The sequence below is a fragment of the Dipteris shenzhenensis genome, chromosome 17, assembly GCF_047967505.1.
Source record: "Dipteris shenzhenensis isolate YYH24624 ecotype China chromosome 17, Dip_SZ_1.0, whole genome shotgun sequence".
NCBI classification, from domain to species: Eukaryota; Viridiplantae; Streptophyta; class Polypodiopsida; order Gleicheniales; family Dipteridaceae; genus Dipteris; species Dipteris shenzhenensis.
The window spans coordinates 24,603,613-24,673,908 of record NC_141612.1 but is presented as its reverse complement, the minus strand read 5'-3'; the positions used below and the strand labels follow the sequence as shown (position 1 = coordinate 24,673,908).

Sequence of the window (70,296 nt, the reverse complement as noted above, 5' to 3'; positions counted from 1 at the left end):
CAAACATGGATAATCTTACTCTACATGATATTGAGGCTTCTCTGAGCCTCTCTCCCAAAGAGAGAGGGGAAAATAAAGAGTACTGAGATTAAGGTCCTATCATATTGACAAGAGACAATGCTTTCTTTACTAACAAGAGGAATCATCCACAAGGAACTACAAAAGAGACATGCACTTTTTGTAATGGGTCACCATGGACTATGCAGCTACTCTGAAGAAGAGGCATCTATATTTGAGGCTAGTCAATGTAACTATGGAGAAAGAATCTGGTAGGTTGGGACATATAAGGGTGTCACCAACCCAAAAGAACTAACAGCAATGACAGAGGTATGCTACAGTAGGACTATAATCTCTATTGAATGATGCGCGGTTGAAGAAGACCACATCGTCGATGTGGACAGAGTGATCTAGGGGCTGAAATTTTGGGGTAGAAGGTGCATGTATGATATACTACTCTGTTGATGAAGAGGCCCATAAAACTAACAAGGTATGGCAACCTGTCAAACCTGTATGCTCAACTATCATGAGCTAAAGGTCATATGATGTGTGCATGGCTAAACATCCATCAGCATGGGATGTGGCATTTGTTGAAGGCTCAAGGTGGTGGAGCTAATAGTGTAAAGACCTAGAAGCCTAAAATATCAATGAAAAAGAATAGTTGCCAAATGTTGAGGTAGGGATTGAACTAAAGTTGTGGATCCAATCACCGATCTGCATCAAGTAAGGATTGTATACTATAGCCATAAGTGCAATCTAAAACACTGAGTCTCCCCAAGTTGTGCTATTGATGAACCTAGTAATGTCTATTGCACTGGGGCAGAGGACCACACTAATGCATAAATATCCTCATGCGCTGAGGAATGATCTACTGATCAAGAGAGGTAGTGATCACTGGATCCAAGGGTGGTGCAATGCGGCAAAATTGAGATTATGCTGGAATGTCCTCTAGACTGATGTGATGATCTGTACTGCTCATGGAAACTTTGTCCAAGGAATGCTCTATGTTAGAGGTGAAAGCATCAGTGATGGATGCTAGAACGGTATCACCTGAAGAGTTGAATGCACTGTGGTATATATCTTCACATACGGCTGGAGATGTGAGTGCCTCGTATTGAGGACTTACCTGTTGAATAACTGCATGATCATAACTAAAATCCTTCTCTGTACATGCATGTGATGTGATAGTAGATGGAGTTGGATCCATGCATGAAGATGATGGTTGTGCATCATAAGAATCAAATTGTGCTAATGAGACTACCTCGTCTTGAGGGCTTACCATCAAGTATGCCTTGTGCTAAGGGCTTACTATCGAATGTGCCTCATACTAAGGGCTTATCGAGAAGTGTGCCTCATGATGAGGGCTTTGTTGAGATATCAAGCTCCACTCATGATATGCCAGGGTGACCGTTGTGCATTTATGTCACCAACTTGTTAGCTACAGATGTGGTTGGTACACCACCCACGAATAATAGCTGGATGACAGCTATCCTTATGTATGCAGCAATGGCTACATGTGAGGTAGCTTTGTTGCATAAGCTACTCTATGATATGCATCAGTCTACAAATGGGCCAGTTGTCATTTATTGTGACAACATGAGTAGTATACACTTGGCAAATAACCCAGTCTATCATGCTAGAACAAAGCACATTGAGGTGCATTATCACTATGTGTGGGAGAAGGTTTTACTAGGTCTTATTGATCTAGTTTATGTCAGCACAGAAGATTAGGTAGCTGACATATTCACAAAGGCATTGGGCACAGAGAAGCTGTGCAAGTTTAGAGACTTTCTTGGTGTACAGGAATTGGGATTGAGCTCGAGGGGGAGTGTTGAGATATCGAGCTCCACTCATGATATGCCAGGGTGATCGTTGTGCATTTATTTCACCGACTTGTTAGCTGTAGATGCGATTGGTACATGGCCCACGAATAATAGCTGTGGATGACAACTATCCTTATGTACTCTAGTTTGTGGCTCAGTTAGTATGCCACCTTAGTTAGCTGAGTTTGGTTTGAGACCCACCTATAGGGTTCTTCTATTTCTTTGTACTAGAGTTCTTTTGGCTTTCAACAACTAAGAAGAGGAAAACTATTTTCAGCCTCCACCTTTGTGTGTATTCCCCCATTGTGTATGTGAGAAAGCCACAAGTGAGACTCCTTCCCTCTCTCCCACTATCTTCACAGGCTTACGATCAAATGTGCCTCATGTTAAGGGCTACCCGACAAATGTGCATGACCAGTAGCTATGGGCCGATCCATGATAATATCTGAAACATCTACATTTGATATCTCAAGACCAATGATTGAATCGGAATCATAAACTGGTACATGCCTTATGGCAACAAATGGTCGAAGAAGGTTCTCTTTCCACTTACAGATCTCGTCCAGAGTCATGACTGGTGTATCATCAACTATGTGATGTGAATAGCTCCATGATAGAGGTGGCCTGGTGCTCTATGCAAGAGGCTTACCCATGTATTGGTGAGAGTGCCTGCCCACATGAAAACACTATAAAAGAGTTGCCACTGTGGGGATTACGCTAAACTGTCAATCTGAACCAAGTCATGTGACAAAAGAACAACTATGCCAAGGATCAAGCTTGTAATCAAATGATGACAACTGAGTCTTGGGCATAGCCAAGAGGTTGTACAAGGCTGATGGACATGTATGAGAAGGAGAACTCTACCAAGTGTCACAAATGCCGGATGTGAAGAAGTGTCAAACTGCCAAATGTACTGAGCGAGTGCTAGATGTGTGAATGTGAATACCAATGATAGATCCAATGGAATTGATTCTAGTGGGAACTAACCAGGTAATGCAACAATGGCTTACTTGGCTTGGTGGAGTTCAATCTCCTCTAAGGCAATGCTAGTCTACAACTAGACTACATGTCGAATCACAAAATGCAACAACTAAATTTTATCTGGATTCATTTTATGTGCTAGGTGCACTGCACTGGATCAGGAGGTGGTTTCAATTATGAATATTAAATGATGCTAACCTATGGAAATATCATATGTGAAAAATGAGGTAACAAGTGCATAGAGCATGACCTGGAGAGCATTTTTGCTTTTTGGATGACCTCCAAATTCCACCTAGATCAAAAGTTATGGCTCCTAGAAGGATGGCCAAATTTTGATTCCAAGAGGGGGATCAAAATGATGAGGTGGATGGAGGGCGATGTGGAGTGGAGGTCATATGCCAAATGCACTGTGTGCTTGTGGAGAGATATTAATGCCTAAGAGAGGATCGCCACATGGCACTGGTGAGGTAAATGCTAATTGGGCAGACTGGCTGGATAGAGGATTGGGCACTGTGTGCCTACTAACATGTTAGTGGTGCCACATGGCACTAAGGGCTACCAAGTGGATTGATGATGTGGCATGATGATGTCAGTAATGATGTGGTAGGTGATTGGATGATGTGGTAGTCAAAGGCCAACTTATGTTGATGTGTCAGGATTAGCCATACATGTAGACCTTCACTTAGTCATCTTTCAATCAACCAATATTTGATCCAGGTGGACTTTACTTTTTGCATGTTTCCTTCCTCTTCCCTTTGGCGTATCTTTTGGGTTTTGTTCCCAAAGGTGAAGCATCATCTAGCACAACTTAAGAGGGGGAAACGCACGTTATGTACAAGATCGTTAAGTTGTAATCATTGTACATGCTTCCACTACGTAGTCACTCTGCTCACGCATGCACATACTACTCTGATTTCTTTTCAATTTTGGATGCTAGCATATGCAACAAACGAAATCCACAAAAAGGTCTTATACATGCACCCTCTACTTACCCAGTGCAATCTAAGAGGGGGTGTTGAGGATGGTGTAAATTGCACCATGCCTCTAGGGTATTAGGGGAAAACCCTAATCCTAACCCTAAGGGTTTCACATGTATATCTTCGTGTTCATGTTCAATACAACATAGTGTACATGTAGCTATATCATATGCACTCCTCTCTCTCTCTCCCTCTCTCACTTCCGCTATCAGCTCAATGGTTGAAATTGCTACTTTGTGATAGTATAATTATTGTTGAATTTTCACCATATTTTTTGTAGTAAAAGGGATTCATAATTAAAAAGGAAAAAATGCATCTATGATAGGTTCAAACACTAGGATAGCTAGAGTGTTAAAACTACCTAGTGATATATTATCCTAAACTTGCCCTATTGTTGGAATAGAAATGGATAGCAAACAAAACCAGCATAATGGCTACAACCAAAAGGCTCATGAGTTGGGATATGTCTAGAAGCCTTCTTGATGTCCATAAACAAATGCTATTTCCATTCATGCATTTAGCTTGTATGAAGGGAAATTATGTTTTCATTAAATAGCTTATATGAAGGTGAATTGTGTTTTTAGTTGGATTTGACACTACAAATAGCTTAGCAATCATTCTAGCTTACCTCCTTATATAAACAAACATAAAAAACTAGCTCAAATGCATGACAATGGCTTCATGGACAAAATGTTGAAAAGTGAGCTTTCCTACTCTAAAACCACTCTTTCTTCACTAGTTTCCACTTCCAATCCACTCCTAATCTCCACTAACAAAGCCTAAAGGCATGTGCAATGGGTTGTTTATGGGAGGAAGCTAAATAAATGCAAAAGCATACCTTTTATCTCCCTAGCAATGGCACCAAAGATGTGTTGTCTAGTAGAGACACACGTTGCAAAGTCAAGCCTTCACTCGTATCACTCGAGTGCCTACCAAATCATTGCAATGGAGTTTCCACCAAGAAGAAGGGGGTGAGAGAAAGAGAGAGAGGAGAGAGGGAGGAAAGAAGGAAGGGGGATGCAAAAGGAGAAGAAGGGGAAGGGGAATCATGGCAAACACCAAAGGCAAATAAGAGAGCAAGCAACCTCAATCTCAACACATGAGCAAGAAGAGAGCTTGTATTTGTCAAGGTTGCATACAACAATGAAGACCAAAGTCAACCATTTGGCCTTTTATACAAGTCACCGTTTGAAGGGAGGGCCAACCCTATTCCTTATACCTCTCTCTCTCCTCTCTCTTTTGCTACACCCACTTGGGCCCATATGGCACCAAGGCATTTGTTGATTCTCTCAACATCCTCTTTGTCTTCAAAAGGCTCTTGTGTTATCCCATATATGGGATCCAAATGGATCTTGTGTTATCCTTGCCAATTTGGATGATCCCGGTGACTACCTTGGTCCTTAGTCATTTGAGGCTCAAAACCAAGCATGACTACCTTGATCTTGAGCCATTTGTGGCTCAAAACCTGCAGGGCCAGATCCATCAACGTGCTTAGTGGCTGTTAACATTATTATAAATTGGAGAAAAACTATCACCATAGTGGTTCTCTTTGTCTATGAGGTCATCAGTGTGGTGAAAACCTTGCTTTGTTTCAAATGTATGCATTATAATTGGAAATGATGGTAGGGATTTATTTTTAAGGGGCCGTAAGGCACCTCAATTTTTGTTATTGGCCAAAAATAAATCCTCTAAGAAATGTAGTTTCCTCTTCAATGTCAATCAAACTATCAAATTCAAATTTGTAATCAGATATGGCATTATCTAACTGAAGACTTTGAATTCTAAAAGTTCTAATTTCCTATTGGTGGGCAATCAAACAAACCACCTAGTTACATGACTAGCCTAGTCCATGAAAGGAAAGGCTGGCCTCTCCTTAAGCGGTGTGGGCTATAAGGAGATGTTGGATTTCCTTTGATCCAAAGGCTCTTGGGGCCTTTGATTTTTTTTGATTTCTTCATATTCTATGAAGGGCAAGAAAATTCCTATGTAGCTGCATTTCCTGATGCCTCATCACTTACTTGCTTTTCCTCATCGATTCCAATAAAGCTGAGAGTTTGCGATGTTTGATGGCATTTTATATTTTGGCAAAAGTAGAGACCCAATTTGTGTCAATGATGTCAAGCATGAGTAGCATCAAAGAAGAAGGGGATTGCATCCATCATTAACCTTGTCTTCCATTGTGGCCCTTCAATCTAGGCTTCAAGACTCTATTATAAAATCCACTCTTAGAGCTAATCTTTAGAGGGGATCCCTAGGTTGCATATGCTTGATCAATTCTATACGTCAAGACAGTTTACTCTTAGATGTAGCATCATATGAGGCCTACTAACCCCCTTCTTTTTGGCATAATATTAGGAACTTAATATGTATGCCTTTGACTCTTGATCAAGTGCTATGGGTTCATAGGCCACAAACTATATTTTTGCTAAACTAGAGGTGGATGAGACATTGTCAACCTTTTCCTTGCCTTTTTGCATCAATTCAACTAGTTGTATTGGAACAAGTGCTACTATGTGTGATTGAGTAGACCTGGTTCTGGTTCCAACTTGGCATCTTCTCATATTTTTTCCTATAGATACATAGACTCTTTTAGCATTTATTAGCATATTGACTTGGTTCATTACAGTAGACCTAGCATATGATTCCACTTGAGGGGATTCAAGTACCTATGAATAGTATCAAAATTGGAATGGAAGTTTTTGTTGAGAGTTGTGGTGCCATGAGCACATAGATTAAAGGCTAAGGTATGGTTGTATAGGAAAGTATCAAAGTAGCCACCCTAGGATGTGGATTACATGATGTGGAGATGTGGATCGAGGATATCCACAAGAAAAGATGTGGATCAGAGGATCCTACATGTGTTGACTATTCAAAGGGCACTCTCTATATAAGAGGCCTATCATGTATTGTTGAATACACATTGCAAGAGATATAGATTTGCTATCTCCCTCTCATGTCTTATTTAGTGTGCTTTGAGCCTCCTTAGTTCTTCCACTGATCTTGTGTGCACTAGGCTAAGTACGATCCGCACTTTGTCATGGTATTAAAGCCAAGTTTAGCTAAGCCTAGATTGAGATTGGAAGAGAGAAAAATTCTTTGAGTTGTTCATTCAAGTCATTGCTTCATTTTAGAGAGGGACTTCTAGCTACAACATATTCTGCCTCCTTCAAGTTCCCATCCTCCAGATTCTCCTTCAGTTCCAGGTACTCTATAGCACATCTCAATGTTGCAATATTGGAAGCAGTAAGATCGACGGCAACACCATTACGGCTTGCTCACATGAATGTCAAGATTGATCGAAATTCCCAAGTGCGACAAACTCGACACCACTCTCTTGAAGACATCAACGAGCGATAGATCCACAAGGTTGAGGATATGAATGGCTATGCCATGAAGAGTGCTTTGTAGGTTCAAGGATGTGCAAGCCTACTTGATGGCTTCATTGCCAAGAACCTCACTCACAAACATGTAAGTCAACCATGTAAGGCACGCATAGCTCAAGCCCCGGCTCCATATGAAGAAGTTGATTCTATGTAGAGGCTGCTTGCTAACCTCTTCGAGAAGCATGAGTTCGAAATGTCCAGTGCACTTCAGTGCACTTAGCATTTGCCATCAACTAAGGCAGCCTTTCCAAAGTGGTTCGTGCTCCATCTACAAGTAGAGCCACCTACACCATCTCACTGGAGCTGTGCTTCATCCAAGCGTGCACATCCACGACTACCATAGCCGACAGCATCCACCACTGCCCATGCGATAGATGATGCCTACAACATCTAAAGCTATGAGTAGCCTCCCACTAGCCAACCTGAGCGTCAAGCTCTCCTTTGCTATTTGCACCATTGCCTAGCTCTTCAACAGCTGACTTCCAAACTCCAACACCTAAAAGTTCTCTTCTGAAGGACGTTCTGTCACTGGTGGTCTCTCCATTGTTTCCAGGTTTAGTCATTTTTAGCTGGCGAGAATTTGCTGATGCCCAACGCTAGGCCCTTGCCACCATTCGTGACTTCCTTACTCGGAGTGTTGCAATCGAAAAATTCATCGAAGAAACATCACCGGCATGCTAAAAGGGGAGATTTGGGGTCTCAAAAGGGCCTCGTTAACGAATGGATTAAGAAATGGATTAAGTTAATTGGAAGTAACCTACTATGGTAACCCATTGGCTAAGGGCCCCATAGTAATGAATCACTTAGTATGGGTACCTTTATTTTGAAATAGACGAAAGCTTGACCTCTGGATAGAGGTGGATGCTTGATAGATCAAGGGCCTAGGATGTCTTTGGTGGATGGTGGATGGCCTTTGGTGGGCTCCAAGCTGCAAAATTTGTTCCTCGTTTTTCGATTACGCTCTGTTTCTCGAGGCTCCCCAAGGAATATAGAGCCATCCTCCCATCCATTGGTCAAACGTTTGGCACTGTGTTGGAGTCCCCACTAGATTCATTCGCATCATCAGTAGTAGATGATGGGGTCCCTAGGATTAGACTGGTGGTTGACTTCTCCCATAGGCTTCACTCTACATTAATCAACCATTCAAACTTGGAAATGGATGTCACTTGTCGAATTCAAATCCAAGTTGTTGCAGCGTATTATGAACTAAGTGGTTTTTTTCAAAAATTGAATGAAAAAACCCCTCCTATTATTGTAATTCTATTAAAGGGCTAGGATGCAAGTGGCTTTTGGATGGTGGAGATCAAGATTTAAAATGAATCAACCAGATTCAAGTGCCTATTTGAACATCCCAGATTCAAGCACATTTTGAACTAACCTCGTCCCTTGATTCCCTTGCCAATCAAAGCCCAGATTGGGAGCGCATTTTGCACTCATCTCCTCCCTTGGTTCTCCATCTTGATCAAGGGCTTATATTGACTTGTCTTCTATTTTGATCTCATCCATTGGATCTTGGTCTTGATCAAGGGTTGATATTTGGTGCAAGACATCCTTTGATGCTATCCCTTAGATCTATCCCTTGATCTAATGGCTGGGAGTGCTCTACCTCAAATTTGAATGTATCCCTTAGATTAGAGATTGGATCAAGGGCTAGGAGTAAAGACCATGGATCCAAACTCTAGGTTAGAGGTTTCACCACCCTTAAATGCTTTTGTCAACCTCAACATGGCATTGCCCACAAAAAGAAGCACTCCCATTGGTACACCTCAAATCCCACACTAACCCCTTGAAATTAGGGAACACTAATTGGGAGCCCTTTGGAGACCCCAATTCTCCCCTAATAACTTAGATGGGCTAAAGTGTAGTACCCTTCCTGGCACTTATTTCAAGATGGATAAGGTGATGATAGTCAGCAACATCATTTTTTATATAAAGGCTCTATAGGAGCAAGTGAAGCAGCTCACAGAAAGGAAACAAGAACTATTGCAAGAGGTTGACGATTCCTGGTCTTATGGAGGACCCATAAAAATTCATATATCAGCGATGCACAAGCTGATTGTCAAATGAAATGGAAGGCGAAGAGTTTCTTCCACCAAGTGGGAGCGCATCAAGCTATACATGGATTGATGTAAGGGGGAGGCAAGCTGCATAGAAAGAAGTGTGAGAAAAGTTTTCTATCAAGAATGGTTGCAGCACTGGAATGCTCAAAGCAAAAAGTGAAGCATGCGTATGTGAGTGTAAGAGGAGAAGAGATGTTGCCATACCTCACCTCAAAAATCCAAAGTCTCCTAAGGTTTCCTTACCTGACATGTGGTAGATAAGGCTTTAACTATGGTTAAGTTCAACCTTGGTTAAGTTTATAGTTAGGTTCAGTTTAGTTAGACCATGGTTAAGTTTATCCAACCTTGAGTTCAAAGAGTTTGGTTAGGTTACACAGGATTTGGTTTAGTTACAGGTTGGTTGAGTTTCAATTTGGTCAAAGTTGTGCCACATCACCAAGTGCCACCTAAGCACACTTCTTCTTGCTAAGCACAGTGTGAGTGCAACATGTGAACAGCCTTTGCCACATCATCAGGCCACCTCTTCTTCATAAAACTTCGGCAAGCCATAACCTACAATCCAAAAAGAATTTGCACATGCTCCAAAAAAGAAAAGTGATCGCCTTTTTAAGCTCTATGCGGTTGTCAGATCAGAACCACTATTAGCAATTAGGTACTACCAATATTGAAAGAAATCAATCGGTAAGACCTTTGCAACAAAAGACAAAAGCAAAGCATGAATGCATACATCGCTATCATAAGCATGCCAAAAGCTCAAGTGCATGAGATGACCATAGAAGAGAACATGGCATCCACACATAAAGCATTAAGGCACATGGAAGAACAAAACGTCATGCACCAAGATACATCAAGCAAAGATGCAAATGCCACCGACATCAAGCATTGAGAAGCAACAACCTTGCCACCTTCAACCCACATGTTTGTAAATCAAACCTGACAACCTAAGAGTAGCCATGTAAACAGCCAGGGGAAGATTTGATCTTGTAACTCACATCTGACCATTAGGGGAGAATTGGGGTCTCAAAAGGGCCTCATAAGGAATGGATTAAGAAATGGATTAGTCCTAATGAAAGGGCCAAGGTGCATCCCAAAAAGTCCTAACCCCCCCTCACCTAGGTGGGTTAAGCCCACAAGTGACCCCACCTCTTACACAACTCTTACTCCTAGGTGGGAACCAAAAACTTCAAAATTCAAAAATTCAAAAATTCAAAATTCAAAAATTTGAATTATGAATTCCCTTCCTCCTCCTCTCTCCTCCCTCCCTCCCTCCCCCTCCTCCCTCCCCCTCCCTCACTCCCCCTCCTCACTCCCTCCTCCCCCTCCCTCCTCCTCCCCCTCCCTCCCTCCCTCCTCCCCCTCCCCTCTCCTCCCCTCCCCCTCCTCACTCCCTCCTCCCCCTTTCTCCTCCTCCCCCTCCCTCCCTCCCTCCTCCACGCCTGCTCCTTTTGCCCTCCCCCTCCCTCCCTCCCCCACGCCTACTCCTCCTACCCTCCCCCTCCCTCCTCCTCCACTGTTGCTCCTTCTCCCCCCTCCCTCTTGCTCCTCCCTCCTCCCTCCTTCCTCCTCCATGCCTACTCCTCCTCACCCTCCACACCTGCTGGTTTGCCCCCCTTTCCTCCTCTTCAAGTACTGGTCCACCCTCCCCCATCCCTCCTCCTCCTTGCCCTCTCTCTTCCTGCGTGCTGCTCCTTCAAGCCTACATCTCCACACCTTCTCCTGTGAAGATAGTAGGAGAGAAGGAAGGAGTCTCACTTGCGGCTTTCTCACATACACAATGGGGGAATACACACAAAGGTGGAGGCTGAAAACAATTTTCCTCTTCTTAGTTGTGAAAGCCAAAAGAACTCTTGTACAAAGAAATAGAAGAACCCTATATGTGGGTCTCAAACCAAACTCAGCTAACTAAGGTGGCATACTAACTGAGCCACGAACTAGAGTACATAAGGATAGCTATCATCCAGCTATTATTCATGGGCGGTGTACCAACCGCATCTGCAGCTAACAAATCGGTGACATAAATGCACAATGGTCACCCTAGCATATCATGAGTGGAGCTCGATATGTCAACACTCCCCCTCGAGCTCAATCCCAATTCCTGCACACACTAAGCAGGTCTCTGAACTTGCGCAGCTTCTCTGTGCCCAATGCCTTCGTGAATATGTCAGCTACCCGATCCTCTGTGCTGACATAAACTAGATCAATAAGACCTAGTAAAACCTTCTCCCACACATAGTGATAATGTACCTCAATGTGCTTTGTTTTAGCATGATAGACTGGGTTATTTGCCAAGTGCATATTGCTCATGTTGTCATAATAAATGACAACTGGCCCATCTATAGACTGATGCATATCATAAAGTAGCTTATGCAACCAAGCTACCTCACATGTAGCCATTGCTGCACCACTGTACTCAGCCTCTGTCCTCGACAAGGTAACTTTAGGCTGTTTCTTGCTGCTCCAAGTGACTGCAGCACTCCCAAAAGAGAACACATATCCACTGGTAGATCGTCTATCAGAAATACTACCAGCCCATGTGTATCCATGCAGTTGTATCTGAGAACTCGAGTCTCATAAAATAGTCCATACTGCAATGTGGACTTCACATACCTGAGTATGCGTATAGCCACATCCAAATGCGATTTCCTTGGAGCCTGCATAAACTGACTTACCAATCCAACAGCATAGCTCAAATCTACTAGCCTGGTAATAGTCATATAAATCAAACTTCCTACTATGTGTCTGTACATAGTAGGGTCTTCTAGAAGCTCACATGCATCTGTGCTCAGCTTCACATTTTTCTCCAAAGGAACTAAAATAGGCTTACAGCCTATCATCCCATATTTGGATAGCATGTCCAATCCATACTGCCTCTGCAAGAGCTGTATCCCACTTGGTGATCTAATCACCTCAATGCCCAAGAAATAACGCAGCTCTCCCAAATCCTTCATCTCAAACTTCTACTTCAATAGCATTTTCACATGAAGGATATCTTCATCACTATCACCTGTGATGATCAAATCATCGACATAAATGACAAGCAGCATAATACCTTTCTCTGTTTTTCTCACATAAAGTGAGAAATCTGCCTTGGAAATCTGAAAGCCAATAGTGACAAGATATTGTCCTATCTTGTTAGTCCATGCTCTAGGTGCTTGCTTCAAGCCATACAAGGTTTTCAACCTGCAAACAAACTCAGGATGAACAACATGAACATAACCTGGTGGCTACTCCATAAAGACCTCTTCTTGCAAATCACCACATGCAATCCATCGGATGTAAAGACCATCCCTTTGATGCAACCATAGCAATGACTACTCTTACGGTTGCCATCCTTGCAACCAGACTGAATGTTTCTTCATAACCAATGCCATATGTCTGTGCATGCCCCTTGATGACTAATCTTGCCTTGTATCTGTTCATAGAACCATCTGCATTGTGCTTCACCTTATAAACCCACTTATAGCCAATTGCATTCTTGTCTTTAGGCAAAGGCACCAATTCCCATGTAGCATTTTCTTCCAAGGCATCCATTTCTTCATCCATGGCTTTCTCCCATTTTTGTTTTCCCATGGCTTGCTCAAAAGAAGTGGGTTCTGGTTCTTGTATCACTTTGACCATATAGGCATAGTGAGTGGCTGTAAATCCATCATATTTCAGCCTATCCACAGGATACCTAGCTCTGGTAGACCTGTGCAAAGTAGGCTCACTTCCAGGTGCTCTCAAAACATCCCTGGTCTTCCTTACTCTAGGTGTAACAATAGAAGGAATACCCAACTCATCATCAATGCTCTGTTATGAGCCACTGGATTCACCATCCACATAAGAGTGACCTTCATTCACATCAAACATGGGCTGATCTACATTCTCTTTTCCTTTTCGTGATACCTTCATACCACTATCTACATTGCTTTGAAGAGATTCTCCTGATCTCAATGTACCTGTCCATGGTGAAGTATGTGAACCACTGCTAGAGGACACTATAGGTCCACTAATATTTTGTGATTGCTGCTGTGAATTCTGTGCAGCATTACCATTTTGTGCATCTATATCATCAATCACATTTACTGGTTTATACTAGCTAGTCATCTCATCAAAAACAACATCTCTACTCACTGTAAACTTACGACTAGAAGGGTTATAGCATCTATACCCTTTCTGCTGTAGAGAATAACCAATAAAGATGCACTTCTTAGCTTTTGGATCCAACTTGGACCTCAACTCATTTGGCACATGAATATAGGCAATGCAACCAAAAATTTTCAAATGAGAAATATCTGGTTTCCTACCAGTATACATCTCCTCTGGCATAATGCCATGTATTGCTACAGTGGGAGTCCTGTTCATTATGTAAATTGCTGTAGCAACTACTTCAGCCCAATAATAATCTGGTAGGTTTTTTTCATTTAGCATGGCCCAAGATACCTCTCCAATATGCATGTTTTTCCTTTCTGCAAGTCCATTTTGCTGTGGGGTATGACTGCATGAATATTGTTGCTTTATGCCATGCTCTTGCAGGAACCTTGCAAACTCATTTGAGAGGTACTCTCCCCCTCCATCTGACCTTAGGAATTTTATTTGCAGGCCTATTTCTTTTTCAACCATAGCTTTAAAAGCTTTGAAATGCCCAAAACTTCACCTTTCTTTTTCATAAAATGCACCCAAACTTTTTTACTGTAGTCATCAATAAAAGTAATAAAGTAATGACAGCCTCCAATAGATGCAGCTTTAGTAGTCCACACATCAGAGTGGATTAATTCCAATGGCTTCTTACTCTCTTGAACATGTCTAGGAAATGGTTTCCTTGCCTGTTTTCCAAATTGATAGGCTTCACATACCTTATGCATTTCTGCAACCTTGAATTTAGGCAATCCTGCAACAATGTTTTGGGCATGCATTGATTTAAGTCACTGTACATTAACATGACCAATGCGTTTATGCCAGATATCAATATCTGCAGCTACACCGGTCCCATGTGCAAACATTGCTGCACTCAATTCAGGCATGTCCGCATCCAACGTAAACATCATGCCTTTCTTCTTTCCTTTTGCTATCAAGTGACCATTATTTTTCATATCCTCAACAAAGCATCCATGAGGATTAAATCTGACCTACAAGCCCTGCTCAACCATTTGACCAACAAAAACCAGGTTCTTGGTGATATTCGGGACATGAAATACATCAGACAGGTATTTCTTTTTCCCATCCTGCATAGACAAAGGAATTTTACCAATATGCACAATAGGATGTGCAATATCATCACCAGTCTCCACAAATCCTAGTCTTTCCATTTTCCTTGCATCCTGCATCCATTCTGCATGACCTGTCATGGGTTTGATGCACCTGAGTCAACATACCACACATCATTACTTTCTTTTGCACTTGTCACAGAATTGGTCATGTGCTGCACCATAAACAAATGCTCATTTTTGTCATCAACCTGTCTACTAGAGGATGCATAATTGCCTTGCTACAATTTTCCATTCATAATGTCATTCTACTTTTTGTAGCAGTCTTTAGCCATATGACCCATTTTACCACAATAATAGCATTCAACATTCCTGTTTGCATTTTGGCCTCTCTGCCATCCACCACGATCTCTTTGGCTCCCCCTGCCTCTAGAGTTACCACATCCTCCTTCAAAGGACTGGTTTTCTTGAGTTTTCTGCATATTCTGACTTCTACCATGGCCTCCAGATCAGCCTCCTCTACCTCTGCCTCTACCTCTTCTAGCATTTGAGTAGAAGACAGTTTCTTTTGAAGTTCCTCCTAAAGAAGATGCACCACCATTTCTCTACTCTTCAAAAATTAGAAGAGCAAACAACTCCTCAATATCAGGAAATTTTTCACGGACGGCAATGGATGTCCGAAACTATGCATAATCCTTTCCTAGACCATTCAAGGTCACAGAAACTAGATCATCATCTTCCACTGGTGACCCAATGGAAGCAAGTGCATCTGCAATTTTCTTCACCTTCATGTGGTAGTCATTGATGCTCATATTTTCTCTCTGCACATTGTGCAACTCCTGCTTGAGCTGCATTTTCCTGGCTTGCGTATTTGTGCTATACAATTTTGCCAAAGTATCCCATGCCTCCTTTGGCATACTTGCATCTTGAATATGCACAATCATAGAATCTGAAATACTGATAGACAGCCAGTACATAACTTTTCTGGCTCTCTCAGGCCATCCTTAAAATGCCTGCATTTCCTGTTGATTGGGAACATTAGGAAGAACTGGTTCTTCTTCATTTCCTATAATGAACTCCCAATAGCCTTTTCCCATAAGGAAATTCGTCATTCTAAACTTCCATGCTTGAAAGTTGTCCTTATCAAGCTTTTCAGTGACAATCTGTGAAAGAATCAGATGCCATTACAGAACACTGCAAAATATTCTCTCACTGCAAAAAACACAGCTTCTGCCTCACATGGGCAAATATGCAAAACTGACGAAAGTGGTATTTGACCACAAAGTCACTTCCTAGTGATGATTTTGCATCAACAGGTAATAAGGAAGATTATGTAACTCCCAGTATCTCTGTGCACATGCATACGATGCAATTTTTGCAGCAACTTTTCACCGACCTACAGAGCAGTGGTCGCACAGCAAAAACAGGGCCTTTTTTGCAGTGCTTGTGGAGAACATCTGCCTTCAAAACGGGCCCTAAAGTGGCCTCGAATTAGAAAAATAAAGTCACCAAGGGCTTTGCCCTTACCGCACCATATATTGCCCTCTCGCCACACCGCGAAGGGTGTCTCAATGTGAGACAATGCACTCTTGCACTTTCCGGCTGTGCTACCTGCAGAGATTTGCTCCCAAACTCGAAAAAGGAAAGCAACACTGGTCCTCTTACTAGGACACTGCGAACTTGGTTTGCTTTCTTGAGCTCCTTACCATGAACCAGGCTCTGATACCATGTGAAGATAGTGGGAGAGAAGGAAGGAGTCTCACTTGCGGCTTTCTCACATGCACAATGGGGGAATACACACAAAGGTGGAGGCTGAAAACAATTTTCCTCTTCTTAGTTGTGAAAGCCAAAAGAACTCTTGTACAAAGAAATAGAAGAACCCTATATGTGGGTCTCAAACCAAACTCAGCTAACTAAGGTGGCATACTAATTAAGCATGAACTATAGTACATAAGGATAGCTATCATCCAGCTATTATTCATGGGCGGTGTACCAACTGCATTTGCAGCTGACAAGTCGATGACATAAATGCACAATGGTCACCCTGGCATATCATGAGTGGAGCTCGATATCTCAACATCCCCTTCTCTACACTCCTGTACTCATGGCACCATTTGAGGATGTCTCCAACAAGCACCAGGTTCACTTAGAGTTGGAGGCTAAATATGCATGCACACATAGTCTAGGATTGAGGGGAGCTTCCAATTCTTTCACAAGGAAAGAAGCATCTCAACCTTTGGGTAGAAGGATCCTTGTATCCTTTAGATCTTGCCAACCAAAAGAGCCCTCCTTTCCATACAATGCATGAGCTAGTTTGGTTTGTTGGAAATGGACATGCGGGGTTGCTTGGTTATTGCAATTGGTTAAACAATGCTCAGTCAATGGCTATGCAAGCAAGCGAGATGCGTAGAGCCCAAGCAGAGATGCTAGCACATTTAGGAAATAGCACCATTGTTGCAATGCATAACTCTATGCAAGATCTTCAAAGGGAGAACCAGGATCTTTATGAGAAATCCAAAGCATTGGACTTGGAGCGAAATGCATTGGACTTGGAGTGACATAAATTAGAGTCACTCTGTAAGCTAGGTAAGTCAAAAAAAGGCTTGGAAAGATCTATATACAATCAAGTACGACAAGCCATAGAGAAGGAATGAGAGAAGGCAGAAGAACGAGTGCAAAAGATGAAAGAGACACCTTTGGGATTGAAGGAGAGGAAAAGAAGGTACTTACATAAAATGGATGCATTGGCACCCACTAGTGGTGCTAGAAAGAGGAGAGTCCAGGCTACAAGGTTGGTTATCAAATGTTCCAACGAGATTACACTCTTTTGTGCTACATTGTTTGTGACTAAGTTTTTATTGTGTTCTTCTTTAGGAACTTCATGGAAGATGTAATGGGAAGAATGGACGGGAATGATATTGACTATTCATATGCTCTAGCTAATTTATTGAAGTCAAGCGATGTCATTGGGATACTAAGGGACCCAAGACACAAGTGCCTACATGTGCAAGTTGCTGAGGAGGTGATGAAGGACTTCAAAAATATTGTGGATGCAAAGGAGATGCTTGCAGCTTATGATACTGCTGGTGTAAGTCATGAAGCTTACACATCTATTTTCAAAATTTTCAAGTTTGCTATTTTGGGAAAGTATAAGAAGTCTACACTGCGCCTACCCACACCTTGGTCTATGAGATGTGCACGGTGAGAAACAAACCAATGTGCAAGAGAAATGCTTGGAGAGTACCATTGCATAAGGGGCACAATGACTTGGAAGAGTAAAAAGAAATCTGGCTTGCAAACCTTTGATATGAATGCTTTCAACAATGTCTACTTAGATGTTGAGAAACTGCAACAAGCAATGGTCAGATTCTATGGCATGAGAGAAGATGGTAAGAGGAAATCCATTATAGCATTGCACTTTACTTAGTTCATTTCCTATATCATGTTTATCACAATGATTTTTCTCTTTTGTTGTACAAATTGCAATGGAAAGCTCATATATTTGTCATCAAAATGGATGAAGCTCAATTGGTGAAAGAACACAAGTTAGAGAGAGTCAGCATCTGCATTATGAATAAAGCGTGAACCTTTGTTCATGGGGATGAAGAAGTAGAGCAAGATTTCTCAGTGCAATCGGAGAAAGATATATGGTGGCTTGCAGCATTTGAGACTTCAAAAGAGTGCCATGAGACATTGAAGTGGCTTCTAGATAGAACAGGATTCCCATCGACCATCGAGGAAGGGCAGACATTGACAATTGATGGCCATGGAACCTTTCAAGTTGAATGGCATCTTGCTGGTGATTTGAAAACCCTCAAGTGCTTGCATGGTTGTGATACAGGGGCAAATGCAATGAACACATGCCTTTATTGCATGTGTTTGCAACGTAAGCAAAAGGTTGGCTTACAATGGGAGAATGACATTCTATCTTGCAGCCAAATGCAAGCTCTGAATTGCGACAAGAAGGATCCAAAGTGGGATCCCATCTTGCCCATCCCACTTGAAAGAGTACACATATGTACTTTACATGCAGAACTACGTGTACTTGATAAGTTGTTGTATTTGCATCTTGTTTATGCTTGGAATTTAATTCTGGAAGAAGTATCTACACGGTGCATTGCAGAAGCTGAGAAGTTGTTGTTAGAGATGGGATTCCATGGAGGAAATGTCAAACTTAAGGAGAACAAGAAAATGTTTGGGGCAACACAGAATCTTCCTGCAAAAGTGTCCATGGGTGGAGGGAAGGCAAGGAGATTCCTATCGAACCACAATCTCAACAAAGACAAACATACATTGTCTCAAAGTAGTTTGGGTTGGAAATACTGGAAAGCACTGTGTGAATGCACGACCAATAAGGCTTCTCATCCTCAAGTAGCAACTTTGAGAGCTAAAGTATGGACAAACATAGATGCATTGATAAAATTGCTTTGCCAGGTTCAAATCGATAAGATGTATTATGAAAGGTTTAGGATGGCTATGAAAGAGTTTATGCAATTAATGGTGAAAGCATGGGGTGAGTCACACATTAAATATTACATGGTAATCTTAGCACCATCATAATATTTAGCACTTGCTATATAAACAGTTTTTGATGCTGATTTGATTCTCATCCTGTTTACAGCATATTCTTTATGCACACGGACCATGGTTTGTACAAAATTGGGGTCCTTTGTCAATATGGAATACACAAGGCATGGAGAAGTCATACTATAGAGCCAAGGCAACCTACTTCAAGAACTCAAGGCATGGTGGTGGTGTCATCACAGCAATGCATTGCATGAGATGTTCGACTGGTTTTTTTTATGTTTACTAGGAAGGACTTTGAAGTCTGAAAAGGCAAAGGCATCAGAACTTGCAAAAGCAATTCAAATTGTATCAAAGAATAGAAGGCATAGTGCTTGGAAAGCATCCCTAGGGAGTAAAGGAGTCACACGACGTTGGTTGTAAGCTAGAGTGAGAGAAGGGAGCAGATGGGTCCAACCACCAATAGAAGCTATGGTCTAATTGTATACAAATATGAAATAAATATATTGCTTATTTTGACCACAATTTGTGTACTCTCTTTAATATCTTGCTTATTTTGACCACAATTTTTGTACTCACACGACGTTGGGGAAAGTGGGGACATGCTGAAGGAGGGGGAGAGAAGGGAGGGGCGTGGGGTGAGGCAAGGGGAGGTTTGGAGTGGTAGCAAGCGTGGGGGGAGGGGGGATGGGGGAGGGCGACAATTGTGGGTAGGGCAAGTAGGGGGAGGGCAACGCGGGTGGGGGGGTTAGGGTGGGGGCAAGGGGCACGATGAAACCCTAAATGTAATTAAAAGGGATGTCAAACATGATGGGCCCTTATAAAAAGTTAAAAAAAACCCTAACTCTCATTATTCAATGGCAAGAGTGAAGAACACGGCTAGATCCACTGGACGCCACCTCCACCCTTCCTCCTCTATCTCCACCATCTCCATGGCATCCATGCACACGAACTTATCTGGTGGTGCCTCCCCAGACTCTCGTGAGCCCTCGCCCAACTCCCCCAACTCCCGTGAGCCCACTCCCTAGTCTCATGAGCCTTCTTCTCCTCCCAAGTCCTGTGAGCCCACTCCCTAGCCCCAAGAGCATGCGCCTTCCCCTTAGCCTTCTCCCCAGCCTTCCCCTCAGCCTTTCCCTCAGCCTTCCCCTCAGCCTCACAGCCTCAACATGACCTCAGCCTTCCCCTCAGCCTCAGCCTCAGCCTTGCCCTCAGCCTTCCCCTCAACCTTCCCCTCAGCCTTCCCCTCGACCTTCCCCTCCCCATGAGATCCCTCTCCCGATCGAGCAAAATGTGTTCGATAACCTCTCGGATATAGAGAGGCTTTCTGAGGGTCAACAAATTGCCAGGAAGAGCACCATCTTTCCTCTCCCAGAGATACAGCCCATGGCAGAGATGACCCCTGTGCCCATGAGGAGGGTAAAGCATACTCCAAGGAATCCCCATCCCAAAGAAGGCCAAAGCTCCAAACGTTAGCGAGAGGAGGACTCAGAGGAGGACCAACGCAAATAGGAGCAGTGAAAGAAGTTCAAGGCAGACAGGAGGTCGTGGGAAGGTATTTGGGTACCTGTAAGGCCCCCACCAAGAGTGAGGAAGCCGTACCGAGCAAAACCAGGAGCGTAGGCCTTGAGGGAGATCAGGCAAATACAGAAGACCACCGACAACATGATCCCGTGTGCTCCCTTCCAACGTGTGGTACGGGAGATCGCATAGGGATACAAGGATGACGTGCGCTTCAGCACAGGAGCTATGGGGGCGCTCGAGGAGGTTGCAGAGCAAGTGACCACCACTCTGTTCAAGGATGCCAACTTGTGTGCCATCCATGCAAAGCGCATCACAATCATGGACAAGGACATGGCTCTAGCGAAGTGACTATGGAGTGACCCAAGTTTGAAGCCCTAGATTCTCTTGTAGCCCACTCTTAGGACTTAGACCACCCCCTGCCCTTGAAGGCACTATCTTGTATCTAAGGCCTAAGGGTCGATCTTTTTAAATAAAATATATCGACATTCTCTACACTATCGCATTGTTGTATATTTTCCATTTCAATGCTTGCAATAAATGATCATTTTAAGTTAAGTTTTGAATTCCGTCAAATTTTGAAGGAATTTCACCATCATGCAGAAGGGAAAAGTGTCCGGCACATCGCCAAGACCCCAGAAAGCCCAAAACTTTCACCGTCACATAGAAGGGAAAAGTGTCCGGCATGTCGCCAGGACCCGAGAAAGCCCAAAACTTTCCAAAATGCCCAAATTCACACTGTGGTGGGTTTTGGGCTTTCTAGGGTCCTCGCAACGTGTCGAACACTTTTCCCTTCCGCACGATGGTGAAATTCCTTTAGGATTTCACAGAATTCAACTCTTGATGCCTAGAATTGGTGAAGATGATACTAAATCGGCTAGAAATTTATTGAATTAACACAATTAAAATGATGGAGAAAATATATCATCGACTTAAACAAAATACATGACGAGCAATGATAACTTAAAACAAATAATAAAGACATGTAGTCATGTATCCATTGAAATATCCATTTAAATATATGTTTATATATACAAAAGGCCTCACAGGCTATCTTTCTTCTTGGCTAGTTCGAGTACATCAAGAATAGGGGTCTTTGAATCCCCTACTGGATTCCTAGATATAAATCTAGCCGCAACAGCACTAACATCCTCCTCTCCTACTACCAAAGACATAGGTGTTACCGTCAATGCCCTACCATGAATGTTCGATCCAAAGGCATTGATAGCAGCCAGGCGGTGTACCAAAATGACTTTGTCGGTAGAAAATTTGCCGTGAAAGACCATGATATGCTCTGTGACTTTGCCAAGGTAATGGGCCAAAGAATGATCTTGCCCAAATGTGCTGTGAACATTACCCCGTCGAGATGAGAATTCATCAAGCTTGAACGCATCCTGCAACAATTCAACAAACATTAGAAGACCGAAAAAACAAATTATACTGAAAGAACATCAAAATAAAAAATATTGTTCAAACTTACCACTACGTCGTTTGCTTCTATCCCTTCCTCATTTGCAATGTTGATGGAACCAGGTGATGTGTGATGTTCCATTGGGAGGTGGACGCTTTCTCCTGACCTATGTTGGAGGTGGAAGCTTCTGCATGAGAGGGTTGTGCATCGTATACGGACATGTCTGCATCCCTCATTGAAACTAGCATCGTCAAGAGAAAGTCTTCCATTGTTTGGTCTTCAGTACCTAAAACCCTGGGATCTTTGACACTTGTGTCAACATCAAACCCCGATAGGACTCCGAGTGCCTCATCCTCTCATAGTCCAAAAAGAATCTCTATGTCATGGAGGAATACATACTCTTCTCCATCGATGATGAGGGGGCGACAAGGACCATAATTCTGAGTCTGGGTCAACGGTCTCCGATGCAGATTCTTGCTCTACTTGGGGCTCTTGAAGTAGGCTCAATGCTTGAGTTGCTTCCATCTCCTCTATTGGATCATCAAGACTCTCTTCCATGTAGAAGTCCGAGTCTAGTCTAGGGACGACCAGAGCAATAGTTCTAATAGAGGAGGTGCTAGAAGATGAGGCTTCTTCCTCTAAATTTCCTTCTTGGAGAAGGAAGATGAATGTCATCTCCCATGAAAGGAATTTGGTGCCTGTATTTCTTATGATCCCTGTGTCTAGGATGTCTTGAACTTCGATTGTCTTAAACCCTTCATCTGTAAGGTTGTCACAAAAGTGGACCAAGCACTTTACAAACTTGGGTTCCTCTACGAATAGATACTTTATGTAATCTATGGGAACCCATCTCTTTCAAGTGTGGTCAAGTGTATATGCAAAATTTGAGAAATTATCTTGCATGTAAAGGATGAGATCTGAGAAGTCATCCTTGGCTCGCATATATGTGCCTAGGACATCTAAAGTCCTATCAAACACTAAAAATAGCTCTTCCTCACGATCTGCAAATGCAGTTCGTGAGATGAAGTCATGGAACGCAGTTCTAGTTGAATCCATGGCAAATAGCAATTGATGGAGGGAGTAACTTCTGGGGATGGGAGTTTCTATGGCTCTCTAAATGTGAAAGTGAGAATGTGATGTAAAAAGGGCTCTTACCCCTTTATATACATCAAAACCCTAAAAATTAAAATTAATAATAAAATCCTCAAAACTTTTGAAAAACATTTACCACCATGAATTGAAAGGAGAAAACATTAAAAGAAATAACATTTTAATTTAATTGTCCATCATCTTTTGAAGCAATAACTAGGATTTGACAGACAAAAAATTAAATGCTGCACTAGTCAAACACATTGTTAGCAATCTTCAATGTTGCAAGAGGAATGAAATTGGCACTATGCATGCACTTCTCCACATGGCAGCTCCACTTCAAAGTAGAAGGACTCTGACATGCCGTCCTCCATGACCAATAGGTGTTCTCACACATCCCTTAGAGTCCATTGCAATGTGACATTCACATTCTTGACATCTCCCTCTTCAACATCAATCGACAAACTTACCCCCGTATTGTCTTCATCATTAGAGTCTAGGGGAAAGCCACCAGCCATTTGTTTTCTTCCAACGCCTGTATTGAAAAGATAAATACAACATTTGGCGTGACAAATGATATCTAATAACCACATTGTCTTTACATGCATGACATTGAAACACATCACCCTTTTGGTCACCTAACCTCATTCCCCAATTCATCCCAAGTAAATCTTCAAGAGCATTTTCATCTACATGCTTGCAGGACCACATAGTTTTTGTTCTATGCATATGTATATTTTGAAATAAAGAAGCAAAAATGTGTAGAGGCATAAACCAAGATAACCTTGCCCATTTGGATCCAAATGTAAACTTCATGACCATGCCCACATCCTTTGCAATCTTGTCCTTGTACGATTGCAATGTCCTCGAGTCCACATTGCTGCAATCCATGTCTTGAAGTTGTGGTGGTGCAATGGTTTGCAGGCGGCCATAGCTTGATGATGTCGTTGGAGTGATGTATGTTGTATTATACCAATACACATTCTTCATTCAAAAGGAGGCCAACTTCTCCCCGGCATGCATTTGCTTACCTTAATCCTCATGAATCGCAACGAACTTGCCTATGAACGATTCAACTAGTTCCCCTTCCTCGAGGTCCAAGGGGAAAACATCTGCCACCATGAGTAAGAGCTCTTAGAAACCAAACACAAAATTTCCAAATGGACTCATTACACTTACAGGTGAAAAAGGTACATAGATAGAAAGGCTCACAATGTGATGGTATCCTAGATTGATTGAATGATGGAAGAAGCTGCATATCTTTTCCCATGTAAACATGTTGCACTTTTGCGAGCCATCCTTTCTTCCCAAACTTGAACTTCAAGATGCACCCCTTCCACTCATGCAAGATGTCACCTCTCTTGCTCTTGGGAAGCTTATGTGGACCTTTGGCTGAACCTTTCATCACTGTCCAGTCATTTAAGCTATGGGTACAAAATCCACTCATCCAATGCATTTCTGGTGTTGTGGAAGACACAAGAGGTCATAGCATTGCATGGTCTTGTAGCCTTTCTCCTCACCATGCTTGCAGAGGTTCCAACAGCAAGAATGGGACTCCTACACAAGGCAATGCAGCTCCAACAAAGGTACAAAAGAGGGAGAAGGAGAGGGACAGAGCAGCATCAACAGAGGCACAGGAGAGGGAGAAAGAGAGGGACAAAGCAACAGCAACAGAGGCATAGGAGAGGGAGAAGAAGAGGGACAGAGCAGCTCCAATAGAGGCATAGGAGAGGGAGAGGGGAGAGAGAGAGAGAGAGAGGAGCTGCAGCAAGCAGGCTAGCAGAGCAGCAGGGAGCAGAGAAAGAGGGGGAAGAGGGAAAATGCGTGGGATTTGGTTCAAATCTCAGTGATTTGGCAAGCTGGACCAGAATAGTGGGGGGAAGAGGTCCTAGAAAGAGGAAGGGGATTTTTCGCCACAAGGGCCCTACCATCCCATTGAAGGCAGTTTTGGGCTCATAAGGGGGAGGTGCACCTGGGGGGGGATGGTTTGGGTGGTCCCTAATGTAAGGGGAGGAAACAATAGGGGCTCTCTGCAAGTCTGCCCACCCTCCACCTCAACATACCATTGCCCCACACCTTCTATACTCTTATTGGTACACCTCGAATCACTCTCTAATCCCTTGAAATCAGGAAACACTAATTGGAGGCCCTTTTGAGACCCCAATTCTCTCCTAATGCCACCTTGTAGTAGCCAAAGGATCATGGCACCAAGGGGAGGTATTGAGAGTTGTGGTGCCATGAGCACATAGATTAAAGGCTAAGGTACGGTATAGGAAAGTATCAAAGTAGCCACCCTAGGATGTGGACTATATGATGTGGAGATGTGGATCGAGGATATCCACAAGAAGAGATGTGGATTAGAGGATCCCACATGTGTTGACTATTCAAAGGGCACTCTCTATATAAGAGGCCTATCATGTATTGTTGAATACACATGGCAAGAGATATAGATTTGCTATCTCCCTCTCATGTCTTATTTAGTGTGCTTTGAGCCTCCTTAGTTCTTTCGCTGATCTTTTGTGCACTAGGCTAAGTATGATCCGCACTTTGTCAGTTTTCCTCAAGATGGGGTTTGGACCAAACTATTAGATATCATGCTAGGATCTATTATGAGTGGTCATGTCTTGGTTCTAATCCCATATCGGGATAGTTGCCATAGCAAATTTATCACCCAATTTGGGGAACTCGAGACTTCCATTCTTTTGTAATGTGAACAATGCTTAAAATCTACTTTAGTTATAATTTCAGAGTAATTTCAAGTAATGTGGAATTTTCCTTTGAGCGTATCTCTAATGTTCTCTCTTGCAAACATTTTTTGTTGAAGATCTTGGTACAAAGCTATGCTATGAACTACTTTTCATGATACTCTAGAAAAAACTCACAAACTCGCTATAAAGTAAACCCCAAAAATGAAAATCTTTTTCTATCACAAATAATAAAAGCACTACCCTTGATATTTACAGGGAGGATCCAGTCCTATGGGCTTGACATCTGTTACTTACTGTCTCTAAAATTTTATAGAATTATAGCTTTCAACTGTGCATTTTAGTTTCCAGATCACAACTGTCGGTAATACAATAAAATTAAAGACATGTTATGGGCAGAGCTGGTTATGCGCTACTAGTTTGAATTCTAGCCTGCTCAATGCTAAGTTGAGTCTCTCCCCAAGAGTGCCTGAAGGATGGAGGGGAATCCCATGTGAGGTTTAGACACTTCACCTCCACATGACACTTGGAGTTTTTTAAACACAATTGTATGTGGATAGGGACGTTGGCAACAGCTTATGACTTTGGTCGATTTTTACAAAGGACTACACCTATTGTTTACTTATGATTTGTCTGTTGACTAATTCTACGAATGACTACTCTTATTATGTGTAGGGGCCGGCATCCTTGGTTCCTAAATCCACTAAGTAACATAGTTTCCTCTTCAATGACAATCAAACTAGTAAATCCAAAATTCTAATCAAATTATGAATGGCATTATCAGGAAACAGTCTGAATTCTAATAGTTCTAATTTCCTATTTGCCAGCAATCAAACAAACCACCTAGTTTGAAATTCTAGCCGAGGTGATGGAGGGAAGTCCCATGTGAGGCTTACACAATTCACATCCACACGAGACTTGGAGTTTGAAGGAAACAATTGTCTTTGGACAGGGACGTTGGCGACAGCAACCGATTACTCATGATTTTTGTCTATTTTTATAAAGAAATACAGATATAGGTTAGTTATGAATTGTTATCGTTTACTCATGACTTTTGTCTATTTTTATAAAGTTGACTACAACTATCGTTTAGTTATGAATTGTTTGTCGACAGTTCCAAGGGACTAGTATGTATAGGGTGGAGGCAGAGATCCTGGGTAATTCGTTTCCTGATCTTCAATAACGCTAGCTAGCCACCTTCTCAGTGCTCACTCAAAGCCATCTCAAACCTCCTTCCACCATGTCCGGCCATGCCCTCGTCATTCCCTTCCCCTGCCAATCCCATATCACCCCCATGATGCAGCTCTCTAAACTCTTAGCCTCCCGAGGAATCACGATAACTTTCGTCCACACTAACACTTTGCAGTCCCAGATCGTCGCCTATCAGTCCCACATGGGAATCGATTTGCCTCAGCACCTTGGTGCCCAGATCCGTATGGTGGGCGTTGAAGATGCCTTCTCCCCATGCGCAGATGCGCCTTCCGGACTCCTCACTTCGACTGATAATATGAAGGCTGGAACGGAGCTCGTTATCGAGCAGATTAAGGAAGAAGGTCTTCCTGACTCATTCATTACAGCAGACTACGTGCTGTCGTGGGGACAAGATGTCGCGGACAAATTCGGGATCCCGCATGTCGTGTTCTGGCCAGGAAGTGCTGCAGACTACGTTCTGCATTGTCATGTTCCGGTGCTGGTTGACGAAGGTGTTCTACCTTACGACGGTATAGTATCGTCTGCTGTCTCCCTATAGTTCCAGACTGATGAAGAACCAGCTGTTGCGTTCCATTTACGTGTGAATTGCTCTGAGTCAATGCAGGAACGACGAACGACCTGCGCTTTTGTGAATTGCTCTGAGTCAAATTCAATGCGGTGGACGGACATTCCAGAGTATCTCCTCGTGAAAGACATTCAGACAGATATTATGTTCCAGTACTTGACCCGCGCTCTTCACCGCATTCGCAAGGCGTCCTGCGTGCTTGTGAATTCCATGTATGAGCTGGAGCGGGAAGCCGTCGATACAAGTTTCGTTCCGTCGAAGACCAGGGCCCCTATTATTCCCGTCGGACCTCTGCTGCTAATGGGATTCACGGGGTACGAGAAGCAAGGCCATAGAGAGGATGCTTACAGGGCTGGAGTGAGCATGCTTCCTGAAGAGAACTGCCTGGAATGGTTGAATAAACGAGCGGTTGGTTCAGTTCTGTATGTAGCTTTTGGCAGCTTGGCGAAGATGCCAAAGCAACAGTTCAAGGAGTTAGCGCTAGGTCTAGAGTCGAGCCAAAATCCGTTCATCTGGGCGATCCGTTCAGATTTCCTAGGGGACGGCTGCGGAGATTTGTTTCAAGAGCTACTAAAGGATTCATGGAGCGAACCAAGGGGAGGGGTCTGGTGGTGTCGTGGGCGCCGCAGCCTCTGGTACTCTCGCATCCGTCTGTGGGAGGCTTTTTGAGCCATTGCGGGTGGAATTCTACTGTCGAGAGCTTGGCTATGGGGGTGCCGATACTGGCATGGCCTATATTTGAAGACCATGAGAAGATGAATACAAGGTACGTGGTGGAGGAATGGGGGACGGGGATGGAGTTCGATGCATGCAAGGAGAGCGGGCAGACTGAGAGGGAGGAGGTGGAGAGGGTGGTGAGGAAGTTGATGCAAGGAGGAGGGAGAGAGCCTCCGAGTGGAAGATGCATGCAAGGCAAGCTATGGAGGAGGGCGGTTCTTCGCACAACAACCTCATCAACTTTGTGGACATGCTCACAAAAAATGGGTTCCTTGAACACGCATCCGTAGCTTCCATTAACCTATATGGCCGTGTATACCTTAACGACGTTTTGGCTTGGAAAGTGTATGGTCTTGTGGTTTCACTCGTAAAAAGTCATGTTGACTCGTTTAAGTGGTGGTTAAATTAGAGGACTTTGTAGATTTAGTTATTGTATGCTAGAATTTTGAACTAGATTTGCGGGAGGCAGCCCTTCTATCTTGGAGCGCATAACTATTAATTCAAAAATTGAACATGAATCCTAGTATTTTATCAAAAATTTAAGGGAAAAAGCGAATGAATAAAATGGTGGACATGAGACGTGACACAAGGTCTCTTAGACCCGATCCTCCTTGCAAATGTGAGGGGTGGTGATTTATAATTCTTGATTTTGTTATGTCCATATTTCGAAACTAAAGCCCAACAAATACATGAATAAGGCGACAGAATAAGTGATCCTCCTTGCAGTCTATACAATATTGTCACATGCACTACAACCATATGAATAAATGTGTCATCATCCTTCGATGTTGCATCCAGCTTGGATTCTTTGCTCCCTCGCATCGATAACATGCATCAATCATCAAAAGAGAGGAATGTTGTAAGAATACAGATTGAATACAAGCAATTTCAAATAGACGAGCAATTGAAAATATTTGTATGATAATATATAACATATAACTATTATAACTACACATAGTATGGGCGAGGAGATGGTGCGCTTCCTTCCCCAAAGAGTTATAATCCGAGGGAACAATCTTGCCTAGATAACCCCGAGAATACAAGTGTCGAGGATAAGTCTTGGGAATAAATAAGATACTGGCATATTACCTGAATGCCAGTAGTCATAATCGTAGTCAAACGCCGGCAAAATCACTATGAGGAGTGCACTAGATGAAATCGTCGTCTTTTGGAGATTTGTTTTATATTAGAGACAGTATCCCAAAAACTTTTCAATGTGAACCTAAGAGGATCTACATGTGTCCTTGTTTGCGGCGGATAAATCTGGCCATTACACGAAATATCTAGGCTTCATAGCCAACTCTTCCAAATCCTACTTGTTGGGTTCACTTCTTTCTTGTGGTAGATTGTATGATTGTGGGATGTCATCTTCACAATAGATTGCAGAAATAAGCTCCTATGGAGCTTTGGAGGCCAAAAATCAGTAGGAATGCTAACTGCTAAGTGTTGATTTTAGTGGCAAATCCCCATGGCTTTTGAAAGCAAGCATTCTCTTCAATCTATTCCTGAGTGCTTGCTTCAATATATTCAATTTCTCACACTGCAAGATGACATACGCTTCAATATATTCAATCTTAGGGTCAACTTTTCTTACTCCAAGATGACATACACTCTAAAGATGAGGAGAACTATAATGTAGGGAAGGGGATATGATTTAAAATGTTGATCAAATCCCATTTAAGAAAACCATAACGAATAAAGTTTCAATCAAAGGAATGATTTATGAGTGGAAACATCGCTACCTGCTACATGATCTTCCTTTTGTTGTGTGTGGCTGCGAGGTTGTTAGGGTTCACAATCTTCTTTTGACATAGATACCATGTCCGTGTCTACCTGAGCATGCCTTCATAGCAGCCAGCTAGTATCTTCTTTGCTCCATCTTACACCCTATTGAGACCGGGCACAGATTCTCACTAGCCCATGTACTACAAAAGATGTGTCATGCAACATTAAATAGCATCCATGGATGTCCGGTGGGAGCTCCAAATGTAGTAGAGAAGACAAAGACATATCTTGGAATGCTTTTCCAGTCAGACGTAGAGAAATGATCTGTTGAGCGAGGTTGCAGGAGTTCAAGTCTGGGTCTGTTTTATTTTTTGGGGCGGTTTGCATATCTGTAGATCGTGCCATGCCATGCATCTTCCGAGAATCTGACATTAGTTTGAGTGCAAACACTAAGCTGCTAAGGAATTCATCATTCGCCAGCAAAGAATTTTGAGAGTGAACAGACGTGGGTGAAAGGGAGCGAATGGATATTGGAACTCCAATTTCATGGGCAACTACCTTTTGCATCAAGTTGCCTCCTTTATTCAAAGATTTAGCGGCCTTATTACGCTGAGTGGGTGTGCTTGAATCTGTCAATATGGGCTCTGATCTCTGTGTCTACTTGGTTTCAATTCTTTAACATAGACACAAGATTTGCCATTGTTGCATACACACATAATTCTAGTTAAAGATCTACTTTGCCAAAAATGAACAATAAGAAGCATTTGATGTTAGGATTGTTAAGCTACCCCTTGTTGTGTGATGGTAAGTCTTCAGTGTCACCAAGAATGCATGGGGCATGAATTGTTGCAGTATGTCCGGCCATGGAAGAGGATTGAATCCTCAAGCCATACGTCAATCTTAGGAGACACACGAAAGCTTGCAAATACCATGTCTCTTGCAAACTAGCATTTTTTGAGTGCTGATAAATACACATCGTCTAGTTCACAAGCAACTAGTTGCCAACCAAGCAAACCAAGCAAATCGAGAGGAGAAAGATTGTTTGAGCTGTAGTAGTGATCGCAGAGCTTAAGTACATTGTTCGAAGTACATTGTAAGAAAGAATCCAAAAGCCCTCGTAGGCTTGTTGTGATGATGACAAGATGCTTGGGGTCAAGAGGTAACTCCATCATCATATCCTCACTCCGCCCTCCCCGAGACCTCCTTCTTCATCACCTACGATAGAGAGATTTGCCATCAATGGGCACATTAAGTTGCAAGCAGTAACTCCTTAAGATGACATTTGAGATATTAGAGTAGAAGGAGCGATGGATATCAAATAAGGGAACAAGGACAAGTTGTTGCAATTTAGAAGGACTAGAAAATTATAATCTGTGAAAGCAAGAGAGTACACATGACAATTTTAGGGAGCATCGCTTTTTAAAAGGAAGCTTTTAGCCCTTACATCAATGTGAAATCAAGGGAACCTACACTAGTTCCATGTGGCACAAAATTCGTCCAAATCTATGAAAAACAAAAGAGCAAAAAGCAAAATTCAAGCCAAATCCAACAAACCAAATCAATGGCTTAAATGGATGACATGTGGCTCAAGGAGGGGAAAGAAAACCCAAACATCTCCCTAGGCTACCTGCCGCTGTAAAAAGCACATCTTAAAATATGAAAAGCCACATCGGTGAGAGTACATAGACGAAAAGGAGTAAAGGAAGATACCTACCTCGATAATTCTCAAAATGAGGAGCTCTATAGACAGAAGTTGCCATCCTATTTTCTGCATATGCCATCTCCTTGAGCATGCAAATCATTGAATTGATCCATTTATAAGACATAATAAAAACTCAAAGAAGACACTTCCCTAGAAACTCTGCTCCTGAGGAGTCTTGAGGAGGAGGCAATGGATTTCAAAAGGTAGGTGGAGGTTTTGAGTAGGGGAAGAGACGAAGCTGGAGATAGCAGCAGCTAGAGGAGTCTAAAATCACTTCGGATACAAATGGTAAGGCCCCCACAAGATCTCAAGGACCCATCCAAGAGATTGCTCAATGCCTCGCTACTTAGATCTCTGAGTTTCTCCCCCCAGCTACAAAAATTCCAAAAATGATTTTTGGTCACGGTACTCATGACCTTTGTGGCAAAGATATTTGATACACATCACCTTGTCCACGAGGCGTTGTGCTGATCATATCTTGGAATGTCAGAGAAGCAACATCATAGCACATATCTCTTATTCTCATCGGCATATTCCAATGTAGTCAAACTCATAGTGTCCTCTTCATTAATATCGGTGCTTTCTAATGCCAAAAGCCATTTCAACAATCTTATTGAACCACTACTTGCCATCCAATGCAGCCTCAACCATTTCCAATCAACTCCCAAGCCAATTTTTACTGTCTAATTATTTTCTTAAAGCCAAGACATTGAAAATTACGATCTAGCAAAGACTACGGGGGAGTTCAACTATGGATCAGGGCACATCGAGCCTTGTCAAGACTAGGAGAAGGTTGCAATGTGACGGTTGCTAAGGATGGGAGAAGGGGAGTTTGGAAGGGCACGATGTCAAAGATGAACCACACATGCTTAATTGACTACATCTAATCCAACGAAAAAGATTTCATCTCCCCGTTCTTTTTTACCAATGAACGATATTCCTCTAATCATCCTTGGAAACCTCTCATTAATAGAGAGTAGAGATTTTATGTTTAGTGTAGATTGTTAGCGCTAATTGTTGTAGTTAGTTGGAACTTATGGTTAGAAAGGGTATCCCACCTTTTTCCTCACCTATTTTCTCCTATGTGAGGGTTCATGGTGGCTCATATGCCTCTTGCTCTCTATGCTCACCAAAGCGGCTCGCCCATGGTATCCTTGTCTTGTTGCTATGTCCTCTCTATTTCTTTCTGATTCTCTTCATTATGACTTCAAGGCGGGTTGTTGAGGAGTGAAATATGGTGGCTGTCCTTCCTTACATGGACATTCAAATCATGTGCAGGTCGTTTCATACTTTGCAAACATGCTACATTGTCGATTTGCTCTAGAAATTTTGTTCTCCATTTAAGGTGATTCAAAATCTATATATCTACTTCTCTATCATGCAATCTTTTGCATTTCTTCAAATATATATGCACTAACATTTGAATGAGATGTGGGTTTAATTGGCTAGATTTTTCATTAAAAAATGATGGCTTAACCTTGGGGATGGCTTGCTATGCACTCATAGTAGTGGAGGTAATATACTTCACGTATGTGCATTTGTTTAACAATACTTAGGTTCAAATTCAATCTTTTCATGTTTCTTATGGAAGATGTTTTCATCATTGCATGCAATGTTTAGATTTACCCCACTACTCAGCATGGCAAAGAATTTTGAGATTTGATGGTGTAAATCTGCCGAAAATACCTGACAATTGGGCTTATGATGATGTTCCAACTGGGAAAACCATTTTGGTTCATGTGTATAATTGTGTGGTCGATGAAGGAATTGTACTTTCCTCTCATGCTTCTATATGTCCCGACCCTCCTTTTTTCATCATCTCTTGTGATCATTTATGTTTTCTCTCTGCTTATCGCCTCCCTTGGATTTTGACATGATAACAGCCTTATATGAAGGTGCATTCTCCATTTTGTCTGCATGAGTTCTTTTTCACACAATAAGTTGGTTTCGTTGTTTATGACCTACTTTCAAGGATTTTAAACTTGAATAGCCTTTGTCGAAATGTGGATGATGTCTTGAGGCTAATATGTTCATGATGAGTTTTTTATAAAAGAATATCTTCATAAAACTTTTTCTTTCTCATTATTCCTCCTTGTCAATGCATGTTCTCATAGACGCAGACCTCATTTCATGATAATCTCTTTATGAGTAGGTGGTTCCACTACAATTTTTAGTGTATAATCACTACAACTCTTATTTTATTGTGGAAGTAATAGTGCTTGATATTGCCTACATAATCTTAAATTTTAGTATACCCACAACAAGACAAAGCAACTATAGACGCGCCTGATAATAGTGCTTGGTATTGCCTACATGATCTTAAATTTGAGTATACTCACAACAAGACAAAGCAACTATAGACGCGCCTGATAGACACGCAAAATAGCGAGTGTGTCTATAGGCACAGATAGAATTAGTGAAAATACAAGCGCGTCTATTAGCGCGTCTAATAGTGTGGTTATTAACGTGTCCAATAGCGCATCTACACTATCTTTTAGATGCGTATTTAGATGCATCTATAAATGCGTAGCAGAGAATACAAAGAGAAAAATTTTGTTGCAGGTTGATAAATGTGTATCACTACTTTCCAAACATTTCCCATGATTACCAAAGCACATAATTTTAATAAAAATATCAATGCTTTTTGGCAAACCCACATATACAAAAATTAAGTGAGGTGAGGAGAATGAGACAATATATAAAATAGTTTTGCCAATGTCAATGATGGGTTTGATCTCATCCTCAATGAGATCAACCCTTGCCAAACTATCTACTTCAAAATCCAAACCAATGTTGAGATCTACAAATACATTCAGCCAACTACTACTTGTGCTACTGTGCTCATTGTCCTTCTTTCTTTGCCAAAACTTTGTGGAGTCAATAGTTACAAAGCCACTTGCATGGCATTTGATTGTTGCATTAGGGCCTCTTTCCACCACGTCCTTAAACCACTTGACATCGAAAACATACACAAAGAAGCATCGAAAGTCAAGCTTAATAATATCTTGGATTATGCCACAATAATCATCCATGGCTCCATTGGCTCCCTCAAAACTAGCAATGACACCGTAAGCTTGTGTGTTTCTCTTATAATCAATCCGTTGTGTCCAAAAATGCTTGCCCTCACACCATATAGCATTGAACACAGTATACTACACCAAGACAAAATCAATTGAATAAGCAATCTAAATTGTTAAAAGCTCCTAACTTATGCATAACATTCTATATACCGACCTTTTGCATGCATCCTCTAGCATACTCCCATTCTTCCATTGTGATATGCATTCCCTTGTCTCTCTCTACTCTCTCCATTTCGTCAAGTAGCCAATCCACATGGATATCCTTTGGAAGTGCTCTTAGATGCTGAGGGTATGGCACACAAGATTCGTGGTGTGTACGAAAGAGGGCCCTTTCTCCTTGTCTTCTTGCCTTTGCATCCTCGTATCTTCTCACCCATCTTTTCATCACATCACTATTAAGCATGCAATAGAGGTTGATATTATTAAGCAACTCTGTGTCCATTACTTTGCTCCATCCTTTCCCTTGAGGCATAATAGAGGTCATCCTTAGGTCTTCATCATCTCTCCATAGTCGTGGGAGAGAGTTATCTCAATAAGAAACTCATAAATGTATACAAGTGACTCTTGTACCAACCAACCCTTGGCCATGCTACCTTTGGGCCTTGCATTTTGCCTCATGAAACCCTTCAAGGTCTTTATGAAGTGCTCGAGGAAGAACAACCATCGTTCATGTACAGTGCCACATATAGCAATCTCATCCACCAAATGCACTATGAAATGTAGTTGGCTTGTGAGAATAGAGCATGGAAAGGTCTCCTCCACTAAACAAACCACCTCCATTGACATAACTCGAGCATCCTCAAGCGTGTTGGACATACCTAGAAAGAAAATAGTGCACCGTATTAGCAATATGAAAACCTTGCATGGAGCATTGATACACTTTAACATTTTGTAGAGTGTAAAGTACCTTACAAGCTCTCCCATCTTGTAAATACAATCCTTCACATCCTTAGATGAATAAACTACCGACCTCAAGAGATATGGCAAGGCAACATGTGACCTCTCTTGGAGGATTAAATTACAAGCGCATCCATGCATGCATCAATGATCACATTCTATTTCGTGGACCACATGAAGAGGCAAGAGAGTGTCCTACTTGTGGAGAGGCAAGATATAGAGCAGATCTCAAAACTTTGGATGTGCCTCGTAAGGTTCTGTGACATTTTCCCATAATCCCTTGCATCCAACATATGTTCAAGTGCAAATCCATTGCATAGCTCATGTCATGGCATTCCTCCCATTGATCAACCAATGGCAAGTGGAGAACTCCCACAGACACTACTGTGTGGAAGCATATTGAAGACACATGGCCAAGCTTCAAGGAAGAACCTAGGAACTTGAGACTTGGATTGGGTATGGATGGTGTGAACCCATTTGGTCTCAAAAGCACCTCTTACAGTGTATGGATAGTGATATTGGTGAATTATAATCTTCCACCCTCTATGGCGACAATTAAGAAAGGACATGTTATGTTATCCCTTCTAATTCCAAGGAAACATAAAGTCAAAAATCTTGACGTTTATCTGGAGCCTTTGATTGATGAGCTCGAGGTACTTTGGAGAGGTATCCAGGTGCATGACCCCTCATCATGAGACTTCAACTGCAAAGTAGTCTTGATGTGGATGATGCATGACTTCCCAGGCTATGGCGAGTGTTCAGGTAAGCATTAACTTTTAATTATGAGTAGGCAATCGATGTGGCACCCTAAACCCACCTTTCTTATGCAATTGCATCTATTGTTTAGGTCTCACTACATTGGGTTACCATGCATGTCATGTTTGTGGTCCTTTGCTAGTTGCTTCACGGGACGGGTAGACGTGTTGAATAAGGTCATCTATGAGAATCACCATTGATTTCTCCCACCTGATCATCCTAGATATGTCGGCCCTTGGAATGAATTCCCCTTATAGTCACTCACTGCAGGAGATTAGATGAGAATTTGGGATGGTTCCATGACTCCTCCACCACTTGGCATGAGTTGGTAAGGGTTTGTAACTATTTTGTGCTATATTGAATGGAAATAAAGATTGCATGCTAACACCATTTTTGTTTAGATACTCGATCTTTTATCGGCTACCATATTGGTCCCACCTCAAGATTAATCACGTGCTTGATCCCATGCATATCTTCAAGAATGTGGCATCTAACATCTGGGAACATTTGAATGGGACACGAGATTCCACAAGCATAAGGGAGGATCTATGCACCATAGGGAGGATGCATGAAGCTTGGCCACAAGAGAGGTTAAATGGGTGTGTCTTTTTACCCCGTGCACCATGGAAGTTATCAGAGCTAGAGATGGTGGTGGTGAAGCAAGCTATCACTACAATTTGTACTCCCACTGGTGAGGTGTTTGAAGGGGGCCTTCACAAAGAGCAAGAAAAGAGGGGTAGAGAAATTATATGGTTCGAAATCTCATGATTGGCACAAGATGCTCCAAGTAAGTATAGCATAATATTTTTTTCCTTCCAAATTTGTGAGTGTAGAAGCAACTAATTAACCATCGCTCAGTTCAGTTCAAACTACCTTAGCATTTCTCATAGTGGCCGTGGGACAGGGGTACGACAGCATCGAGTTGGAGGCATGGGTATGCGGGGCATTGTTGAGGGTGCAACAATGTTCGGGGTGCCATGTGTGTGCTTAGGGGTGCCAGGCGTCCCGACCCGACCTGGGAGCCCGAGGCACCACCATGGGACGAGGGTGCGACATCGTTCGGGTGCATAGGGTATCGAGGTGACAGGGGTGCTCGGGGGCACCACGCAGTCCCACGACCCTGACTCAAGAGCCCGTGGCACTGTCGTGGGACAGGGAATCAATGGGATGGTGCAGGTGCTCGGGGCATCGGTCACATTCGGGGGCTCGATGGGGGATGAGACGGTGTGGGTGCGCAGAGCATTTTACACAATAGCATGCACATGAAGACCATAAATGAGAAAAAGTATTCCAGTAATTGACCCACTAACATAATTCACCATGTTTACAAAATAGACTTTAAACCTTACTTGAGTAATGCATTCAAACTTGCATTGATCGATCCATAGATGGTCTACAAGTTAACTCAAGGGAGGCACATAGAATAGAGAATGTGCACCCCTCAAACAGTGGTGTCGATGCTGCAATAAAAAGATCATCCTGCTCCATGCTATCATGCCTACCTGAGGATTGATGGACAAATAAATTCCGCACCATATCATCAAACACCTCCTCCTCCATGGCCTCATGAGGTAATGGTGGAGGGCTACTATAACCATCACTCCATGCATCCATAACGGTCCCTCTTGGAGATCCCACCTCATATTGTCGATGCTTTGCCTCCTCACGAGACGAGCATAGGGCAACGTATGTAGGTGTGGACTGCATCCTATATCAAATTAAAAAAGGATCATATATCAAACACATGAGCACCCATCGGTATCTCAATCAACCTCAATGCTTTAACACTTACCCAGGATATATAGTAGCATCCCATTATCCATACTTTGAGATGTGATTTAGTGTAATTTTACGTGCATGATACATGTTTCCTCGACATCGATCACACATACATTTGATACTTTTCTCCAACAACATTTATCGATGGTGGATACGGAGGGATTCATCCTCATTATAGATGCATGGACTAGTTTTTAAACCTACTTTTTGCTCATTTCCTCACTCCACCGTGCTTGCTTTCCTTTCAATACACAAGTCTCCAAGCATACACACATAGCTCCAGGCACCCACACTCATCTCCAGCACCTACATTCATCTCCAGGCATACACATTCATCCCCAAGCATACAAGAGAAGAGGGTGAACAAGGAAGCCACAAGAGAAGAAGGAGAGGAAGCTTTGAAGAAAGACAAGAAGCTTCCATACCTCTATCCAAGGTAAGTCTCTTGTCAGTTGGTCTTCTCTGGAAGTTTTTCTCTTTAGATTCGTCCTTTGTTGTATGCAGAGAAAGGATGTTTTTGGTACTATAGTTCTTTTTGGGGTCGGGCGCATGTCTCTTTCTACTTTTTTTCAAGAAGTGTTTATTGGAGCGTGTCTATAAGCGCGTCTAAAAGCACATCAAACGTTATGGAAAACAGGGTAGCTATGCCTATAGACACACTGTTTGCCACATCTATAGACACACTCAGATAGACATTTTTAGACATGCATCTTTCCCCTTTCCCTTCCCTTTCCCCTTCCCCTTCCCCTTTCCCTTCCCTTTCCCCTTCCCCTTCCCCCTTCTCATTTCGTTCTCCCTCCTCCTTCCATTCTCCCATCCTCCCTTCTCTTTCCTTAAGTCAAATTTTCGATGCCATAAGCATTTGTGAGGAAATAAGGGATTGCATGAATGATGGAAATAAGTGATTACATGAGGGAAATTGGATTGCAGCATGAGGGCGTGATAAAGAAAGAGGGCATGCATGATGGAAATCCCCTTCCCCTTCCCTTTCCCCTTCCCATCTCCCTTCTCCTTAATCCATTCCCCCTTCTCCTTCTGTTCTCCCTCCTCCTCCTCCCATCCTGCCTTCTCTTTCCTTTCTCCTTTCCATTGCATGCCTTCTTCTCCCATCCTGCCTTCTCCCACTCCTCAAGAGTTATACACATACATGACGAGTACTCAAAACACCCCCATGAGTCGGCAGTATAGAATCCAAACCACCCAATACCCACACTAGCTAAGATTACTCCTGTGGAGTCGAGACAGCCCTGCAAGACATAGCCGCTAGCTTGCTCCCCTTCTCCCCTGCGGTCTGAAGTCCCTTCTCCCCGATCATCAACACTCCCTTCTCCCCTGTGGCGGTCCGGAGTCCCTTCTCCCCTGTGGTTAGGAGGTCCTTCTTCCTTGCAAAGCCACCAGTGTACTCCCGTGTGGTCGAGAGTCCCTTCTCCAAAGACGAGTGCCTAGTGTACTAGCTCGTCCTCGTCACAATAGGGCAGCATGTGTAGTAGCAGGGAGAGCTCTAGGGGATGCATGGCATAATGCTTTGGGGGAGTAATGGTGGGGGTGGGGATGATTCAGGTGATGCAAACATGCCAGAGGGTGATGGTGCGATCTTCTATGACATTACTCAGAGAGAAGTCATCTTGATAGATGCATGGGGGAAGGACATCATGGCCTTCATGTACTCTGTAGTTGTTGCTAACAAGTATAGAGATTGTTTTATTCCATACAAAGAGCAGCTAAAAAGGTTGGCTGATCAGGCCATCAATGTTGTACACTCTAGGTATCCCAATCCCCCCAATGTTGAGTTCATAGAGAAATGGGCAAAGTCAAAGATTACCATTATACTTGCCAATAAAATATCTTTGCTTAAGAGGTAGGCACTAGCCAAGATTTCCAGAAAAGAGGGAGGTCAACCACCAAGAGGCCAGCCCCACACCACTCATAAGAGTGAGTGGAAGAAACCAATGAAGGCAACGAAGGCGGGGGCCCCAATCTGCAGCACATGGAGGCACGAAGGATCCAAATGGAGCAATATGGAAACGTGCATTTTGGAGTACGGGGTATTGAATCATGGGAGGCCCAATTTGTAAGTATCGATCTCAAATTGTATTGTGTTTATGTGGTTTATTAGGAGGTTGTTTCTTTGTACTAACCCCTCTGCAACTTGTCATCTTGCATCTTGATATCGTGGGTAGGTACCCTACTCCTGTCGAGATAGCCTACCATCATTGACATCGTAGAGGACATACATGGAGGCTCTTCTATGATGAGGGGTTGATTACTTTGAGGAGCAATATATCCGGGCTACTGGAGTGCCCCCCCAGGTATTTAAAAGTACTTAAATAATGTCAATATTGTAAATAAAGATTTGATTTTTCATACATTGATACATGTTGTCCCTCGTTTACAGGCCCCTAGGGATATTCAGGAGGAAGAAGGCCAGGATATTGAGGAGGAAGAAGGCGATGAAGAAGGCGACGAAGAAGGCGATGAAGAAGGGAGCGAGGATGTGGATGACTTAGATTAGTTGTAGAAGTAGTGCTTGAATTAATGCTAGCTACTCTTTTTTGTACTTGAAGCCATTGGCTTGGCTTCATGCCTCTCTTGTATATACCCTCCTCTTATTTTTTATACTTGAAGCCATAGGTGGCTTGGCTTCATGCCATATGTATATACAAGCACTTTTTGGGCTATGAATTAATATACACTCCTTTTATTTTTTTGGCATTCAATTTCCTTGTGCAATGTTCTATCAATGAATGCCTTGTGAACTAAACGTTTTGGAGTTGTAATATTTTATTCAAAATTGTAATCGTTGGCTATGGACATGCATGGAATCGTGCTAATTAAAATGTCAATTATGCTAAATAAAATGCGGTTAGCTGTAAGAATTGAATTGCACACTGTAGAAATGGGATTCCTGCAACCACACAGCATGCACAGCATTTTGTTCAACCACACAAAATTTTGCTTTCAAAAAAAATAAAATTCTACAGAGCGTATATAAGCGTATCTTTCTATTTTTTTAAATTTCTACAGAGCATCTAATAGCATGTCTATAGGCATTAGGAAAAAAGGGAGCTCATTTTGGGGCCTTTTAGAAGAGAGAGAAAATAGGCTCTCAACCAATTAGGAGTGGGCTAACGTAACGTTGAAAATTCAACAAAAGAAGATGAAAATAAGAAAAAGAAATAGTACTATATGTTCGTAGAAGCATGTCACATTAATGAGGTGATCTGATTTGAATCTTTAAAAAATTTATTTTCTGTGCAGAATTTGATGATTCTGACACCGCAGACGCGTCCGGAACGACCCAAAACCCCTAGAACGGCACTGGAAACGCTGGAATCGGACATCCGGAGGCCCAAAAACGGCCAAAAAAGGCCGAAAAACGCGATTTGCAGCAAAATGCGATATGGCACTTTTGAAATTTCAAAAGGTGCCAGATCGCATTTTGCTGCAAATCCCACTTTTCGGCCTTTTTTGGCCGTTTCCGGGCCTCCGGATGTCCGATTCCAGCGTTTCCAGTGCCGTTTTTGAGGTTTCGGACCGTTCCGGACGCGTCTGCGATGTCAGAATCACCAAATTCTGCACAGAAAAGTGTTGCTCTTATATGAACATTGAATGTAAAGCATGTGAAAGAATATATTTATTCCTTTTCACACTGACATTTCTCACGCAAGTATCCATATTTTCTTGCTTTTGTAGAGAGAGAAAAGAGAAAATAGTGAATTTCTTACAGGGTCCCAAAATGAGCTCCCTTTTTTCCTAATGAGCGTCTGTTTGTTAAATAGACATGCCTATAGACGTGGGTCTGTAGATGTACCCGTAAGTTTTTTTTTTAAATTAAGGAAATGCATCTGCGTGCGCATCTATGGATGCATTGTGTTGTTGTGACTGCAACCTAACTTTGATGAAATAGGAAATTTTGATGTTATCGAAGTAATAGTGGTCAATATTGCTTACATGATCTTAGATTTTGAAGTATATTGCAACCTAACTTTGTTGAAATGGGAAATTTCAAAATGATTTTTGAGTTCTGACTCCTCTGATGCAAAGAGTTTTAACGGTGCTTCTAAGCACTATATTCTCACATGCTTAGTGCTGAGGTATTATTGGCTGAAAGAGGATGTCTATAGGTAATGTATGATTAGAAACCTTGTTGTACTCGATCATAAAAGTAGTTTAGGCCTCTACTTCTCAATTCTTTCTATAAGCTAATAATGTGAGTATATGGGTGTGCTACAAACTTTCTATAGTGAGATATTCCTTTGTCTAAAAGACATTGATATAGTTAGGACATATTTCAGTTATATATACCTCTAACAGTTAAATAGAGACATGAGAACTTGTATGACATTTCATTTCTTATCTCTTTATCTTAGTGTTGGGACATAAAATATTGGATGAAGATAATTTTACTAGTGAAAGTACAATGAACAATCAGGTAGATGTCCATCTTATAAATCTAAAATGAATTTATTTACCATCATGACGCTATATTCAAGTTAAGTTGATTTTGCTAACTAAAAGTGGGTTTTAAATATTGGTTAAAATTTTATTTTTCTCTTATTTTGTTTGTAAGTAGTAGTTAGTATTTATTGGTAAAACTAGCACAAATCTTTGGTTTATAGTAATTGGACAGTTTGTATTGGCAATATAAACTAAAAAGGTAATGCCAATACTAGTTGTTTTAATGATATGCTTCACCACACTGGCGACTTCATGGGTGGAAATATTGGCAGTTAGCTACGGAACATGAAAATTTGACATTACTATTGATGGTTGTTTTATCTTTCCCACTGGCAGTATCAAATTTGCGAGCCAATGAGCAGACATTTATCATTTCGAATGTATTTTGGGGCATAAACTATTTTGTAAAATGACATGTTTGCTATTGTTATTGTGCACTAGGACATTTTTGCTTATGATTTGTCGATCTAAATCCTTCTACAATTGACTTTAATGAAGGTATGAATTTATTTAATTAGTGCATGTTTTAAAGTTCATATTTCTTGAAGTACATTATTATTTTCCATAGTAGATCAATATTTGGTTGACGAGAAAGGAAGCCCTCTTTTGTCAAATGAGACTTCCTCAGTCACAAATCAAAATACTAGTCCATCATTGTTGCATTGGTGTTGTGTGTTTGTTGGCATCTTCCCCTTCTCCACCTTTGAAAGATCCTCCTAGCCATAGGCTATCTCTATGAAAATGTCCTTGTACAAGAGTGCAGACCTTGAGAGTCAATGCTTGATCGGGTGTAGCCAATCGCAAAACTATATGCGGGGCAATTTGGGGGCTGCGACATGATGCACTGGGGCAAATTTGCACTCTTGTTGGAATTTTTCTCACTACTAGCATAATAATAAGACATACTCTTTCAAAACTTGCTATTGTAAACACCACAGAGGTTGACACATGTCACGAGGCAAGCAAATCTGTAGTCATTCGTGTAGTCTCTATGCTACATCTTTGTACATTAGACTATCCACAGTCTATCCTATCATCTACCCACTACTCGCCACTTATCATCTACCCATAGCTTGCCATGTGTCATCTACCTGCAACTCGCCACCTATCATCTACGCATAACTCTCCTGTGCTAATCTAGATTCGCAAGCACCGCGTTGACATTGGCTTGGTGCAGCTATCATGTTGGTTCTTAGAGGTAGTTGTAGCTACTCCTAATTAAACCAAAGAACATGTATTTATGTTAATTGGATGGGTCACATGAGACTCGCATTGGAGTCCCACAATTGTTCATATATTGTGCATCGAGTTTGAAACAAGTGGAAAATGTACCTCGTGCAACCATTGCATTAATCCTAGATGAAGGAAAATGTACTTCCTTGTGCAACCACCATGCTAGTTCTATTTTAGTGTGGGTTGTAGTTAATCCTAAACCAAGGAAAATGTATTTTCTCACAACAATCACGCTAGTTCTATTCTAGTGCGGTGGTTGCACAAAGTTAAACATTTTCCTTCATTTAAAAGCTAATCCTAAATGAAGAAAAATGTGTTTCCTTGTGCAACCACCACACTGGTTTCATTTTAGTAGGGAGTTGTAGATAATTCTAAACCAAGAAAATGTATTTCCTTGCAACCACCACGTTGGTTAAAATCCTAAAAGAAAGAAATACATTTTCCTTCATTTTAAAAGTCAATCCTAAATGAAGGGAATACACTTTTCTTCATTTTAAAGTTAATCCTAAACGAAGAAAAATGTGTTTCCTTGTGTAACCACCACGCTAGTTCTATTTTAGTGGGGGGTTGCAATTAATTCTAAACCAAGGAAAATGTATCTCCTTACAACCACCATGATGGTCCTTACTCTGGTTCTTGGAACTATTTCAAGGCTATTTGCAGTTAATCCCAAAACCAAGGAAAATGTATTTTCGTGTGCAACCACCACACTAGTTCTATTTTAGTGCGGGTCATAGTTAATCCTAAATCAAGGGAAATGCATTCCTTTGCAACCACCGTGTTGGTTCTTAGAACTATTTTAGTGCCACTTGTAGTTAATCCTGAAACCAAGAAAAATGTGTCTCCTTATGTACCAATGCTTGTAGAGTTAATCCTAAAACCAAGGAAAATGTGTTTCCTTATGTACCAATGCTTGTGCAACGACCACTACTAGCCACAACCACTACCAACAATGACTATGATAACATCTTTGTGCTCAGCTTCCAGGGACAAAATGGCTTATATTAAAGTGGAAACTTAAACGATATTACACTCGGTGAGTATAACAACTCAACCATTGTAGAGAGTAAAAGTTGAACAAAGAGATTACATTCAAACAGAACTTATAACAACTCAATAATTGCTCTCATAGAGCAAAAATTGAACAAAAAAGATTACATCTATATCAAAAGACAGCAGTTGATAAAAATTATCAACTCAGCAATTACTGAGAGCCTCATGGAGCAAAAATTGAACAAAAGAGATTACATTTATAAAAACTCAGCAATTACTAAGCACCTTAGACCCCCGACAAATAGGAGAAGGAAATTGACATGAAGCGATGGTGTGGTAGTCCTCACATGAGATAATCTAAGCAACCAAATCTCCGACCTATCAAGCGGTGCATACCTTTAGGTTTATGCATGTTAAGGTGGACCACTTTTGTAGCTAAATAATGGGTGTTGGCTAGTGGTTGGCACTAGTAACTGAAGTTCAAAACTTGGAATTTTTTTTTTTAATCATCTAAAAGTCGAGCCCATGCAATTATGAATGAACTACATGGGTGTGCATGCAAGATATGACTTGATGCATACTTGCACGAGAGCCTTCTCTTCGGACGGCGAGCTTTCTCTCTCTCCCACATCTATATTTTCTTTCTTTAACAACTCTCCATCTGACAATACTTTCTCCCTGCTCAATACTCTCGAATGCATTCTCCTTGTTGGGTTAGGTTGGCAAGCAATTCTTGTAGCTTACATTAAAGGTTTTGGTGTTTCTAGAAAATGATTTTTGGCTTGTTTCCTTCATATTTTGTTTCCCCTTTTTCCTTAGCTATTATTCAGCTCACTTAAGGCCAAAGTTTTAAGCTCGCTGAGTTTTTTATTGTTGTATTGTATGATAGCCATGTACAAGTTCCACACGTCGGACTTTGAAAATCCACAAAAGAAGCAATTTTGCAAAACAAAGGAGGAATTTAATGCTCAATATGGCCTTAGCTTGCATGGTGTGAACTCCTACCACTTATCATCCTTAGATTTCTATGATGAGATGTGGCTCTCTATTTTCAAGGAGGTCCAAAAGGGGATAGGGCCAATTAAATGTAGAATGGAGCTAGAATGGTGCACAGAGACAAGTACAAAGACAAGCTCTCACTCCACTACAAAGTGTATCAAGAGAGGCCCATCAACAACAAAGTATGCCTCACATTTGCAAGGAGCTTGCCCTATGAGTATGACAAGCGAGATGTCCATAGCATTGAAATGGTGCACCCTATGGCATGGGCAGATTTTTGTAGAGGTGTCAATCAAAAAATCATAGAAGAAAAAGGATTTGGATAAAAAATTACTGAGGTGGCATATTACAAATGGATTCTCCAAGAACGGAGATAGTCTTCACAAACACATAGTGTCCAAAGGGACAAATTTGGCTTCATGGGAAACAACTATAGCATTCAACACAATAGTGGGGTAGATTTTTTGCCATATTCTAGGGCTAATGAATTAGCACCTGAAAATATAAAGAATGCCGCATTGCTTCTTGCTAACAATAAGGCAATGCTGACGATAGCAATGGAAGAATCTAGAAAGGTAATTATGTAGATGGCAAAGGTAAAATGTATGCTCCATCAAAGAGAGATCATGACCTAAATTTGAAGATTGCATCCCTTTAAAAAATCCTTGAAACTATTGTTGATGAATCAGGGGAAAAATAGTTGTAGGATGACATTGGAATGTTGGAGAGTGTTTGTAGCAGCAACATGCTCGAGGGCGACAATGTTTCCAAGGATGTTGACATAAAAGTTGTTGATGCATAGTAAAGGTACAACTCTCACTTCTATCTTTTTATAAAGTTCATTTCTAATGTCATCTTTAATATGTGTTTGAATTGACAAAGAGTTGTTGAAGTCACAGTATGAACTGATGCAAAAGATTCAATTGGAGGTTGACTTTGCATCACGCATGCTACATTTTGTAGAAACCAAGAAGCATGTAGCATTCATCCCGGCTATCCCCAAGATTTTTGCCTTGGGCTCAGCGATGCTTTTCATCACAGTGGGTGCATGTGTCGGGTGTGGCCTTGGATTTGTAGTAGATGATGATATGGTGGGTGTTTGCATGCTTTCCTTCAGACCCCCCTACCATATCATGTGCTTTGCTCTTATGTTCCATACAGAGACCACATGTGTCAAAATTTCATGGAATCAAATGATATCAATCCACAAGAGCATAAATCATAGGGTTCACCACACCACCTGAGTGCAACAAAATACCTAAGAGTAATCATAATGTGGTGTTTCACTTTGGTTTTTGAACATGAATCTCTATATGGGTTGTTTGACTTGCACTTGCAATTTGCTTCATTAACCCACACTAACTAGTGGATTTGAAGTACTTGGAAATTACTCCTAGGACAAACTAGCTACTAGTTGGGTATCTAGTAGATGCTAGGTTAGTAGTTAAGAGCTACCAACTAGGGGCTAGGTACCAACTAGCATTAGTTACCAGGAAAGTGCTATTTGCCAGCTAGCTACTACTTAGGTACATACTAGTTTCAAGCTAGCTACTTCCTACTAGCTAGCTATTGCTTACTAGTTAGCAACTAGCTACTACTTACTAGTTAGCTACTAGTTATGACCAGCATGCTACTTACCACCTACCTACTAGCTAGCTACTAGTTATGACCAACATGCTACTTACTACCTACCTACTAGCTAGCTATTGATTACTAGTTAGCTAGCTAGCTACTGATTACTAGTAGCTAGCTAGCTACTAGTTATGACCAACATGAGGTACTACTTACAAGCTAGCTACCTAGTTACCAGCTACTTATTAGCTAGGTATTGCTTACCAGCTAGTTATTAGGTAAGTACTACTTACCAGCTAGTTACTAGCTACTTACTGCTTACAAGCTACTACTTAACTAGCCAATTAATGCTTACTAGTAGCTACCTACTACTTACCAACTTATAGCTAGCTACTGCTTACTAGCTAACTACTAGTTACTAGTTGGCAGCTATTTACTTCTTACTATCTAGCTACTAGTTACCACCTACATGCTAGCTACCACCTAGCTACTAATTAGTTTCCAAGTATTACTTACTAACTAGCTACCTAGATACTTGCTAGCTACTTACTACAAGCTAGCTACCACTTAACTAGATACTACTTCCAAACCACCAACTATATGGCTTAACATCCAGCTCTACTAGTTTACACCTAGCTATTACATACCAACCATCATCTACTTGCCAAGTATCTACTAGCTAGTACATACCAACCATCATCTACTTGCCAAGTATCTACTAGCTAGTACCTAACTACTAGTTACCAACTAGCTATTAGTTCCTAGCTAGCTACATAATTACCTATTCAAGTGAGCCTTATGTCATCGAAGGGAAATATGAAAGAAATAGGTATTTCTATTATGCTATGCAAATGCATCATGGGAAATAAAAGGGGAATAGGGTGGGACCATGGGAAATAGCACTCCATGCTCTTGACCTCAAGGTGCTATTTCCCACACTCTTGAGAACCATTGATGTGGCATTTTCTTTATAGCATGTCTCATTTTCCCTTGGATCGTTATGTCATGGATCATAGGAAAAACATCCAAATTAGGCTCTTCTAAGGGAAAAGAATCCAAAATAGCCATCATTATTTCCCTCCTTTTTCCCCTTTATGACATAAGCCCCTTAGCTACTTAGCTATCACCCCTCTAAACAATACTGATGAACCTATTCTCTTCATTGTAGGAGAGTTCATAAACTTCAGATGTTAAAGTCCAATCTCCATCCATTGGGATTTTTCGGTATGGCTCAAGTTGATTAAAATTTTTGATGCTTTGTAGGGAATGTGCATTGATAAGCAAGTAGCTCCTTTACTTTGCAGACAATCAATTTTCCCAGGTTGGCTCCACACACCAAAAAAATGTGTTGTCTAAGGGATGAAATAATGGTAATAGTTCCAATTTAAAAGTTTCATGGTTTTGTCTCTACATATCTACTAGTAGGGTTCATGACATGCTTTTTCATTTTGTATTGTTGAACTAGTAACTACTTACTTTCAGACAATACACATGTGAGGGTGGCTCTACACACTTTCCAAATGAGAGTTTAAAGGGACCACACTCCAGCCAATACTGGAGAGGTGAATACAACTGAGGCAATCCATGAGGTAGTGTATTTATAATTTTAGGAATATTCCATTGCAAGCATTACCATTATGCCTTCATTCTAAGTACTATTGATTCAATCAGATATTGTTCATGAACCATCTATGAATGATTAAAAATGTGATTCTTAGGAGAAGGCTCCCAAAGATGTACCATTTACAACTATACTCCATCCTCTACAATGATCATCGTAGTGGATTTTTGCGATAGATGATAATAAGCTTGACTTTGTAAATGGCAGAGAAGCAGACTCATTGAAGTAGAGGAGGATGAGCGTATGCTCCAATAGCTCCATGAATTAGCAAAGAAAAAGACTGGAAAATGCAAGGCTGATGTTGCCACTCAAAGGGGTAGATACCAGCTCCTTACCAAGTCCTTATTACTTTGTTTATAGAGGTTTTTATTTTTTTAAAAGTGTTGGTTTGTTATCCAGTAGATGTAGAAGAGAGGAAGAATACAAACACACCCCCTTCACAGGTGAGTGCAAGGAAATGGGCAAACGAGCCTTCCGTATTGAAAAATGGTGGACAATCAAAGCCTAGAGCCAGCAAGAAATTGTACTTTGCTTAAACATTAGGGCCATCAAGCTTGTACTCCCTTGGCATCATTACTTTGCAAATGGTGCTCTTTCCCCAATTATTAGTGCTAAATATACTCATTTCTTTTTATATGTGTCCCTTGAACCATATATGCATTTACAATGACTTATTTCCCCCCTTCAAATGTTGAAGTACAATGCTACATTTTCAATGTTCTAGAGAAAAATTAATAAATTCCCAATTGCCGTGTCAAGAGTGTACTACATTTGTGCTTGTCTCTATTGTCAATTATCTGGCACAATGGTGAAGGGTGTGTTGTTTGTATAGGTAGTCCAGCACCTCCTCTTCAAATTCAATTGCTATTTTGAGGGTTGATAATGATGAACCAGCTGAAGCCTCTATTTTGCATGATCATGGTATGCCTCCACAACTAAGAAATATGGAAGATATGTCAAGAGAGAGGAGAACATGGGATACCTGAGGGTGCCACCAAATTTGTAGCACTATCACATGAAGTCACAGGAGCTGGGGATGCTGCCCCTCCACAAGGTGTTGCACTTCCACATGAGATGTTAGGAATAGGTAATGATAACCCTGTAGAAGATGCTACACTTGAAATCAATGCGGCAGGTTTTGAGGATCTTGTAGCTCATGAGCCAAGTCAAATCTGTTTAAGGTGGCTAGTACGAGGAACGGATTGAGGGATTGGGTAGCCGGAAAAAAATATTGAGGAAATTTCTCAACCAGCTCCATCGGCTTTCATGGACGCTAAATACAACCCCCACCACTATTAGATAAGGATATAGCACTGGTTCTACATAGCAGTGTTTTGGAAAGACCTTGATAATTTTTGGAATGACAACCCTCGGTATGATAGCACAAACACATCGGTGATTGACTACAAGTGCTTGCGAAACCCAAGGGAGGATTGTGTCTTTATACCAAAGAAGACCAGTCTCCTTGTGAGTTGCAAATTTTCTGACTACCATGCTTTTGAACAAGCCATGGAATTGGCTAGTGTCACCCAACTGCATTGTGTATGCATGGGACAATGTGCTGGAAATCCTCAAGGATACTCAAATCATGCGTGTGTGTTCTGGATACTACATATTGTATCAAATATTGTAAACACTTGTTTTTTCAAGTAGTTCTCTTGTAGTCCTCATACCCAACGGGGTTGTAAAGAATATGGTGTACTCAAGAAAATGTTCTATGTAAGTGCTCCTTATGAAAGGAAACCATACAATTTTTTGTATTCAAGACAAAGTTCTATGTAAGCGATGCTTCTAAAAGGAAACTATACAATTTGTTGTGAATACTTTAGGTAGCTCACATATTGTATCAAATATTGTAAACACTTGTTTTTGCAAGCAATTCTGTTTTAAATGTTGGGTTTACATCTGAAATATCATACTACCATGACATCCTCATGCATTTTTGAAGGCATTAAATCGTATATTTATTCATCCTTGTCCAAAATCTACATAGGAATTTGATGCTTCACACTAGATGTGAGTACATTAAGACCTTAGGTTTATGTATGAGAAGATGATAACTATAGTCACCATATTTTTGATAGTACAATCCCTTAACCACATGGGAATTTGCTATAATAGTGCCACCCCATCCATCTTTAGTTTTGTTAATGATTTGACTCTTTACTTCAGGGCATTGAGCTTGGACTGATGAGGCTCGGCCATAGGTCTGCATCCAGTTTATGTCTGCAAGCTCAATGCCTTGGTGTCTACAAGCTTTCCCATTAAATTTCACGTTAATCCATTTATTTTCTTAGCCAAGCCATTACATTGGGGATAGTATGGTATGGACATGCTATGATTTATCTTTAGCTTATGCACCACATCTTCCATTAGTTCATTTCTAAAAGAGGTTCCTCCATTAGTGAGAATTTCCAAAGGACAACCAAAGCATGAACAAATTTGAGAGAAATTTTGCAACTATGCTTGCCTTGCTATTGATTGGCCTCTGCCCACCGAGTCACATAATTTGTGGCCACCAATAAATAATTCTTGCCCTAAGATGAGCAAGGGAGTGGTCCCACAAAGTCCAACCCCCACCTCTCAAACGGTCCATATGCTGGAATAGGCTTCAAGGGCCCAAGAATCAACTGTCGCCTTCTAAACTTTTGGCATACTTTACAACTTTGACACCATTCATATACATCCTTATGGAGGCGTGGCCAAAAGTAACCTGCATTAAGAATTCTCCTAGGTGTGCTTGCTGAAGCAAAATGACCAGAGCATTCATGACACATTTCTAGGATTCTCCTAGTCTCCATGGGATGGAAAAACCCAACGGAGAACCTTATATTTTCCCAATTTATAAAGAATATCATCAACAATAGTATAGGGACAAGCCTTCCTTACCAATCTATGTTTTTGTTGTGGAGTTAGCCCTCGAGGAAACATGCCTTCTTTCACATATTGATGAACCTCTTGCAATTCTAGCCATCCAGTGTCTACCAAAGAAACCACCCCCCAGTCTTGTACTACAATGGCCAGAGTTGCCAACTCATCTACCCTTTGATATTCTTTTCTATTTATATGAACAAACTTGCAAAAATCACATTGGCTACATAATGCCATAGCCTTTTGATTAAGCTCCTTCAAATGAGGACTTCTTGTCTTGTAATGCCCTTGCGTTTGCCTTATAGTAAGCTGAGAATCTCCTCTTACTTCCAATTCTTTAACTTAACTTTGAAGAGAACCCTCCAAACCAAGAATCAAAGCATTATACTCAGCTGCATTGTTAGTTGTGATACCAAGAAGCTCTTGTCCTCTAGCCCATACTTCTTGACCTTCAGAATTCATCAAAACCCCTGGCTCCTTGTTGGCATGAAGGACTAAAATCCCCATCAAAATACAAGACAAAAGCTGTTGGTGGTGTCTCCCTTTCATCATTAATGTCCTCCTTATATTTCTTTTCTTCTCTTAGATCCTACCATCCTATGAGCAAATCTGCCATAGTGGACCTAGTTGTATTTTCAATGACAAAAGAGAAAGAGAACTCTTGAATCTTTGACAACCATTTTGCAAATCTCCCCCCAGGATTAGGCTTGAGAACTAGATATGCTAATACAGAGTGAGAGGTAAGGAAGAAAAATGATCGAGGTAATAAATAGGAGAGAAATTTTTTGACTGGAGACACCAAAGAGAGAGCTTGTTGTTCCATTTCTTCATACCTTGTTTCCACCTCTTTAAGATGTCAGCTGGCATAATAGATGGGTTGCATTCTACCTACCTTTCCTTTTTGTAGCAATACAGCACCAATTGAATGCAAAGATACACTTGGATTTACATAAAAGTCTTGAGACCAATCAGGGGGCTTCAATATTGGGCCCTTATTCATGGCCTCCTTAAGTTGTTGAAAAGACTCTTGTTGCTCCACACCCCATTGGAAAGGAACTCTTTTTCTTGTCAACAAGTTCATGGGATGCACTATCTCTGTGAAATCATCACAAAAGCGTTGATAATACTTGTTCTTTCCTAGAATTTTGCGAACACTAGTGACATTCTCAGGACTTGGCAATGCCATGATTGCTTGAACCTTGTCAAGATCCATTTGCAGGCCTTCTTCAAACATAATATGCCCCAACAAGACTACTTTTGTTTGAGCCAAATGACACGTGCTAGGATTTAGACACCCTTTTGCTTCATCAATCCTAGCTAAGGCCATCTTTAACTTCTTCATGTGATTTATGCGCTGAGAATAAATGCAAAAATCATCCAAAAACACCCTTATGAATTTTCCCAACAAGTAAGGCTTGAGCACTTGACTCATGAACCTTTGTAATGTAGTTGGTGCATTGGTCAATCCAAGAGGCATCACTCTGTAAGCAAAAACTCCCCAAGGTGTGACAAATGATGTTTTCTTTTGATCTTCCTCCCGAATGCAAATTTGAAAGTACCCAGAATACCCATTACATACAAAATACATCTCATGCCCTACTACTTGGTCTAGTATTTCATCTTGGAATGGAAAAGGAAAATGATCCCTCTTAGTGCATGCATTCAAAGGATGAAAGCTTCACACAAACCCGCCACTTATTTCCTTTCTTTGGTGTGACAACTACAGGAGATATCCATTCTAAATCATCAACAGGAAAGACAAATCCCGCCTCAAGTAGTTGTGTTACCTCTTTCTTTAGTGCCTCAGTTGGGATCACTCCCAATCTCCTTAAGCATTGCAAAACTGGCTTGCTTTTTGGCTTCAACTCAATCTTGTGCTCTACAAGAGAGACTGGTCGAACCGGCGAATAGCTTGTTGCAAAGAGACATGGAAAATCATCTAACATATCCAAGTACTGGAGCTCAGCTCACTACCTGCTACTGATAGAGAATCACCAAGAAGCTCTTCATTGTGTTGGCATCATTTAGTGTGCTCCACATCCTCCACATGAAGTGTCTCTACATGATCTTCTTATACCACCACCTTGTTCCCTCTTGACTCATCTCGATCAGCACCAAGACAAAGAACAAAGGCCACTCCTTCCACCTCACCCTCTGAGCTAGACTCCTCAGAGCTACACCCTGTCTCTTCTTCTTCTTCGATTAAGTCAGAGCTTGAACTCTCTGATGTTGAAGACCCCTCCTTGACAACTTCCTTTTTGCGACTTCTGATGTTGTAGCGCACCTTCTTATCCATTCTCCAGTATCCCACTTTTGAACAGCTTTCACCTTGCGTAGCCAAGGCCTTTCCAAAATCAATGGATAGGCACGTGCATCTGGCTTGGTAGGGATCATCTGAAAAGTATTTGGCACAAAAATTCCACATACATCCACTTCTAGATTCTTCACAACTCCCAAGGTCTTTACCCTAGTGTTGTCAGCCAATTTGATGCGATAAGGAGAGGTAGTACTAGAGTATTTTAAATCAGCATCTATCATGGTCTTCTCACTCATGACATTAATCAATGCACCTCCATCAATGTAAACATTAGAAATCACTTGACCAACAATGATCACATCAACCATAGGTACATCATCTCACCAACATCTATATCTATCTTTTTAACAATAGGAATGCCACTTATCTTCTTTTCCTTCTTTGATACTCTTGTGCTTGCTAGCTTTTCCCATTCTTTTTGTTGTTTTGGAGACAAAGCAAGTAATTGACCAAAGGTGATATGACCTTTCTTTTCTTTAAGGTCGAACAACAAGTCATAGCTTCCAATGCCTTGTCCTAAAGGGAAGTCTGATTGGCTAATTCTCCTTCTAGATGCCTTCTTTTTCTTACTATACAGCATTCCTCTTCCTGATGTTCCTCATCTACTTCTTCCTTGCTTTCTTCTTCTTCTTTTGCTTTACCATGCCCCCGTTTAGCCATCATTACCTCTCTTTTCTCATCCCCTGAAGAAGCTTCTAACAAGGATACTTGCTTTTCTTCTTTCTTTCTCAATCTAGGACACTCAAGGCGATAGTGACCTTTTTCATTACATTCATAGTAGCAACTGACCCCACTCTTATCTTGAGGCCTATCCTCACTCTTTGGTGCTCTAGGTTGTCATGCATTAACCAAATGAAATTTCAAATCAACAAACTCTGCCATCAATTGGGAGATATTATGATCTAACTCAAAGGACTTTGGTACCTGAGGAGTGCCCATTACCTCCACCTTAGATGTTGAAGTTATTAAAGACACAAAAGAGGAGTCGATCTTTAGAGAAGCTTCTTTCTTGGTCGCAATGCGAAGTGCCTCCATGTATGTTGTTGGATCTTTACTCATTACTTTCGAGCAAAGACAAGGCTCCAAAGCCATAACAAATTTTCTCATCTTTAAGTGCTCCATCCCTACGAGACTTTGAGGGGCCAATGATGCAGATGCCATAGCTCGCAAACTGCCCTTTCATTGTCCATAAAGTTTCATATTGGATTGCCAACACAAAGACCATCTCACCCTCTCCTTGATAGAACCGGTCCAATTGCAACATCAAAGCATTTGGCGACTCCACTACCCCAAATCTCTGCTTCATTGCAGCCACTACTTGGTCCTAGTTCTCCTTGGTAGAGTTCGGCAAGGCCTCATGCCAACCCAACGCTCCACCCAATCCCTCATGGACCATCCAGAAAGCTAGCATCCTTGAACAAAATCCTGAAGATAAGACTCTGGGTCTTCCCCTTGGGTCCCTCAAAACACTAGAATCTTCACCATGATGAAACACAAAAAGGAAACAGCAAGATCCAAATAATATCCCAAACAAGATCCAAACAAGATCCCACAGAGCCTTAGTATTCCAAGACCAACTGATTATGCCTTAGTTGAAAACCCTCCACAATGTGATCCTCAATAAAATCTTCAAAAATAAGTGATGAACCAGCACCATGAAAACATTTTGTATACATGCATTCAAGAATCATGCTTATCACAATTGGAAGTGCACATAACAGCTTCAAGATATTGTACTCTTCATCATTTGCATAGCAAAAGAAGTTGAAATCATTGAGAATCACCACTCCACTGTTATAGTCAAAAACTACCCAAAGACTCAACTATTCTTCACACCAAGCTGCTAGTGCATGAAATAATCCCCAATCTATCATTGTGCCTACTGCCGGCATTGTCGATTCACCAACATATTCAAGAGTGCAAACATAAAGGATATGATCATGATGACTGTGCGAATAGCTTGAGCATCACCTTCATAATCTTCTAGTTCTCTTAAATGGGCTGCAGTCTCTTCTAACAGAGTTCTTACAGGCATCTTCTTTATCACATCAAAAAACACATGCCTATACTAGGCATAACATGCAATCAAGTACACACAAGACCGTTTAGTAAGGTGGGATGAATCCAATACGAAACGTACCCGGTGTCTCCACCAAAAGATGTGACATAAAGTTGAGGGTAATAAACTTCACACACCTCTTCACTTCCTACTGCTTTTGAACTGAGTGATAGAGATATTTATCACTGGGAAAAGGACATTAAAAAGAAGCTTTATGCCAAGACACCACACCATACTTTCCTCCCTTAGATGAGAATGAAGATGGTAACATCCCAAGTGATGTTGTACTCAAGCATAGGGAGAAGCAAAGGATCAGCAGAGGCCATAATCTCACCAAGCCAGTCTGCGCCAAAGAGAAGAGCGATACGTTGTTGAAAGAAGACCTTGCAACTCAACATGACATGAACTGATATATATCAATGAGTTTGAAGGGGCTGATTGGGTTAGATGGGTAGGTTCGAGGGAAACATTGCACCTCCTTCAGATACCTTTACAATTAGCTCAAAACACTCTCCATGCTTAGAATTAATCAACAAACCAAGTCCCATAGAGGTTGCCTAGGAGGGAAGGAAGAGCTCCCTTTGTGGCTTGGGAAATAGATAAACCATGTATGTGCAATGAGCGGCCGAATAGACAACACTTTTGAGCACTTTGGAAGAGAAAACAATGGAAAAAGGGAAGAGACACTCAAGAGAGAGAGCTTAAGTGACCTTCATTACCAATAGAGTGAGACTCCACTCTAATGCAACTCAAAATGCTACTAACACAAGTGAGAAGAAGAGGTTTCATATGTACAAGAGGGAGCAGAAGCTCCAATACTACTCATAGAGAGAGAATGAACTAGAGAGAGATGGACTCAAGAGTCTACATAAGAGAATATCTACAAGAGGGTGTTGGAGGTGCAAATCTCTCATGGACAAAGGGGATAAGAAGAAGGAGAAAGGGTTGAATTATCCCACATACAAAGGTGTGTGGAAGATGAAGGGACATAAATAGTCCAAGTTGCCCCTCCTATCTTCAATTCCCCCAAGCTTGCCTTTTGTGGAGGTTGGAGGGCTGGCTAGGCAAGGGTACCTTATGGCAGGGGTGGGGACCTGCCATACACACATGCCAGAGCCTCCGTAGTGGCCATGAAGGTTGTGCACTTCCGTGAGGTGCTAGCGGTCTTGGCGGGGGGCACGCTAGGCACATGCTCTCGATGGAAAGCTGGAGAGAATACAAAAATTCTGATATACCAAACTGCTGATACAACTGATGGTTGGCTGTCCACCCGTGCGCTCTACAGACAGAGCTTCGATGGTGATCTAGACAGATGCTGGACGGAGGACTATGAGCGTGAAGAACTGGTATATCAGAATTTTTGTATTCTCTCCAGCTTTCCATCGTGTACTTGCGTTTTGTTGTTATCTTCCGCTGCATACTATTTTCTTACATGGTATCAGAGCCCGGGTCTGATCCCCGGCCACCTCTCTCCATGATCGATTGGAGGGGGGTGTTGGAGGTGCAAATCTCTCATGGACAAAGGGGATAAGAAGAAGGAGAAAGGGTTGAATTATCCCACATACAAAGGTGTGTGGAAGATGAAGGGACATAAATAGTCCAAGTTGCCCCTCCTATCTTCAATTCCCCCAAGCTTGCCTTTTGTGGAGGTTGGAGGGCTGGCTAGGCAAGGGTGCCTTATGGCAGGGGTGGGGACCTGCCATACACACATGCCAGAGCCTCCGTAGTGGCCATGAAGGTTGTGCACTTCCGTGAGGTGCTAGCGGTCTTGGCGGGGGGCACGCTAGGCACATGCTCTTGGATTCTAACAGAGGGAGAGAAGGCTCATGGAAGAGGCTTGAGGAGACTAGAGCTACAGCAACATGAGGCCTAATGGTGGAAGAGATGATGAACAAGGGAGAGGAGGGCTCCTTTTATAGAGATTTTGTCACCCTCCTTCACCCATTTACAATTGCTGCCTATAGATTCCTTTCCCCATCAATCACACAAGACCATATGTCACCATCTATGTCCTTTTTGGCTACTCTTGCCATATGTCCCATTAAAAGATGCTCAAGACTCTTAAAATATTGAGAAAGTCAAGAGTCTCCCCACATGGAGCCCATAGGGACCCTCTCTTTTACCCTCTCTTTTCCATATGTCCACATCCTCCTTATTCCACATAAGAATTCTAGAAGGATTGCTCTTGACTCCACACTCCACATGCCTTCCACATGCTTGGCATGTGGCCTCTCTTATATTATTGGAACACATGGACATGAGCCCACCTCTTTATATGACTCACTCTTCCTATTTTCTAAAAACCCCATAATATCCTATACACAAATAACTCTCACCCCATACCAAGGTATTTATCATTCATACATATGGTATTTACAATGATCCATTCCACTCATCCTCTCAATCCTATACAATATCTTAGAAAAAAGAAATAAGTGAGAGCTGCTAGGCTATCACTTTATACTCAAACTCTTATCAAACATAGAGAAAAACAATACCAATGCCAAATTAAAAAATATCAATTTTTGGAGTCACACCGACATCTGCATCGGTCATGGGGATGGGGGCATCGGGTGTGAAGCTGTATCCTCCTTGTGTACACTTGGGATGCATGTGGTGCCAGTCGTCGAATAACTGCACTATGAATTGTGTGAGGGGGTGCACCTCAAGAATTTCATAGAGGTGGAGGTTGGATCCCTCGAGTTGGTGCCTTCAATGGTGCATTAGTGCACTATCCAGTAGCTCTTGGAAGGATTGCAAGTCTGGACACCACTGAACATCTTCAAGGGGAGACCTTGGTGGGGATGGCAGAGCTTCATCATCTCCAAGCGGCATGGGCTCTGGCTCTGTGGGGCCTAAAAGAGTCACATCGTCGGTGCTTTCTACAAAATGTGATGCTTTGAGCAGTGTGTTGAAGGCGTCATCAGGGAGGTCGAGCGGAGCATTGGAGGTAATGGATTGGGAGGGTCCGTGCTGTGCGATGGTGGTGTTGGAGGCATTGGACGAGTACTCGAGTAGTGTTGTCCAAGGAAGAGGAGGTTGGGAAGCTTGTTGGGTGGGTTGGGCGGTAATGGAATATCTGCAGGGGGGTGGTATGAAAGAGGGTAACTGCATTTTGTCCCTCATCCTCGATTATTTCCTCAGGGTATGCTATGTAAATTGTTTCAAAATTGCTCACCAAGGACTCAAGTGAATCTTGGAGAGCTTGTAGCACCCTATTAAAGAGTATTATTATTCCAAGGGGTTGGTAGGTGGTGGACTGGTACGCTACAAGGTGTCCTTGAGCTTGGAGTGCTGAGGCTCCGGCCATAGGTCTAGATGCAATTTATGTCTGCATGCAAACTTTTGGGAGTGCAGACCCATGGCATGAGTTCCTCTATTGCAACTACAGAATAAGAGGGCTCTCTCATGCACCACCCCAGCACAGAGTTAAAACTTTGATTTATGTGGATTTCCCTATCGTATGAGAGGCCGAAAGTCATGCTTAATGTCTATGCTCCACAACTTTGAATTTCCCCATTTTATTATCGTATATTTGGGCATACTTAATGGTTTCCTCAAAGGTTTTTGGAGAATTTCTTTTCACCTCAACCTTATAAGTGTCTTTGAGACCTCTCACGAAACCCCTTATCTTTTGGAATTCATCAATTCCCTTCAGCTTAAGGACTGCCTTCCTATAATTTGCTATGTACTAGACTAGAGTGTTTTTACCCATAGTGCAATTGTCCCAAGCCTCCCACGCTCTTTCTAATTCATTTTCTGGCGGTAAAAACTCTTTTAGGAAGGCTTGTTCAAACGCAGTCAAATATCTAGGAATTCTATCACTCTCCCTGAGGCTCATCCACCATTTATAGACTTTATTTCCAAGGGAAAGACTTGCTTCCACGACTTGATTTTTAGAAGGTGTATTCTTGAGTCAGTGGAAGTCTTGCCACTTTTGCAAGAACGTATTAATCGAATATTTATTATGCTCCTTTTCTTCCCCATTGAAAATTGGCAGTTTTAAGTCCTAAAGGATGTTCGAGGTTTCTCTAAGTCGAGAGGTAGAACTCTCCACTTGATTAGGAGGAATCAGTGATTTTTCAATAATAGATACCGATTGAGAATTGGCTATCTTAGTTATAGCTTCACACCTAGGGTTTTTAGTGTTTCACTACTCCTAACTGTGTTTCTATATTTTGCGTTCGAGTTTCAAGTTTATGGAATTCCATATATGGAATGCCATAATCACCGTAGTCTATGTCCTCCATTTCTACATTATCCTCTTGATTTTCAGTTTGTACCTCCTCATGTGTTTCCTCTTCGATTAATGCTTTTCCCTTTCTAGCCCTTTCCTCGACCTCCCTAATCATATCATTCCTTTCTAGAGTTGTCATTTTAAAGATGTGTGTTTTCCCGAAATTATAAAGCAAAGCGCTTTATGTCAGGGAGAAAAATGTAATGCCCACTTCCCTAGTATTTGTTCGAGGTTTTGGATTTGTCTTTGGCATCGAGTCATCTTCGTGCTCTTTTGCTTCCCTCGATCTAGAACTCTAAAATCCCACTTTTAGTTTCCTCTTCTTTTGTATTTCAAACTCCTCGAACCGATCTCCAATCTTCTTCTTTGAAAATGGTGAGGTTAGGAAGATTGGGAAGAAAAGGGGTAAAAAAGGTTTTAAAACTTTAGAAAGATGAGGGGTAAAAAAAAATGTTGATGACATGGCTTTTGCTAAGGTCTTGAAGACCTTAAATGACATGGTGGTAGTCTCCCTTTCTTCTCTGTGTCTGTGTACATACATTCAAGGCACACAAAAGTCAAAAACCTTTAAATCCATATCAAATTGCTACGTAGTGCATATGTACAAGGCTCTAAGTAGTCCTCTAGAGCTCTAACTCTGATTTCACAATAATGATGATGCCGATCATCTCCCTCTATTGAGATATCGAGCTCCACTCATGATATGCTAGGGTGACCGTTGTGCATTTATGTCACCGACTTGTTAGCTGCAGATGCGGTTGGTACACTGCCCATGAATAATAGTTGGATGACATCTATCTTTATGTACTCTAGTTAGTGTCTTAGTTAGTATGCCACCTTAGTTAGCTGAGTTTGGTTTGAGACCCACATATAGGGTTCACCTATTCTTTTGTATTTAGAGTTCTTTTCGCTTTCACAACTAAGAAGAGGAAAACTATTTTCAGCCTCCACCTTTGTATATATTCCCCCATTGTGTATGTGAGAAAGCTGCAAGTCAGACTCCTTCCTTCTCTCCCACTCTCTTCACATGGTATCAGAGCTCAGTTCGTGGTAAGGAGCTCAAGAAAGCAAACCAAGTTTGCGGTCTCCTAGTAAGAGGATCAGTGTTGCTTTCCTTTTTTTTTTTGAGTTTGGGAGCAAATCTTTGCAAGTAGCACAGCCAGAAAGTGCAAGAGTGCACTATCTCAGATTGGGACGCCCTTTGTGGTGTGGTGAGCGGGCAGTATATGCTACTTTTCGGCGCCCATTTTGTGGCAAAATTTTTTTGATTCATGGCCATTTCAGGGCCCATTTTGGTGGTAGAAGTTTTTCGCAGGCACTAAAGAAAGTGCCCTATTTTTACTGTGCGACCACTGTTCTACAGGTCAGTGAAAAGTTATCGCAGAAATTACATCGTATGCCTGTGCATAGAGATATTGAGAGTGACAAATTCATTCTTATGCCTGCTGATGCATAATCATCACTAGGAAGTGACTGTGTGGTCAAATACCACTCTCGTCAGTTTTGCAGATTTGCCCTTGTGAGGCAGAAGTTGTGTTTTTTTGCAGTGAGAATATTTTGTAGTGTTCAGTAATGGCATCTGATGCTCTTTCATAGATTGTCACTGAAAAGCTTGACAAGAATAACTTCCAAGCATGGAAGTTTAGAATGACAAAGTTCCTTAAGGGAAAAGGCTATTGGGAGTTCATTACTAGAGCTAAATAAGAACCAGTTATTCCTAATATTCCCAATCAACAGGAGTTGCAGGCATTTAAATGCTGGCATGAGAGAGCCAGAAAAGTTATGTACTGGCTATCTATCAGTATTTTAGATTCTATGATTGTGCATATTCAGGATGCAAGCATGCCGAAGGAGGCATGGGATACTTTGACAAAAATGTATAGCACAAATACGCAAGCCAGGAAAATGCACCTCAAGCAGGAGTTGCATAATGTGCAGAGAGAAAATATGAGCATCAATTACTACCACATGAAGGTGAAGAAGATTGCAGATGCACTTGCTTCTATTGGGTCACCAGTGGAAGATGATGATTTAGTTTCTATGACCTTGAATGGTATAAGAAAGGATTATGCACAATTCTGGATATCCATTGCCATCCGTGAGAATTTTCCTAATTTTGAGGAGTTGATTGCTCTTCTAATTTCTGAAGAGCAGAGAAATGGTGGTGCATCTTCTTCAGGAGGAACTTCAAAAGAAGTTGTCTTCTACTCAAATGCTGGAAGAGGTAGAGGCAGAGGTAGAGCAGGCCGATTTGGAGGCCATGGCAAAAATCAAAATATGTAGCAAACTCAAGAAAACCAGTCCTATGGAGGAGGACATGGTAAGTTTAGAGGCAGGGGGAGCCAAAGAGGTTGTGGTGGATGGCAGAGAGGCCAAAATGCAAATAACAATGTTGAATGCTACTACTGTGGTAAAATGGGTCATATGGTTAAAGATTGCTATAAAAAGCAGAATGACATCATGATTGGAAGACTGTAGTAAGGCAATTATGCATCCTCTAGTAGGCAGGGCGATGACAGAAATGAGCATCTGTTTATGGTGCAGCACATGACCAATTCTGTGACAAGTGCAGAAGAAAGCAATGATGTGTGGTATGTTGACTCAGGTACATCAAACAACATAAAAATCATGCAGAATGGATGCATGATGCAAGGAAAATGGAAAGACCAGGATTTGTGGAGACTGGTGATGATACTGCACATCCTATTGTGCAGATTGGTAAAATTCCTTTGTTTATGCAGGATGGAAAAACGAAATACTTGTTTGATGTATTTCATGTCCCGAATATCAAATGGTTGAGCAGGGCTTGCAGGTCAGATTTAATCCTCATGGATGCTTTGTTGAGGATATGAAAAATAAAGGTCGCTTGATAACAAAAGGGAAGAAGAAGGGTAGGATGTTTATGTTGGATGCATGCGTGAATTGAGTGCAACAATGTTTGCACATGGGACTGGTGTAGTTGCAGATATTGATATCTGGCATAAACGCATTGGTCATGTTAATGTATAGCGACTTAAATTAATGTAGGCCCAAAATATTATTGCAAGATTGCCTAAGTTTAAGGTTGCAAAAATGCATAAGGTACGTGAAGCCTGTCAATTTGGAAAATAGGCAAGGAAACCATTTCCTAGACATGTTCAAGAGAGTAAGAGGCCATTGGAATTAATCCACTCTGATGTGTGGACTACTAAAGCTGCATCTATTGGAGGCTGTCATTATTTTGTCACTTTTATTGATGACTACAGCACAGAAGTTTGAAAAGTGGTGTTTGGGCATTTCAAAGCTTTTAAAGCTGTGGTTGAAAAAGAAATAGGCCTGCAAATAAAATGCCTAAGGTCATATGGAGGGGGAGAGTACCTCTCAAATGAGTTTGCAAGTTTCTTGCAGGAGCATGGCATAAAGCAGCAATATTCATGCAATCATACCTCACAGCAAAATGGACTTGTAGAAAGGAAAAACAGCCATATTGGAGAGGTATCTCCTGCCATGCTCAACAAAAAAGACCTACCAGATTATTATTGGGCTGAAGCAGTTGCTACAACTGTCTACATAATGAACAAGACTCCCACTGTAGCAATACATGGCATGATGCTAGAGGAGAGGTATACTGGTAGGAAACCAGATATTTCTCATTTTAAAGTTTTTGGTTTCATTGCCTATGTTCATGTGCTAGATGAGTTGAGATCCAAGTTGGATCCAAAAGCTGAGAAGTGCATCTTTATTGGTTATTCTTTGCAGCAGAAAGGGTATAGATGCTATAACCCTTCTACTCGTAAGTTTACAGTGAGCAGAGATGTCTTTTATTAGATGAGTAGCTGGTATAAACCAGTAAATGTGATTGATGATTTTGATGCACAAAATGGTAATGCTGCACAGAATTCACAATAGCAATCACAAAATATTAATGGACCTGTAGTGCCCTCTAGTAGTGGTTCACATACTTCGCCATGGACATGCAAATTGAGATCACCAGGATCTCCTCAAAGCAATGCAGATAGTGGTATGCAAGTATCACAAAAGGAAAAGAGAAAGTAGATCAGACCATGGTTGATGTGAATGCAGGTCACTCTTATGTGGATGGTGAATCCAATGGCTCAGAACAGAGCCTTGATGATGAGTTGGGTATTCCTTCTATTGTTACACCTGGAGTAAGGAAGACAAGGGATGTTTTGAGAGCACTGGTAGTGAACCTATTTTGCACAGGTCTACCAGAGCTAGGTATCTTGTGGATAGGCTGAAATATGATGGATTTATAGCCATTCACTATGCCTATATGGTCAAAGTGATACATGAACCAGAACCCACTTCTTTTGAGCAAGCCATGGGAAAAGAAAAATGGGAGAAAGCCATGGATGAAGAAATGGATGCCTTGGAAGAAAATGCTACATGGGAATCAGTGCCTTTGCCTAAAGACAAGAATACAATTGGCTACAAGTGGGTTTATAAGGTGAAGCACAATGCAGATGGTTTTGTGAATAGATACAAGGCAAGATTAGTTCTCAAGGGGTATGCACAGACATATGGCATTGATTATGAAGAAACATTCAGTTCGGTTGCAAGGATGGCAATCGTAATCCTTCATGTGAAAATGCTATTGAAGCAGAAGTTTGAGATGAAGGATTTGGGAGAGCTGCGTCACTTCTTGGGCATTGAGGTAATTAGATCCACAAGTGGGATATGGCTCTTGCAGAGGCAGTATGGATTGGACATGCTATCCAAATATGGGATGACAGGCTGTAAGCCTATTTCAGTTCCTTTGGAGCAGAATGTGAAGTTGAGCATAGATGTAGGTGAGCTTCTAAAAGACCCTACTATGTACAGATGCATAGTAGGAAGTTTGATTTATATGACTATTACCAGGCCAGATTTGAGCTATGCTATTGGGTTGGTAAGTCAATTTATGCAGGCTCCAAGGAAATCGCATTTGGATGTGGCTAGATGCATACTAAGGTATGTGAAGTCCACATTGTAGTATGGACTATTTTATGAGACTAGGGTTCAGATACAGTTGCATGGATACACTGATGCTGATTGGGCTGGTAGTATTTTTGATAGATGATCTACAAGTGGATATATGTTCTCTTTTGGGAGTGCTGCAGTCACTTGGAGCAGCAAGAAACAGCCCATAGTTGCCTTGTTAAGCACAGAGGCTGAGTACAGGGGTGTAGCAATGGCTGCATGTGAGGTAGCTTGGTTGCATAAGCTACTTTATGATATGCACAGATGGGCCAATTGTCATTTATTATGACGACATGAACAGTATACACTTGGCAAATAGCCTAGTCTATCATGCTAGAACAACGCACATTGAGGTGCATTATCACTATGTGCAGGAGAAGGTTCTAGTAGGTTTTATTGATCTAGTTTATGTCAGCACAGAGGATCAGGTAGCTGACATATTCACGAAGGCATTGGGTGCAGCAAAGCTGTGCAAGTTTAGAGACCTGCTTGATGTGTAGGAATTGGGATTGAGCTCGAGGGGGAGTTTTGAGATATCGAGCTCCAATCACGATATGCCCAAGTGACCGTTGTGCATTTATGTCATCGACTTGTTAGCTGCAAATGTGGTTAGTACACCGCCCATGGATAATAGCTGGATGATAGCTATCTTTATGTACTCTAGTTAGTGGCTCAGTTAGTATGCCACCTTAGTTAGCTGAGTTTGGTTTGAGACCCACATATAGGGTTCACCTATTCGTTTGTACTTAGAGTTCTTTAGGCTTTCACAACTAAGAAGAGGAAAACTGTTTTCAGCCTCCACCTTTGTGTATATTCCCCCATTGTGTATGTGAGAAAGCTACAAGTGAGACTCCGTCCTTCTCTCCCACTCTCTTCACACCCTCATGGTAGTTACTTCAATCTCGTTTCAAGTCACTTGGCTACAACGTGCAGCTCTGACTGCTAGTGACTAGAACCCTTGAGACTTGAGTCTTAAAGGTTGAAGGTTGGAGCCCAAGCGCTTCGCTTTGCTCGCCGCCGCACGACATTTTCAAAGCTTATGGTCTTCAAAGAAAGCATATGTTTTCTTTCTTTGCCTCGCCAACTTGATTGTGCCTCAAATTAACGTTGCTGCCAGATGCTCGCGAGTCACGTTGCCCCGTACTGCGAGGTACCAAGTAGTTCTTTTACTACTAGCTTCCCACCTTGGTGGAGACTAGTAGCACGCCTCGATGGTCCTCTAGCAGCACAACCAAATCCTGATTACTACCTTAGTCTCTGATACTTCTAGCTCTAATACCAAATGTTGCAACTACAGTATAAGAGGGCTCTCTCATGCACCACCCAGCCACAATTTTCCAAAGTGCTCTTGTACATGAACCCCTCTTCGAGTTCCCTCCATTTTCTTCTTTTTTGGGAGCCTGTCTCTAGAAATCTCCCCTGAACCCAGTGCTTGCTACTTGGAGCCTAATTGGGTGCCACATGTCCATAAAGGACCTTAGAACTTTAGTGCCCTTTAGACCTTAATATTGCACTCCATATTGATGCAAGCACTGTTGAGCCCCCTGGTTTCCCGCTTCACTGTAACCACACTAGATAATACCGAGATTATGGCTGACGTAACATCTTCAAGCTTTACAAGTTGCATCAATTCATCTCCACAAGATAATTAAGGGACTCAGTGATGACGCGGCACTAGCCTTGAAAATTAAGAAGAATGGGATGGGCGAATAGGGTTTGGAGATCAGAGGGAGGAGAAGAGATAGGGAAGTGGGTTGAAGGTCAAGAGAGAAATAGGACATGGCTAAGATGGGGCGGTAGTCATTGAGATTACGATGGAGAATGGTTTGGAGGGTGTTAGGTGGTAGTGGAGTAGTGAGGTCCAAGTGCAAGATAAAGTTTTGTGCATGGAGTGCATCAAAGTGCATTCTGGTGGTCTTCCAACCTTGACTCCTCAGATTGGCTAGTGGCATGATGTCTTTCAATTTCTTCGTGGAGGGAGACTGTGAGGTTCCTCTCTTGTGCCAGGAGATCCTATAAGGAGTGGATCTATTGGTTGTGGGACTCTTGTGTGTGGGCATACCGCTACTCTGCATGTGCTTGTTGCTCCAACGTCGTGCGCAGGGCTGATTCTATCGTGTCCACTTGTTCCATGAGTGTTTGGACTAGGGATTCACTGGTGGCAAGGTCATCCTTGACTTTTGTCAGAGTGAGCTTGAGCTCTTCCACCTTAGCCTGATATTCTTTGGCTTGATGTAGTGCGGCATGGCTTGTTGCATGAGCTATGACCATTGTCACCTGGCTTTCATGTGCCAAGAGCTAGGCTTGGATGAGATTTGAGGAGAGTTGTGAGGCTTGCTTCTGCCCTCTCTGTAAGATCGTGTGGGAAACTTGCGGCAGTTGTGCCATGGCTTCAAAGAGATTCATCTCCATTATGTTTGTGTGTGACAACTATTCTGTTGTCATGTGGCTATAGCCTCCCGTTGCCCTGTATTGGGGTGCACTGCAAAATTGTATGGCCTCTGCAAGGCCTACCATGGCATGAAAGAGGTGCCGGTGGTGAAAAATGTTGTTTCTTAAGGGGTGGTGGAGACTAAGATGAAGGGTTCAGCGGGGGTTGTCAGCATAGTTTCGGCTCCTGTATGGAGGCTGAGTTCGATGGTGTCATTGCCCTGAAGGTCCTCAATGAGAATAGGCCCTCCTTACACCTATTTTCCCTTATCCTGAGGACTAATTGTTGCATGCATAGTTGTTGTTGCATGAATTCATGCAACTGGCTTTCCTCATATTGGTTTCGTGACTGCCTTGGTTTCGGTTGCACCTAAGTGACCGGAGTGGCACTTGGTGTTTGTCCTTGCTCACTTGGGTCTTGTTTTTGTCTCTTCCTACTTAGTTTGTATGGGACCGGTGGCAGATTTCTTAATGAGGCCGAAGCCAACTGGCGGATGCTGACTTTTCAAGTAATAGAGGACTGGCATGTACAACATTGGATTGCCGATGACATCCCCATGGGTGTTGAGATCATCTCTCATCTGGCTACAGTAGTAGTCAGCCTAGTTCATCTCCTGGAAGTTCACCATTCTCAACAAGATGTTGGGCACAATGGACTGATGATGGTCTGTGCTTCACTTGGGTGAGCCATTGCAAGGCTCTTGCTGGTTGCTCTACTTTAGGCTTGTGGATGGTGGTGAACTAGATGCGGCCTCTACACTTGTGGCATGATAGACTATCTTTAGGGCGTCGAGCTTCTTTTTCTGCTTGGAGTATTTCTCTGCCACCACTAGCAGGTTGAATGCTACTTGCACCACGTTCTAATTGATCTAATAATGGTGGGGGTTTCCTGTTGCATCTTGCAAGACACCAATGTTGGTGTTGCTATCGTATATCTTGAGGAATTCCACCAATAGAGTCATGTCCAGCTGGCATCAAGCAGAGAAAAAGTTTGTATCAAACCTAAGAATGGCCGTCATAATGTTGTTATTGACCTCATTTGAAGCTCTAGAGAGGATTAAAATCTCCTCTCCACTGAATTCAAGATACTGAGGTCTATGTTGAATCATAACCCCAACATTAAAAGAGCTTCCTAATTCTTCCAATGAAGCCACATTTGTAGAGTTGAGGTCTTCTATCCCCTTTGACTCTTTGACGACATTCATTTTGCACTCCTTTGAGCCCATTATCTATTTGACTTGTGGGAGGGTCCATAATGTTGCCCTTAATGATTGCTCGAATGGTACATGTCATAAATGCAGAGAGATGCAAGTCCATTTATGTTGACAGTGTGGTGTCATTTTGTATCTCAAAAATTTGACCAAGTACCAAAAAGCAATTGTAGCCCACCCTCCATCCACAATTGTAGATGTGGCTATCCTCTTGATGTAATACCTAACATGTTATATACTCTATTTGTTGTGCCAAGTCACGTTGCCGCATTACTGTGTCGATAGCATCTACCAACTTTCAAGCCGATCTGCACATCAAAACATATAACAAGTGTGAATATGTGCATTGCATATCAATCTACATGTCAAGAAGTGACAACAAGTGTAGTCTATACTTACTCTAACACAGTGCCGTGGGCGAATGTCATTGAGTTGGCAAAGAAGCACTTCTTAGCAAAGATATCCACGACCACCAAACTCCAATGTGAGCTGCATTATCAATAAAGAATAATTACTGTGTTTGAGGCAATTCTAGCAACGCAATAGAAAAAACAAGTAGGGTTTGTTGCTTACTTCTCATAATATGCTGTAAAGATAACTCGTGCCTCATTCATAGGAACGTGCTTCAACCACTTGCAAACATCCTCTATGGTTTCTTTTTTGTTGCTAAGCACTTCAGAAATAAGAGGATCGAGCATATATGAAACTCTTTGTATATTTTGAGGAAAATCTGCTATACCATTTTTTATCTTTAAAAAAAAAGTATTAGCTTCTTGGTTTTAATCAAAATATGCAAGTATAAAGCCAAGGAAAAGGCTGCATCAAACCTAAGGATGGTTGTAATGACTTTGACATTAATCTCTTTCTTAGGATTCAAGAGGATTAAAATCTCTTCTTCACCAAATTCAAAAGCATGAGGTTGTTGTCGAATTAACAACATAGCGGTGAATGAACTTCCAATCTGCTGCAATAGAGTCATATTTTCATGACTCATCTTATTGAGAGAGTAGTCTACATTGTATTCTTCTTCACTTGCTATGTCTTCTACATCCTCCTTCTGCTATAAAAATATAAAAAAGTTATGAGATTTACATATCCCAAATAAAGGCTTAAACAAGCATAGAAATATAAAGATAAGATTTCATACATGCTGCAATGTAGTCATATTTTTAGGTTGTTCCCCAACATTAATAATGGTTTTTTCATTAGACTGCATAGAAGTATACAGATAAGGTTTCATACATGCTTT

General features: G+C 41.7%; 1 pseudogene; it reads left to right on the top strand.

Annotated features, from left to right (window-relative positions):
* Window positions 1-26,894: 26,894 nt before the first annotated feature.
* LOC147891891 (linamarin synthase 2-like) lies at window positions 26,895-28,557 on the top strand (annotated as a pseudogene).
* The last annotated feature ends 41,739 nt before the right edge of the window (window positions 28,558-70,296 follow it).